The 60,948-nt window shown below is 42.4% G+C and overlaps 2 protein-coding genes and 1 long non-coding RNA gene across 3 annotated transcripts; all 3 read left to right on the top strand.

Annotated features, from left to right (window-relative positions):
* The first annotated feature begins 231 nt into the window (after positions 1 to 231).
* LOC124266083 lies at positions 232 to 3,821 on the top strand. Its single transcript, XR_006895628.1, has 2 exons — positions 232 to 387; positions 3,668 to 3,821. It is a non-coding gene; the product is annotated as an uncharacterized LOC124266083 (long non-coding RNA).
* An 11,900-nt stretch (positions 3,822 to 15,721) lies between these two features.
* On the top strand, positions 15,722 to 22,504 carry LOC124266045 (the record flags this gene model as incomplete). Its single annotated transcript, XM_046700855.1, has 6 exons — positions 15,722 to 16,102; positions 16,966 to 17,225; positions 17,526 to 17,655; positions 18,758 to 18,916; positions 19,635 to 22,124; positions 22,428 to 22,504. Coding segments are annotated over exons 1-6 (3,384 nt in total), but the record flags the coding sequence as incomplete, so codon positions are not given.
* Positions 22,505 to 41,127: 18,623 nt separating this feature from the next.
* Positions 41,128 to 53,482, top strand: LOC124266100. Its single transcript, XM_046700912.1, has 4 exons — positions 41,128 to 42,016; positions 42,484 to 44,805; positions 45,504 to 45,709; positions 53,180 to 53,482. Exons 1-4 carry the CDS (start codon positions 41,128 to 41,130, stop codon positions 53,480 to 53,482), a joined length of 3,720 nt encoding a protein of 1,239 aa, XP_046556868.1.
* Positions 53,483 to 60,948: the final 7,466 nt, after the last annotated feature.

The following is a 60,948-nucleotide window of genomic DNA, read 5'->3' as shown; positions in this document are numbered from 1 at the left end:
GCTAAACATTCTGGCTAAACTTTCTAAGGATGTCAAGAAGGCTAAACGTCTCATTCTCAAGCATGACACAGCCTTGTCAGAGGCTAAGGGCGAACTCTTCGGAGATGCCTTTTATGACGTCATGCTGAAGGAGGTAAAACGTAAAGACCAAAGCCAAATTGATATTTGATGCTGAGAGACGTTCAGCTCGCAGACCTACTTTCAGACACCAAGGGCCCAGTCACCTGATAGACAGCCCTTTCAGAGAATGCCCTCAGGAGGAAGACAATCTACTGGGGGCACATTCCACATCAAGCCCTCCTTCAACAGAGGTTTCAGAGGCAACTCTTCCAGAGGCAGAGGAAGAGCCGGTCAGTCCGGTCGGAATCGCAGACTCTCTTATATCAGGTGGGTCAAATGTCAGCAACGTCTGTTCCCACAATGCTCCTCCTTCCTCAATGCTACATCTACAGGTTATCCCAGCAATTTTAGAGCTAAACCTGGATCTTCTGTTTTACAAGGAATCCCTCATAGGGGGTCGTCTGGTACACTTTTTAAAAAACTGGCAAAAGATCACTTCAGATCCATGGATACTTCAGACAGTTTCGGGTTTCGAGATTCCTCTGTTGTCAAAACCTATTCAGAATCGCGTGTTTCAACCAAAACTAAAGCTCACAAGACAGTTAGCCTTGAGCCAGGAGATCCAATCAATGCTTTGCAAACATGTGATAGAGGTTGTTCCCCAGTCTGCTTCGATGGACTCGGATCAGTTTCTAAGTCCTATGTTCATGGTTCCCAAGAAGGATGGAGGGCAGAGGCCAATCATAAATCTCAAGGCCCTCAATGCTCACATTCCTTACAAACACTTCCAAGTTGGAAGGACTACATCTTCTAAGGACTTGATCCGCCAAAGGGGACTACCTTTGCAAGCTGGATCTGAAGGATGCTTACTTCAGCGTCCCAATGGCACCCACATGAAAAGCTACTCCGCTTCTCTTGGAAGGGTGTTCTGTATCAGTTCCGATGCATGCCATTTGGACTTGCCCCAGCTCCAAGAGCATTCACAAAACTTCTTAGCCCAGTGGTAAGTTTGGCACGGCGAGCAGGCATCCGCTGATTATATACCTGGACGATATCTTGTGTATAGCGGAATCGCCGACCCTGCTGAGTCAACACAGGGACACCCTCATCTTTCTCCTCCAGTCCCTAGGCTTTGTCATAAACTGGAAGAAATCAGTTCTGTCACCAACCCAGTCGATCACTTTCCTGGGGTTTCAGATAAACACGGTGGATCGTGCTCTGATCTTACCAGAGGAGAAGGTAGAGAACATTGTAGCAACCTGTCGTCACATGATGAGAAAGAAACAGGTAAGGATTCGACAACTGGCAAGTTTGATAGGAAAACTGTCAGCTTCAATGAGAGCAATCTTACCCGCTCAACTGCATTGTCGTTACCTGCAGATGCATTCGAGCAGGGAGCTTTTTAGCGCTCTCAGAGCTACGAGTCAATGATTACACTGCCTTCGGTTTGTCTGGAGGAACTGAAGTGGTGGATGACCAACCTCACCAATTTCAACGGGAAGCCAATTATGGCAGCTCATCCAGATGTAATTCTCCAGACAGATGCATCAAAAAAGGGATGGGGAGCAATACACGGCCAGAGATCAACAGGAGGCCGCTGGTCAGAGATAGAGCAGAGTATGCACATAAATGTTCTAGAGCTGAAGGCAATTCATCTGGCACTCTTGACCTTTTGCAAGGGGATCAAAGATCAATCTATTTTGGTCCAAGTGGACAATCAGACAGCCATGGCTTATGTGAACCGATTTGGGGGCACAAAATCAGTCAGTCTGTTGCAGATCACAAAGCAGATATGGGGTTTCTGTCTCCAGAACCGTCTGTTCTTAACAGCAGTCTATCTGCCAGGGTTAGAGAACATTCATGCGGACTGGGAGTCTCTTCGCCACTTCAACGACTCGAAGCGATTGGATGCTCAATCCAATCATCTTTGCTCAATGCAACCAGATACTGGGTCCCTTCTCAATGGACCTTTTTGCATCGAGACTGACTTTCCAAATGAAGCCTTTCTGCAGCTGGAGGCCAGACCCCCTTGCACAATCAACAGATGCGTTTCTAGTGAATTGGAACCAGGGGATTCCTTATGCCTTTCCCCCGTTCTCACTGATAGGCAGGTGTCTGTGGAAGATCCGAAAGGACAAAGCGGAGCTGGTCTTAATAACTCCAGTGTGGCAAGGTCAGTCCTGGTATCCACTCCTCTTGGAGATGGCGGTCACAAAGCCAATCCTCCTCCCACAGATGAGGGATCTGTTAAACTCCCCGCAAAACCTGCCTCCTCCATCCACTGATAGAAAACAACACTCTGGTGTTAGCGGCATGGAAGGTTTCAGGCGTAGCATCAAGACTTCAGAGGAATTTCAGAGGCTTACTACACAGCTGCTCTCCTGCCAATGGCGACCCGCACACAAAACTTACAATGCTTCCTGGAATAGGTGGACTGGCTGGTGCAATCAACGGGTTTTGATCCTTTTCAGCCTCTGTGGAGTCTATCTTAGACTTTCTCTCACTCACTTGTACCACGAGAATAGTCAGTACAGGACCATAAATACAGCTAGATCAGCTTTGTCTGCTTTTCACCCCACTATCGAGGGGCTATAATGTGGGTCAAGCACCCACTGGTCAGGAAATTAATGTCAGGGATTTTAATCAGAATCCTCCTCAGCCCAGATACTCAGTGGCCTGGGATGTAGATTTGTGCTGCAATATTTGAAAAATTGAAAGATAATATCTATTTGTCGGATAAAACTTGTCTGGGAAGTTGACAATGCTTCTGATGCTAACCTCTGCTAGCAGGTCTTCAGAGTTATCTTCCTGGATATCAGACACATGGTAGACAGGGGCACTGAAGTAGAATTTACCCTGATTAAACCAACCAAGGTGACTAAGACAGGAACAAAACCTCATCCCTTGAGTTTCAGTGCCTATGAGAAGGACCCTGCACTCTGTGTAGTTCGATGCCTTAGAGTGTACTTAGAACGCACAGAACCTTGGAGAGATGAATGTAGGTCTGGCCTTCTTCTTGAGCTATGTGAAACCGCATAAACCGTTTCATCCCCAAGTATTGCAAGATGGGTGACAAATCTTATGAGCGAGGCGGGTATTGACACTTCACACTACAAAGCTCATTCTGTCAGAGGAGCTAGTGCTTCAAAGGCATTTGCCAAAGGTGCTTCTGTCACAGACATTTTGAAGTTGGGAAACTGGACCAAGGCCTCTACTTTTAGAACCTTTTATCTGAGAAATACTATCAGCAGTGGCAACTGCTTGTCAAAGATACTTGACACTACCGGGCTTTGAACTACCAATATCACATCTACTATGTTTATGACATGAAATTGGAAATTTCACAAGCACACGTAGTGTGTAAAGTGAAATTATAATTTCATTAGTAAACATAGTAGATGTGATATTCCCTACCCTGTCTCCCACCCTGAATTGCCTAGATTGTTTGGCATTTCTCAGAGTTATTGCATTGCTAAGACTTAACTTCATTCCAGGAAACATTTTGAATTTATGTCAATCTTAATGGATTTATATATTTTACAGTTTTGGATTGATCTGAGTGATTCAACCAAGTCATAGCTGATAATGCTATGCTCTTTACTTGCAGTTGAGTGCTGTGGGTCTGGACTACAGCGGAGCTGGCCAGGAAGAGGAGGGCGCTCCACTGGTTGACTTGTGGCCACTGACCCCATCTAGGGTTTTTTCCGTTTGAAGTTCTAATTCAATAGATCTGTATGATCTGATTAAATGTTTTTCCTTTACTCTGTGTTCTTTTCTAATTTCGTCCCTTATGAAGAAGGGTTTATGGGTAATTTGCCTCGCGAGATCTCGCACAGCGAGACTTCGCTAGCTTTAAATATGGCCTACTTCCGGATATCATGATGAAGATACCAATATCACATCTACTATGTTTACTAATGAAATTATAATTTCACTTTACACACTACGTGTGCTTGTGAAATTTCCAATTTTGATAGTAACAAACAAGCCCATTTATATTGAAAAGGAGCCCTAGGGAGACCAGAGATTCAGAACCTGAGGAAATCTAGACTTGCTTTATTTAGGGCTTTAGGACTGCAGAGAGGGCTTGGCAGTAGGGAAATTAATGTGGTTCAGGGACTGTGAGACAGACTACCGGAGTGTTTGCGACCAGGAAGACATCGCTGTGAGCTGGGCCTCGTCTCGCATCGCTTTGTCGCAAGGTGGCGCGCGCATAGGGAGCAAACCCACAGCTATTTTTAGCACAGGTTTTTCCAGCAATATATTGGAGGTTGTATGGACGGTGCGCTTGTCAACGAAGTTCCTAAAGATCAAAGCAATCAGTAAGTGTCGACGGAATTAGACATGTTTGTAATCTTCATTATATCACAATTAAATGTCGGGTTTATCTCGAGAAGGACTAAGACAGTGGGTAATGCAATATACATGCAGTGTAGGTGACTGTGATAACGAAAGTAGCAATAATGTTGCGTAGTAGAGCCAAAAGTAGGTGTGTTACAGAAGAATTAGATTATTGTAGGTTTAAAGTGATAAAAATCGCGGAACGTAGAATATTTTTAAAACCGCATGTATGTGTACATTTGTAATCGTTCTCAGACATGGGGCTGGTGGTGGATCCAAGTGAATCGGACTGGTTAACACCCCATATCTATATCCAGGGATATCACTATGGGCTGGGATATGGGTAGTTTTACCCATTGAAATACAAATACCCATTAAAATTTTAACGTGGGGAGAAATTCCCATTACTTATGCATGCTTGCATTACAATATGTAAATAATATAGAAATATCCGATACTTTCTTCTGAAAATCCCATTGTTCAGAGTAAGGAAGAGATTTCCCCCCATTGACCATTTTCTCCAGAGTGATCCCAGAGTGATCCCTGTATATCATAACCTCATAGCATAGAGTAGGTCTGTCTGTTGGCACTGAACTTGTAAACACGTCATCTTTTAATCTACTTACCTGATATCAAATGACATATCTAATGACAAGGCTGTTGCAGCTCATGACACCCTCTGACATCAGCATGAACAGAATTGCCATGCATAAAAACAAATATTCCCTGAAGAATGATATAGATAGATACATAGAGTAGTACTAGAGTGGGGGTTCTGCATCAGATGCGGCTTAGAGGCTTATTTGTGGAATTAAGCCCCCCAGCCCCCCTTAAAAATGGCGATTGTCTATGGAGAGCCATCCTTCCATGTGCCGACTTTTATTTTATTTTATTTTTATGATTATTTTTTTAGGCTATGTCATAATGACATCTACAAAGCAGTTTAACGTGAAACTTTTACGAGGTTTTTGTTCTTGGTCAGGAAGGCTTGAATGATTTGTTGTCGGCCTTGTTCTATGAGCTTTTTTTTCTCGTCTTCGCTGAAGTCGGCGGTTTTCCGAGTCTTGGTTCGAATCTCTTCCTTCATGCGTTGGTACTTGGCGAGTTTGGCTAAAATCAGTTAGAACTCATCTTTGGAGATTTTACTGTCATTGATTGCCTTCAGCTTGGCTTTGCCCAGCACTCGGATTTCGTCATGTTTTAAGGCCTTCTGTTGCAACCGACGCAGCACGAGCTTAAGAGCTATTCCTTCCAGCCCCGATACCCTGGCAGCTGCTTCTTATCCAAGGACGACGGGTGCGGCCACGATGGTCGACAACAAGCCGATGCCGGCACCCCTGATACCCATACCAGCGACCACGAGGGCCGTGTCCACGCCGTCGATGGTATCGATGTCCCGATGGTACTTTATATGCAATCCGAGTTGTGCGTTGCGTTCTCGTTCCAGTTGGTGTTTGATGTCGCTGATCTGTCGCAAACGAAATCCATCAACGGTTTCGAGTGTTTGAGCCACATCGTCCATGGCCGGATACAATCCCATCTCGAGTATAATGTAGGTTAAGAAATTAGCTTCAATTGGTCCTCCGTCAATCGTTGATGAATATACTTTAGGCTGATGAGGTACACGTGATCGTACGCCTGGTAGAGTAAAATTTCTCCTATAATAATAACCTCGACTCCCTCGAGGCTTGTGGTGGAAGCTGTTCCTAGTTGTACATAAGTACGACTGGGTTGATTTTTATGGCGATCGTGCCAGCGTATGTTTAACCCAGACAGAAGTCCCACCCCTTGTCCGGAGGCATTTCCAAGAACGACGTTGATAATAAGGGTAGAACCTGGTATCACAGTGATCCACGGGTCTGGGACTTCACTATATCGTTTTAAATAGAGCCATTTCGTCGTGTCTTCCGAGTGAGGGACTAGCATATAACCCTTTTGATCTGGTAATAGTCATGCGTACATTCCCTTTTTATGAAACGGAATAAAACTTCCCAGTAGAATCCCATTGTTTTTTAGTTCGAGGATATTACGATCCTGATCCATGACGAGATAGGGGTCAAGATAATATTGATGATCCAGTTCAATTCGACGATGACTTCTCGTCGTTGGTACACATCGTTTTGTAATTGCAATACGTACAAGGCATTTGTCGTACCGGGGTCGTCGAATCCTCGCGTGTGCCCAAGATCGGAGAACTTGATGGTGGCGATTTGATTCAGGTTTGACACGTTGCCCATGGTTATGTTCGTATTATGGAAGAGTCTTCAATTGATTCTGAGACAATTTCTCGTGAGTAAACTTTAAGCTGATGAGATGGATTTGTGAAGGTAGAAAAATCCTTGTGAGTGCGATTGTATGCTCCAAGTTAATCGTGACTCCTTCGAGACTCGTGTAAGCGTTGATGTTTTATCCTAGAAGCGATAATTTAAGTGCTACCGATCCCAAGCACATGAAGAATCGTGGTGGATGCGAAGGAGGGTTCCCACTTTCGAGCTCGATTTATCAGTGTATTTGAAAAGTATCGGCTTTTGGTCATGAACGTCAAGACAACGTTTCACAACCTGATGCAGTTCTGGCAGAATCAATTCGATTTTGCCGTGTGATGCGCGACGACAGGGTGCGGCGTGACCATGAATGACACTCGTCGTGAACCGCTGAGTCAGTCCATGTTTTATTTTCACGTGTATTACCAGATCAGACACATCCTCAAAGAAATCAGCACACCAATGCCACAGGACAAGGCATGGGATGCATCGAACAATCCCTATGATCAGCAAGCTTAAGAGCGGATTTGTGCTGATTTCGAAATCGATCCGAACACGGATTGGCATATACTGGGTAAGAACCATGGGTTGGGCATTCCGACAGTGGAGCGAAATCCGTGAAGAAGTCAGTGATGGTTTACTGAAAAGTGGTAGGCTCCTACAGCACTTTGCTCTGTCATGTAATGAATGGTGAGATGATCGTGTGGATTTTAAAGGCGGTGGTGCTTTCACTGTTCAAAAGGTGGAGCAGCCTCAATACACTGAAGACGATTGGAAAGTATATATGTTGGATACATCGAAGGGGTATACTCGTCCCGGTGTCGTCAGAGTGAACGATTCGATTCGAACATACGTGTGCAGGTGTGGGCGCTGCTACTCTGGCATTGTGGGTAAAGGGACGGCTTACGAAGTGCCCGTCGAACGTCGAGGACGCCATCGCTAGACCAGTGGATTTGCCGAGTGCCATCCGGCATTACCAGGACACGTTGGAATACGCCCGGTCGAAAGTCGACTATGTGTTCGTCTTGGGGTTGTACATGGCTTCGTGTGACATGCGACCGAGCATCCACAAACTGGTGGGCAACAACGAAATTGTCATTGCGACCGCCGATCAAAAGTTGGGCATCAATCCCAATGTCAACGTGAGTAGAGTCCCAGCATCCATGCATACTGGCTAAACGGGGATCATGATGCCACCACCAGCACCAGAGCCCAGCGTTCAACCATCACCACCATGCCTATCACCACGCGAGGAGGTCAGACATCAGCAACACCTCTATCGCAAAGCGACGCTCATGGTCGACGACGGATCGCGGTCAGGGTGTGCCTCATTTGGTTAAGAGACGTACAGCAGGCCGGCCACACCGACGATGACTGCCCAATCGTTCTGGCCGAGCCACCGGACCGTTTTCGACAACTAGCCCAGCAACCAGGACACGATGCTGCCCAAGATGCCGGGCAGGGCTTCCGCAGCTTTGCCAGCCAGTCTCACCAAGGCTTCCCGAGCAATTTCAACTGTTTTTTTTACCCAGTCTCTGACGTCGCCACCTTTTTGGGTGGTGGTACTGGGCTTGGTGGTGTGCTTCCACTGCCACCTGTCAGCGCTAGGACCAGGGTCGATGTGATGGAACCCAAAGCCGTTAGAACGCTGGTAATGGTAACCCCTTGTTCTCTGACTAACTTTTTAAGCCTTTCGGCTAGCGTGGTGTCCTCGAAGAGGACTCGGTCGATGGTTGCGCAAATGCGACTGATCTGGGTTCGAAGCGCTTCTCGGTTGTACCTTGCCACTTCTAATCGGGTCGATCGTTCCCGAAAGGGAAATTTGAACCTGGGCAAGGGTTCGTCCATGTATGTGGCCAATATTTTTTTGATGTCGTTTGAGGCTTCTTGTGCATGTTGCGGTACGTCTTGTAAATCGTTTTGATTGATAGCGTTCGTCGTGGCACTCAGCTCGGTCCACACCGTGTGTAAAGCCTGGGTGGTCTTCGGGGGAAGTTGTTTTTGTGTCGTGCACCGCCGTACCCTCGGATGTTTAATCAATCTTGGAACAAAGGGGGCACCGTGATGACCGGCCAGCGTGGACAAGGCGAGAGGTTTTCTCGTGTGTTTGTTCATGACATCGAACCTCTTTTAGCCGTAGTATCCCTTGATCATAATAATCGCGATAAAGAGGGGTGAGATTTTCCTGTCACCTTATGGTGTCGTAATAATCGTCCACGGCCGTTTTTAACATGGTATTGCCTATGCTTTCACTCTGGAACGAGGTGTCTGCGTAATCATCGAGCAACGGGGTTCTATCATCTTCAGTTAAACGCTCCTCTGGAAAACTGCGAGCGAACGTGAAAACGTGAAGAACCAAGGAATTTGTCCGGCCTATTATCCATCGACTCGGTTGCACGTGGGGTACGGTTTCGAACACCGTAAAATAAACACAAGGCCGTTGACGTGATGTTCGGGAACCGATTTTGCATCCCGCTAGACTTCAAGTTGCTGGAGGGGCAGACGCCATTTTACCAAGCCGTTCTGGGCGATAGGCTGGAATATGAACTGATGTTCAATGCTTATAGCCAGGTTATTTTTATGGAGAGCGATGAGGGAGGCAGCTACACCATCAACAATATTTTGTTGGAGTTCGACATGGTCACAAATCCAGACTTGGCTCGACAAATTAGCAACTAGTATTCAGGAACGCTAGCCATCCTGTACTATGACATCGGAAGATTGTCGCAAACAAGAGCGACTCGTTTAGGAATATCAATCTGAACGTGCCCACGCGATGGATGAAGGGCATTTTGGAGCTGCCGGTGGAAGAATTTCCGCCGTTTGAGATCTTAAAAGTACCGGCGATCAAGCGCTCACCGGAAATCAAAGCGATTGCAAAGGAACTCGGTCTCACTTACGTGTGACACTAGGGCAATACCTAACGACCGAGTGCGTGCTGTGGTAGGACATGCGATCCACGGATGGCGATCGGTTGCACGGGTACGGACGTCGCATCGACAATGGCAGTGAGGGGATCACCATCCAAATCACCCAAAAAGCTCAAACCCAGGTTAAATTAAACCTATATTTGTATGTCATTATGGATGCACAGCTTAATATAGACAATGGAAGATTTGAGCAAGCCCTGTTTTGATCTGCCTCTAGAGCCACACTGCGCCATCATATGCGGTCAGATGGGATGTGGGAAGACCGTTTTTGTATTGGACCTGCTGGAAGGGTACTATCGGGAGGTGTTCTATCATATCGTGATTCTTTGCCCTACAATACTCGTCAATAAAACGTACGCGGAGAGTGTGGGTGATGAACGATGCGCAGGTGTATAAAATTGACCGAAGAGAACGTTTACAGGACTGGTTGCGAGCCTTTCACGACACGTTCGAGGGAGAATCAACGCTATTTATCCTAGATGATTGCAGCGCGAATAAACAGATCACCAAAAAGAGAGACATGCTATCGTATTTAGCGTTTTTGGGACGTCATATGAAACACAGCATTTGGGTACTGACGCAAAAATTCAACTCAGTCCTGAAAGACCTCAGGGAACAGATGCGATGGGTCGCCCTGTTTCACCGGAACGTCGACCTTACTTGTGCGAAGATCTCGACAAAGATCCGTTTATCGGTCACACTTTGAACACGCTCAGTTGTGAGTTGTATTCTTAGCTCCCATCACCACGGCCATCATTACGACAAAGCACTGTCAATTTAAACATAAATGCCCGATTAATGATATACAAGATGACGGACCTGACTTTGACACCTGTGGAGGAAGAAACCCCTCAGCAAGCGATTAATACAGTCACGAAGAAACCCAACAATCCAAAAAGAGTAGCAGCCAGTAAAAAAGGTGCATAAGCTAGGTATCAGAAATCGATTCCTACCCGACCATGGATTCCGTACGCCGTGGCAGCCACTGTCGTGGGTATCACTGCAGGTGTATGGCTGTACCAACAAAACAAAAAGACGACCCCACCACCACCCATAACAAAACAATTAGAGGTAAACCCACACATTATGTTATAATCATGTCTACCGCCGACGAAAAAACATCCGTCAACGATTTGTATCACTCCGGCGTGATCAGCGGTCTAGCCATCGGCTACGCTTGTTTGAGCAAAATGGCACCCAAACTTGATTTCAACCCGCAAGACATGGGCATGATCGTGTTCGAGATGCTCGTTAAGCAAGGCATCATTCCGGAAAACATATTGAAGTAAGAAAAGTATATATAAATACACGATCACGATGATGATCGGCGTGGCATTAGTGAATGCCCTGGCCTTTTTGGGGAGCAATTATCTCTTATCCAAATTATGAACATCCAATGCCGCCAAGATCGAAGCGGAACGGAAACGACACGATTTGGTTGTGGAACAACTGCAAGCTGGGCAAGCCGAGTACACGAAAAGACACATGCAGAGAATCGATTTCATCAACGCCCAACTCCAACGCAAAAACCACGTCCTTCAAACGTTCAAGGACGTCGACGACGCTATGCAACAATACTACCTGATCACCGGGAAACGATTGGAACCACTTGGTGACGAATCCACCCTATCTCAGTATTACACCCCTTCCCCGGATCCAAAAGACCGAGAGCTGATTTTTGTGGCCTTAAGATTAGCCGCCACCTTATGGATCGCCAAACAATTAAACTAAAATGTATCGAAGTGCGTATATCGAAGATAAGACACGCTCCGTATCATTGTCAATACATGCTTCTGGGAAAATCCGAGACTTGCGGCAAGAAATGCAGGACCGAAGAGTACTGCAGCATACACATGATGTCCATCCGAAAGGGTTTCGTGAATGCTCGGTATGTGGTATTGGAGTGAAATGCCATTATGGTTTATGTTAAGTCCACGGAGCAGACGTAGTTCGAAAATAACTTATTTACGACAAAACGAAAGATTATCTCAACAAACGTAACCGACTACTCAGAAAAAAACATTAAAAAAAAACATTTTATGAGCGCTTCAGTTCAAAAGAGAAGGCTGATGGAGTTATCTCCCTTTGAAAACAACCAATTAGACATTTTGCTTTTCATGTGGATATAGCAATCATGACTACCGTCAGTGAACTCAGAGCTCTCGCTGAAAGTCGTGGATTGGTGGGTTATTCTCACATGAGGAAACCCCAACTGCTCACCTTGCTCGACATGAAACATGTCAACCCCCCAATTTTACGGGAGCTCAAACTCCGAGCTAAAGAACGTGGATTGAAGGGTTATTCTCGTATGAACTGTACTTGAAAACAGACATGCTGCTGCTTGCCGACGTGTTCGAGACAGTCAGAACGACATGTTTGAAACAGTATCAACTTGACCCTGCCTGGTACTACACCAGACCCAGTCTCTCGTGGGATGCGCTCTTGAATTACCCAGCGTCAAACTGGAATTGCTCACGGATTACGACATGCATCTGTTCATCGAGAAAGGCATGCGTGTTGGGATTTCCATGGCCTCCAAACGGTACGCGAAAGCCATCAACAAATACATGGAAGGCTACGACTTGAGCAGCCCACCAATCACCTGCTCTTTCTCGACGCCAACAACCCTGTACGGCTGGTCCATGAGCCAGTTGCTACCTATGGGAGGGTTCGAGTGTTTGGACGATGAGATCGATATCATGAGCATCGCGCCAGATTCGAAAAAAGGCTACATCCTCGAAGTGGATTTGGAGTATCCCGCAGCATTGCACGCTGCTCACAACAGCTATCCGCTGGCTCCTGAACGGTTGACGGTGAACCGAGACTGGATGTCGACTAACAACACACGTTGCTCAGAAATATAAGCTGGCCAAAGTGGACAAACTCGTTCCGAACTTGATGCACAAGACCATGTACGTGGTGCACTGTCGGAATCTGCAGCTGTACTTGTCACTGGGCATGAAGCTGACTAAAATACATCGGGTGCTCAAATTTGATCAAAGAGTCTGGATGGAACCTCGCTGAGAAATAAGGCCACCAGCGACTTTGAGAAAAACCTCTACAAACTGATGAACAATTCAGTGTTCGGTAAAACCATGGAAAACTTGAGGAAACGCGTCAACGTAAAACTCGTGCAGTCTCACGAGGAACAAAAACTCAGGAAACTCACAGCCAGCCTGGGCTTCAATCTAAGCAAGCTATTCGATAATGACTTGGTAGCGCTACACATGAACAAAAGCCAGATCAAGCTCTTCCGACCCATCTACGTGGGGATGAGCATTCTCGACTTGTCCAAACATCTCATGTACGATTTATATACGAGTTAAAAAATCAATATGGTGATCGACGTTTAGTGATGAACACGGACACGGATTCACTGCTCATCGAAATTCGTACTGAGGACGTAAACGAGGACATGGCGAAACACAGCCACTTGTACAATACCAGCGATTATCCCCCCACAAATGCCCTACACAGCACGACCAATAAAAAGGACCTCGGCAAGATGAAGGACGAATGCACAGGGACACCAATCGTCGAATACGTCGGATTGAGACCCAAGATGTATTCCATCCTGAAAGCCGACAACGGCGAGATCCGAAAGGCGAAAAGGGTGAAGAAATACGTGCTGAACAACTCATCAAACACACCCTCTTCAAACAGGCTCTCTTCGATAAACGCACGTTCAAACTCCCCATGAACGCATTGAGAAGCGACAAACATAATATCTACGGCATCACCCTCAACAAGACCTCGCTGTTGCCCATGGATACAAAACAATGGATTGTGAATGATGGCATCCACACTTATAGCTATGGATACCAACAGTAGACCTCCATGCGTTGGGTGTATCCGGGACCCCCAATAAAGGAAACTCCACTCTATGCGTCGAGACAAGTGAATGAACGATAGCGTGTATACATCATGGAGAAGGTTTACTACAGACCCACTACATAAAGTCGTCACTGAATATTATGGCTACATTTAAATCCAATCCAAACCCCCGTTGTTAAGCTCGGCCGCCATCTTTGTTTGGCTTAGAAACCACAGTCCTGATCCGAGACCTTGAACCCTGACCGCTCATAGCATGAGCGGTCAAACCTCGACACCAACCCAGCGCTGGCGTGACATTTCGTGAACCCTGACCGCTCATAGCATGAGCCGTCACTTTGGTGCAAACCTCTGCACCAGCCCCCGTCGCTCACTTGACTCGCTAAAGTTTATGCCGATACCCCGTCTCAAACCTGCGTCGCTGGCTTACGAGGCCAACACTCTAACCATCACACTGGCGAGCCGGCTGATACCTCAGTGTCCGGAACTTTGGGTCTTGGCTGGCAGCACATCGAAGGATGGCTCTTGATAGACCATCGCCGTTTTTAATTCCCTCAAATAAGCCTCTCAGCCGCATCTGATGCAGAACCCCTACTCTAGTACTACTCATAGCTACATACATACGTAGGTAGGTAGGTAGGTAGGTAGGTTCTTCAAAAAAGGAAACTATACATGCTGTTTTGGTGTTTGCTTACTGAGTGCATATAACTGATTCAAACATGACATCATTGCTCAATTACAGTAAAATAATATACAAATTTCCAAAACATGATTATCCACTTGATTAAAGCCACTTGGTCAGAGTAAAATGTCAGATTAACAGCTTGGCAGTGGTGACCCATAGAAGAAAGGAGATGCCGAATGCTGTCTTGAGGAATGTTTTGATACTTTTGCTGAAGTGCTGTGTGTAGTTCTTGTAGTGTCTGAGGTGGCGGATTACGCTGGCACAAGCATCGATCAAGAGTATCCCATAGATAAGGCCAAGGTGACACCTGCACATTGTTTTGCTGGAGGAAGTCCTGTCAAACATGTGCAACGTGAGGTGGAGCATTGACATGCTCCAAAGATCAACCGTTGACGTTGATGAAGGGAACGACGTGACGTTGAACGGGTCTTCTGGCAATAAGTCTGGCTTTCCATAGCCAATTCTCACTGTCTGGTCGGAGATTCGGCACAGTCTAGGGATTTGGATTGTTGTGGATGATGTGGCTGTGGTGTTTGACTGAAGATGTCTCATCCAGATGTAGCAATCCTGGGCGGCGGTGGTAACTAGGTCGACCTGACCTGGGTCTGTCATTAACACTCCCAGTATCGTTGCATTGGGTCCATAGGTTTGAGATGGTCTGTCTGGACACGCTGAAGTGCCTTGCCACCTCATGCTGCGATGCCCGTCCTTGTAAACAGCAGATGGCATTGTGTCGTTGAGCTTCTGCCAGTCTTTTTGAAGCCTACAGTCATTGGCCTCAGCTCAGGGTGATACACAATTTAATGATGCACGTCCATTTCATGTAGGGTGCGTTTTAACGATTCACTACAGACGTGAGCGTAACGTTACGTTTTGCTTTAACGTTTCTTTTTTCAAATGTTTAATTGTCGGCAACCATTCCCCTATGTGTTGGGATTCATCATGGATTGGTTTGTGTCAAACATTTTCCTAAAATTCAATTTTTTCCTATGTATAGTTTCTTTTGTATAGTGTGTGTGTGTGTGTGTGTGTGTGTGTGTGTGTGTGTGAGTGTGTGTGTGTGTGTGTGGAGTGAGTGGAGAGAGAGAGAGTGAGAGAGAGAGAGAGAGAGAGTTCTGTGTTTAGTAAATAATTGGCAGTGAACAAATGTTCAGAATTTATGTTTGAATGGCACTATGTTTGAATGACAATGTCATTTACTATCTTAATCTTGAACATACCTTTAGAATTATTATTTCAAAAAAGGAAGGAGAGAGAGGGATGACCGAGGGGGGCGGAGGGAGAGAATGAGGGAGACAGAGGGAGTGATAGATCATTATGGAGAGAAAAAAGGCAGAGGAGAGAAAGGGGAGAGGGTAAGATGGGGAATGGTGGAGAGATTGGGAGTGAGAGAAAGTGTGAGGGAGGGACAGATAAGAAGTGAGGTAGGGAGATGCCTACTTCAGACGGAGAGAAAGAAGGAAGAGAGGAAAGGGAACTGTAAGATGGGAAAGGTGGGGATTGAGAGAAAGAGGGAGGGCTAGAGGATAGAAAGTGAGGTAGGTAGATGCTTACTTCAATCATACGTAAACCACAAAATGTACGACGTTGTACACGTGTAGGCGTTTCAGTTGTAGGATGATGGTGGAGAGTTCACAGTGAAGACACTCATGATAAGTGAAAAGGGAAGGATGTGTAAAGTTTTGAATCTGAACATTATACTTCGGAGCTGAATATAGGCAGGATGGAAGAAGGACAGACGGATGATAGTGACACAGAGAGTGGGTGGTATACACCACCTGAGTACAGAACAGACAGTGATGGAGGCACGTCATCAGGCATGGAGGGTGCTGAAAATATGGCTGTTTATGAAGAGAGTGCTGACGAATTTAGTGATGGCACAGACGAGGATGAAGGGGATGGGATACGAGACATGTCACAACTTGGAGCAGGTGTTGTAGCGGTCAAAGTCGAGACTGTTCATCAACAGTCATACCAACTTGTAGATAAAGGTACGTGTGTTTTATAGAAATAATGATAATAAGAGAGGCTTTCTTGATACATCACTAGTCACGCCTAAATGGAAGGTATAGTGATGTATGGCAGATAGTATTTACCAGTCTATTATAATCATCAAGCACTCACAACATCTTATTATGTTGGCGACGAATAGTGTAAAACTAGGAGAAGTGTTGTGCACCAATGCTGTTTTACGCACTTTATTAGCGTACTGACAGCTATTCCTATGGTATTGTATATATCTTGCCATGTCATTGTAGCAGTGTGAGAGGTACTATTTTCAACTGCCATTAGCTGTGAGATTTATCATTTGAGTTTGAGACCAGTTAGGTTTGAATTGTAGATGGCTTCACCAATGTTAACAGTTAGATTGTATTAACAATCCATTATTATGCATGTGATAAAGATAAGTGTACTATGTTAGCAGTTAATTGTGTCAAACCTCAACGGCTGAGTATTGTCAACCAATGTTCCTTTACTCTCTATAAGCCTAATCGCACTTTTTCCTATGGCATTGTAGGTGTCTTGCTATCTTATTGTAACTTTGTGAGAGGTATTATGTTCAACTTATATCAACTGGAACCGTCTGCACTAGCATGTAATAAACACACCATGCATGTATTTAAGTTATATCTTACAATTCATGATAAAGTCAGGGACAGACTCTACTGTGGTGAGTGGTGGTGAAATAGAGATTGTCCGACTGAACGTTACACACTGATTCCTGTGCTGTGTTTATAGACAAACTTAAACTACATTGTGTGTGTGGTGTATCATTTTAACAATGGTAGTATTCATATGACTTTTTGTTTGTGTCCTTTGAGATCCAACTCTGACCTGTTTGTTCCCTTCATAGATACAAAGTCACTAGCACAACACATTGTGGGATGTTGTCCGCAACAGCGGGGAGAAGTATCAGCAGCACCACAGCAACAACAGCAACTCCAACCAGTTTCAGATGGTGATGGTGATGAAAGAACGGATCAGGCACACCTGTCCACAAGTACAACCTGTGTACTTCCTGTAACAACAAGTCCGCAGGTTCCGGGAACAGCAGCCTTGACACCAGAGTCCTCAAGTACATTTTGTGTAGTTCCTGAAACAACAAGTCCGCAGGTAACAGGAACACCAGCTCTAACACCAGCATCCACAATTACAACCTGTGTAGTTCCGAAAACAACAAGTCCGCAGGTCCCAGAAATAACAGCTTTGACACCAGAGTCCTCAAGTACATCTTGTGTAGTTCCTGAAATAACAAGTCCGCAGGTCCCGGAAATAACAGCCTTGACACCAGCATCGTCAAGTACATCTTGTGTAGTTCCTGAAACAACAAGTCCGCAGGTCCTGGAAATAACAGCCTTGACACCTGCATCATCAAGTACATCTTGTGTAGTTCCTGAAACAACAAGTCCGCAGGTTCCGGGAACATCAGCCCTGACACCAGCGCCCACATCGTCTCTTCTGCCTCCAGTACCAGGATCTCTTGTATCACAGATACAGTCATCTGGGCTGCCTCCAGTACCAGTGAGTGGGAATTCTCCTGCAGGTGGGTGGTTTTACTCGATATTGTTGACCTCTTTAAGATCAGCTATCATGTCATTCTTAATTATATTAAGGCGTGTGGCAGCTTTACTACTTTATAAAACCTTAGAAACTTAGCAAACCTTTATGACGGGCAAGGTGTAAATGGACCCAGTTGCCCAAACACCTATTAAACTTTTAATTATCCATCTGTCTCTGAGCTACCATCTTATCTCATCAACCATTAGAACCCTACTTCTCAGCAGAACAACCCTTGAAGATTCGGGTTAGAATTGATCTTCAGTAACCCATGCTTGTTTAAAGAGGCGACTAACAGGATCGGTGGTCAGGCTCGCTGGTTTGGTTGACACATGTTATTGTTTCCCAATGTGAAGGTCGATGCTCATGATGTTGATCAGTAGATTGTCTGGTCCAGACACGATTATTTACAGACAGCCGCGATATAACTGGAATATTGCTGAGTGCGCGTTAAACAACAACCAACCAATGTTGTTCATTTCAGTCTCCAATGTCAAAACCTAAACAACAAACCACCAACTCAGCAGATAAGATCATATCATTTACATTTACCAATACCTCATGTTTTGTCAATTCCCAATATCTCCTACTTTTTCAGTCATAATATACCTTCAGCTGTGAAGCTATGGTATCTATGTCACAGTGTTTGGCAGGGTGCCTTTGACCTCAACACAAGTCTTTATCAAGCTCTGTTCAATTTATGAACTGACTTCATTTGGCAGCCGCATTTTAGAAAAAATGCTGATGACATGTTTTCAGAATCACTAGAAATATTGAACACATCTATGAAACCTTCAGTCATATGGCTTTTATTACAGTAACACTATGAAGCTTTATCAAAGAGAGCAACATTTTGGAGATGTGACCGTGGCAGTGTGTTTGACCTCAGAATAAACTTTTTTATCAGCTCATTTCAGTTTTATCTATGCCATTTATATTTGGCAATCACCTTTCAGAAAACTATCATAACTAATACGAAGTGTTTTTGTCTGCTGGTGTTATCACCTGTTTTCAGAATCACTAGCAGAATCTAAGTTGAAATATGGATCACATCTATGTAAGCTTCAGTCATGTGGTTTCTGTTACAGTCACACAGTACAACCTTATCCAAGTACAGCAGCAGTTTGGTGATGTGACAGTGAAGGGGGGCAAGAATCTGAACATTGGCGGAACTCAGAATGTCGGTACAGCTCAACCCAAACAGGAAGAAGAGGAGATACCACTGACTGCAGCACAGAAGATCAGGAGTGAGTTATTTGATAATGTTTTCCCAATGATTGTCCATGTGGTGGTAATGTACGATTAAACCAGACTGATATAGTCTATGTACTAAACCATCAGGTTGCTCACCTTGCACGGACCACAGACACGGAGGCCACAGATGCTCCTGCTGGGCTCCAAACTGTCGGATGTGCACGGTTCAACTTCATCAGTCTTGACGTGGGGTTGATACTGGGGGCGGCTTCAACAGGGGCAGTCTATAACTTGATTGTTTTGCTGAAAACTTCATTGAATCGACGAGGAACGTCACGCTGCTCTATCTTTATCTCTCTATCTGTCACTTTCCCCGAGGCGTGCCTTTGTTATGCTTCAGTTTAGTGAGATATTCTCATTTTGATGGGTGATCCAACTGATTATTGGTCACGTCTTGTTACTGGCATTACCTTGCACATGACACCAGACTTTTGTTTATTCTTTACGCAATTTTGTCTTCTGCTATTTCAGCAGATGCCCACAATTTGTGGTATCTATTTAAGAACCTTAACAAAATTTGAGTAACTTTTATATGGGCCGGTAGGGTACCCCGGTAGCCTATTGGTAAAGGTGTTTGTTTGTCCAGCCGAAGACCCGGGTTTGATTCCCGATATGGGAACAATATGTGAAGCCCATTTCTAGAGTAAAATGTTCAAATCTTAAGTTTGTTCACTTATATATAAATGTGTTAAATGTGCCTTGTTTCCACAGAAAGGACGACATCCAGGATACAGTCGTGGACTAAAGACATGGTGGAGACAGATGCCCTCAAGAAAGTGAAAGAGAAGCTACACAGAGGTGCAACATGGGTGACAATTACAGGAAGACCGGGAGAGGGGAAGTCCACAACCGCCTACATGGCTCTCAAAGACCTACACAGTCAGGGGAGACAAGTATACCAAGTGGTGTCACCAGAAGAGTTCAATGAGGTCATAATGGCCTGCTCTAACCCTGTCATTCTGTTAGATGACATATTTGGTGATCTAGAATTCGACGCTGCAGAATGGACCAAATGGAGACCAAGTCTCCGACCTATTTTGGATGTGAAACATCCTGACAAATATGCTGAAAAAGATTCTTTGGACATTTCGACCAAAACTGAAAAGGTTTCAGAGAGGACAAAAGTTGATCAAACACAGGTGAAACAAACAAGTCCAAACAAAGACAAAACTATCATTATTCTCGTAGGCCGGGACTATGTGCTGAAATCCTCATTGGCAGACTTGGGAAGGATGGCAGATTACATTTCCAGTCCCCAATACGTGGTGGAAGTTTCCTCACAGAGAGACTCTTATGAGCGGAGGAAGATATGGCGTGTTCATGCTGAAACAAAAAACATAAACTTTAAAGAGTCAGTTGTGTCACAGATATGTAAGGTAGACTGTCCACATGGCTTCCCCCATGTATGTAAAATGTTTGTCGCAGCATATGAAAAGGATTGGACTCAATTTCGCCCAGAGGCTTTTTTTCAAGCGCCTATTGCTTTCCTCAACAAAACTTTGATTAAACTTATGAAAGATGAGGAAAAGCATTCACTGTTCATGGCAATGATTAAAAAAGATGGGGAGATTAGTGGACAAGAAATGGAGGCGGATGATAACCTCGGTTATAAACACAAAGACGTTGCTGACGATTTGGTTGGATCTTACCTCAAGAAGGAGGATGACACCTACATGTTTGATCATCCGTCTATTTATGACAGTGTTTCCTTTATTCTCAGTACAAAACAATTGAAGTTTGTTATTGAAAATTGTAGTTTGTCCTTTATAAATCAGCGACTTCGTCTTGCACCCCCCAGAGGGAGAGAGGAAAACGTTGCTGGTGAGGCAGGTCTTGTTGCAAGCATCCCATGGACATATGCTGGACATTTAGCCAGAAGATTTGCAAGTGAAATACACAGGAGGAATTTGTTGCATGTTTTATCCCACCATGCATGTTGTAATTCAGACTTTGTTCACTTGCTAATGGACTGCCTGAAGACACAGTTTCACATGTGTGCATCTGACATTGTGAAACTAACTGATAAGTCATCCAACCAGTCATTTTGTGAATTACTTCCCAGCAACAAATCACATCATCTCATGAAATATATTATGGAGAAAGAAAATATATCATTCAGCCAGGATGAAGGGAGGGACATTTTGCTGGGTGTGTGCACGAATGCTGCGTGCAGTGTACTGAAATACATCAGTGGAGATATGGAACTTCATTTAAATGTTAGATACGGTTGGAAGAAAAAGACGCCGATTATGTTAGCAGCAGAAACCAGAGACAGCGTGTTTGTTAATCAGATTTTGTCTCTTGACCCTGACCTATATGCAAGAGACAAGTTCGGTGAAAGCGTGTTTTATTATCTTTGTGAAAATGGCCTTACATTAGCCGTAGAGCATGTGCTTGACAAGGGAGTGGACGTTAATGAGGATCAAGGATCACGCCGGGAACACCCTCTATACATTGCCATAGAAAAAGGTCACGTAGAGGTGGTTAAACTGTTGGTTAACAGAGGATGTGATGTAGATAACCAGAAAGGTCTTAGATGTGCTGTTGTAAGCCTGAACGTGGACATGGTGCTGTTCTTTTTAAACAGAAGAGTAGAGGTTGACAGTACTGTTGTGTGCAGATCTTGTAAAGCTGGGGAGTTGAACATAGTCGAGCTGCTGTTTGAGAAGGGTGCTACTGTTAATATGGTGTCATATGATGGAGATACTCCACTTCACAGCGCATGTGGAGGAAATCCTACTGTTGTTGCATATTTACTGAAGAAAGGAGCAAGTGTCAATCAAGCTTCATATGTTACAGGTGACACACCACTTCATGAAGCAGCAGGGTACCGATCTACAGAGAGTGTAGAGGTGTTACTTAAGGCTGGGGCTGATGTTAATGTACAGAATAGTACAGATGACACACCACTTCATAGAGCAGCAGCAGGGTGGGAATCTGCAGAGTGTGTTGACGTGTTACTGAAGGCTGGAGCTGACGTTAATGTACAGAATAATAAATGTGACACACCACTTCATATAGCAGCAGGACAGGAATCTGCAGAGTGTGTTGATGTATTACTTAAGGCTGGAGCTGATGTTGATGTACAGGATAATACAGGTGACACACCACTTCATAGAGCAGCAGCAAAGAGGGGATCTACAGAGAGTGTTGTTGTGTTACTGACGGCTGGAGCTGATGTTAATGTACAGAATGATACAGGTCACACACCACTTCATATAGCAGCAGCAGCAGGACAGGAATCTACAGAGTGTGTTGATGTATTACTGAAGGCTGGGGCTGATGTCCATGTACAGAATAATACAGGTGACACACCACTTCATATAGTAGCCGGAAGGAGATCTACAAAGTGTGTTGATGTGTTACTGAAGGCTGGAGCTGATGTCCATGTACAGAATAATACAGGTGACACACCACTTCATAGAGCAGCAGGATGGGGATCTACAGAGTGTGTTGATGTGTTACTGAAGGCTGGAGCTGATGTTAATGTACAGAATAATACAGGTGACACACCACTTCATAGAGCAGCAGGAGGGGGATCTACAGAGTGTGTTGATGTGTTACTGAAGGCTGGAGCTGATGTTAATGTACAGAATAATACAGGTGACACACCACTTCATATAGCAGCAAGAGGGGATCTACAGAGTGTGTTGATGTGTTACTGAAGGCTGGAGCTGATGTTAATGTACAGAATAATACAGGTGACACACCACTTCATATAGCAGCAAGGAGGGGATCTACAGAGTGTGTTGATGTGTTACTGAAGGCTGGAGCTGATGTTAATGTACAGAATAATACAGGTGACACACCACTTCATAGAGCAGCAGGACGGGGATCTACAGAGTGTGTTGATGTGTTACTGAAGGCTGGAGCTGATGTTAATGTACAGAATAATACAGGTGACACACCACTTCATATAGCAGCAGGACGGGGATCTACAGAGTGTGTTGATGTGTTACTGAAGGCTGGAGCTGATGTTAATGTACAGAATAATACAGGTGACACACCACTTCATAGAGCAGCAGGACGGGGATCTACAGAGAGTGTTGATGTGTTACTGAAGGCTGGAGCTGATGTTAATGTACAGAATAATACAGGTGACACACCACTTCATATAGCAGCAGGACAGGAATCTACAGAGTGTGTTGATGTGTTACTGAAGGCTGGAGCTGATGTTCATGTACAGAATAATACAGGTGACACACCACTTCATAGCAGCAGCAGGACGGGGATCTACAGAGTGTGTTGATGTGTTACTGAAGGCTGGGGCTGATGTTAATGTACAGAATAATACAGGTGACACACCACTTCATAGAGCAGCAGGACGGGGATCTACAGAGTGTGTTGATGTGTTACTGAAGGCTGGGGCTGATGTCCATGTACAGAATAATACAGGTGACACACCACTTCATATAGCAGCAGGACGGGGATCTACAGAGTGTGTTGATGTGTTACTGAAGGCTGGAGCTGATGTTAATGTACAGAATAATACAGGTGACACACCACTTCATATAGCAGCAAGGTGGGGATCTACAGAGTGTGTTGATGTGTTACTGAAGGCTGGAGCTGATGTTAATGTACAGAATAATACAGGTGACACACCACTTCATAGAGCAGCAGGACGGGGATCTACAAAGTGTGTTGATGTGTTACTGAAGGCTGGAGCTGATGTCCATGTACAGAATAATACAGGTGACACACCACTTCATATAGCAGCAGGACAGGGATCTACAGAGTGTGTTGATGTGTTACTGAAGGCTGGGGCTGATGTTAATGTACAGAATAATACAGGTGACACACCACTTCATATAGCAGCAGCAAGGACGGGGATCTACAGAGTGTGTTGATGTGTTACTGAGGGCTGGGGCTGATGTCCTGGTACAGAATAATACGGGTGACACACCACTTCATAGAGCAGCAGCAGCAGGACGGGGATCTACAGAGTGTGTTGATGTGTTACTGAAGGCTGGAGCTGATGTTAATGTACAGAATAATACAGGTGACACACCACTTCATATAGCAGCAGGACGGGGATCTACAGAGTGTGTTGATGTGTTACTGAAGGCTGGAGCTGATGTCCATGTACAGAATAATACAGGTGACACACCACTTCATATAGCAGCAGGACGGGGATCTACAAAGTGTGTTGATGTGTTACTGAAGGCTGGAGCTGATGTCCAGGTACAGAATAATACAGGTGACACACCACTTCATAGAGCAGCAGCAGCAGTGTGGGGATCTACAAAGTGTGTTGATGTGTTACTGAAGGCTGGAGCTGATGTTAATGTACAGAATAATGCAGGTGACACACCACTTCATATAACAGCAGGACGGGTATCTACAGAATGTGTTGATGTGTTACTAAAGGCTGGAGCTGATGTTAATGTACAGAATAATACAGGACAGAAACCACTGCCCTAGTCTTATCAATGTAGATTCAATAGACATTTGTGGATTTCATTGATCAGTGCAGGAAAAGTGACAAGATATATGTCACTTTGATGCTGTTTATGTGACGACTTGAACAATAGAGCGAAGGCAAGAACATGATAGCTTCTGTGTTCTTTAGGGTCGAAAGTGGAAACTGACAGTACTGTCGGAACTAGTAATTTTTTATGTTTTTTTCACATTTCTATCTACATTTTATGTAGTTGATATGTGAAGGTGTGACATATAAACTAAGTTCGGCCTAACTACAGCCTCAGTTGTAGGGAGATAGAAAACGTATAAAAAGGACTTTACTGAGCAGAGATTAGTGCAAAAATGAGCAAAGTGGTGTTTTTTGTAAGTCCAAAGCGACTTATTTGGAACAGACCATGGCTTTGTGGAAATTAGTGTAATAATTCCAGATATTGTATTACAAAGGACACTTTTTAAATGCCCATTTTGAAATTAGACTTAGCCTCATTATAACGATTGCTGCCGTAAAAAATAATAACTTAAATACTGAAACTATGAAGGATGTAGCTACCTTGGAGCCTCACTATCACTATAAAACCAGATTGGTGGGGTCGTCTCCAAAACAAAACCAGGATGGGTGTCGCGGACAGTGGTTGGGCTCAACCTGGAGGATAGAGATATCAGCTAAGAAAAGATAATCCTTTAGGGGAATTAAACTGGGGAAGTAAACGGCATGTCATAACAATTTACAAATATTATCCTGTCCTGTTGATCTTCGGGTGGTCATGCCACCTATATATTTTGAGACATTGAATACGATGACTGATTTAAGCTTTTCTATGGGTATCATACTCTTTTACATATTTCAGCATAAACATTATGATAGAAAGACACGTAATATGTTAATCAACAGATGAGACATATTCAACACACATGAACAAGCATGAAATAACTTTGAGATGACCCATTGTGCCTGCAAGCACCACATGTATTTCATGTCAGGTGAGTTAACCGTCCGACGTCATACCAGGCTGAGCGACCTAACTGCCATCTATAGTGTGATCTATTGTTTTGCCGTTTTTACAGATAAACATGTTTTTATGGATATCCTTTTGCGCATCCCACTGAACGCTAGTTAGGCTGATGTGTGTTTTTTTTCGACATATGCTATTTGCAATCGTGAAAATTATAGGGATACAGAGTAACAGCATAAACAGGTTTTTTTTCCTATTTCCGACAGTACTTTAATACAGGTTTTGTATGGCCAAAGAACCCACACTGAAATTCTTCAGTGGAAGCGTCCACCATGAAAAATAGCACAAAGCTCTCTGTAGTTTTTTCGTGAGGACAGTCTTTAACTCCACCATTGTGAAACTGCATTACCCATAAATTCATGTACAGAGAATATTATCGGAGCATGTGAGTCATACTGATTTTACAAGACATGTGTCAGTGTTTCCTGAGCAAGCACAATTACAATATTTCCCTTGTTGCTGAGTATTTCCTAGTCCTTTTTTGTGATTCCTTTTGGATAAGTGTTCTGATCATGACCGAACACATCAAATGTCGATGTATATATCAACAATTTGTGCTATGACATTATTCCAATCTTACACTTTCTAAAGAATTCGATCTGCATGAACAATGCCATGGGGATGAGGCAAATAATACCTTAACATGGACTTAGAGCTAAGCTTGTTTTGTACAACATGGTCTTTAATGATCTTTGGTATTTCTGACTCTGTGAGGGGTAAATGCTTGTACGACCTAATTTTGTCTGCAAGATTGCACGTTCAGTGACTAGACTGACATAATCACATACTATTTCCTTTGCTGATTAATTATCAAGTTGAATTCAACAATTGAAAAACTGCAATATTTCCTAATGAATGTGAGGGGTGGTATTGTCACACAAATTGTAATATCTGGAACTCAAATATATTCAATCTGTTATTGGCCAGAGGTCCATTGTTACATGTGATTAGTTGCAGACAATCACAATCCCGTGCTATTTTGACTTAACGTCCGGCATTACAAATGTATGTGTGTGTGTGTGTGTGTGTGTGTGTGTGTGTGTGTGTGTGTGTGTGTGTGTGTGTGTGTGTGTGTGTTTGTGTGTACGTAGTGTGTGCTTGGTGTATATATATATATATATATATATATGTTTGTATTTATACATTCTGGATCAATGTTATATTACAAATATTGACTTTGAACGAGCGACCGTGAATAATTCGTTTTACATGCAGAAGGAATGTTCTGGTATGTGACTGTTTTATTGTGTTTGGTCAATTGAAATTGTGCATACATGCACATAAGGCTGCATCCGTGATATAATACCATGAAATAATTCTATTGAACATTTCACAGGTTTTGTTACTTGATATAAAATCTGAATGCAGCAGTATGAGTTCTATATTTGCGAGGTCTTAGTTCACTGTCGCTTTATCCTACGTTTGAATGACACAGCTATCTTAAGTGTGTTTATTGAAGGAACAGAGAGTGGAGACAGTTCTTGACTGAAAAATTGCTAATGGTATTGAACTATCTTTGTAATTAATATTTGAATGGAATACACAATGAGCAAATGACATATTGCAAGACAATGTCCTAAAAAATATGTTGAATATATGCTTATCAAAGAGAGGCCCAGTTGAGTGTTCTGCGACTTTGCCAAATGACGTGTCTATCTGTCACGATATGTCAGTATAAAATTAAGTAATGTCCTCTGGAAGCAAGCCGTGGAGAAGAATGACCAGTTAACTGGTATTGCAAGACTTGTTTTCTGTGGATTGGCTCACATTAGTTCTAGAGAGTGCTATTGTAAAACGTTTGTCAATGATGTTGAAAATGAACTCTTCCACACCATATGTGATATTCTGAAAATAAATATCTTTTGTTAAGTTCTAGGGAAAGATGATGATGCTATTCTTGTGTTTTTACTTGATGGATGGTTAAAAGAATGTGTGATGGAACTAGAAAGAGATGTTTGGAGCAGAAGTAATAATCAATGTAAGCAACTTATAAGGTTGGTTGGTTGGTTTGTTGTTTAACGCCGCACTTAGCAATATTTCAGCTATAGCTGTTGCTATATTCCAGCAATATTCCAGCTATAGCTGTTGCTATATTCCAGCAATATTCCAGCTATGGCTGTTGATATATTCCAGTAATATTCCAACTATAGCTGTTGCTATATTCCAGCAATATTCCAGCTATAGCTGTTGCTATATTCCAGCAATATTCCTGCTATAGCTGTTGCTGTATTCCAGCAATATTCCAGCTATGGCTGTTGCTATATTCCAGCAATATTCTAACTATAGCTGTTGCTATATTCCAGCAATTTTTCACATATAGCTGTTGCTATATTCCAGCAATATTCCCGCGATAGCTGTTGCTATATTCCAGCAATATTCCAGCTATAGCTGTTACTATAGTCCAGCAATATTCCAACTATAGCTGTTGCTATATTCCAGCAATATTCCTGCTATAGCTGTTACTATAGTCCAGCAATATTCCAGCTATAGCTGTTACTATAGTCCAGCAATATTCCAACTATAGCTGTTGCTATATTCCAGCAATATTCTAACTATAGCTGTTGCTATATTCCAGCAATTTTTCACATATAGCTGTTGCTATATTCCAGCAATATTCCCGCGATAGCTGTTGCTATATTCCAGCAATATTCCAGCTATAGCTGTTACTATAGTCCAGCAATATTCCAACTATAGCTGTTGCTATATTCCAGCAATATTCCAGCTATAGCTGTTGCTATATTCCAACTATTGCTGTTGCTATATTCCAGCAATATTCCAGCTATAGCTGTTGCTATATTCCAGCAATATTCCAGCTATAGCTGTTACTATATTCCAGCAATATTCCAACTATAGCTGTTACTATATTCCAGCAATATTCCAGCTATAGCTGTTACTATATTCCAGCAATATTCCAACTATAGCCGTTACTATATTCCAGCAATATTCCAGCTATAGCTGTTGCTATATTCCAACAATATTCCAGCTATAGCTGTTGCTATATTCAGCAATATTATTCAGCTATAGCCGTTACTATATTCCAGCAATATTCCAGCTATAGCTGTTGCTATATTCCAGCAATATTCCAGCTATAGCTGTTGCTATATTCCAGCAATATTCCAACTATAGCTGTTGCTATATTCCAGCAATATTCCAGCTATAGCTGTTGCTATATTCCAGCAATATTCCAACTATAGCTGTTACTATATTCCAGCAATATTCCAGCTATAGCTGTTGCTATATTCCAACAATATTCCAGCTATAGCTGTTGCTATATTCCAGCAATATTCCAACTATAGCTGTTGCTATATTCCAGCAATGTTCCAACTATAGCTGTTGCTATATTCCAGCTATAGCTGTTGCTATATTCCAGCAATATTCCAGCTATAGCCGTTACTATATTCCAGCAATATTCCAGCTATAGCTGTTGCTATATTCCAGCAATATTCCAGCTATAGCTGTTGCTATATTCCAGCAATGTTCCAGCTATAGCCGTTACTATATTCCAGCAATATTCCAGCTATAGCTGTTGCTATATTCCAGCAATGTTCCAGCTATAGCCGTTACTATATTCCAGCAATATTCCAGCTATAGCTGTTGCTATATTCCAGCAATATTCCAACTATAGCTGTTGCTATATTCCAGCAATGTTCCAACTATAGCTGTTGCTATATCCAAGCAATATTCCAACTATAGCCGTTACTATATTCCAGCAATATTCCAGCTATAGCTGTTGCTATATTCCAGCAATATTCCAGCTATAGCTGTTACTATATTCCAGCAATATTCCAGCTATAGCTGTTGCTATATTCCAGCAATATTCCAGCTATAGCTGTTGCTATATTCCAGCAATATTCCAGCTATAGCTGTTGCTATATCCCAGCAATATTCCAGCTATAGCTGTTGCTATATTCCAGCAATATTCCAGCTATAGCTGTTGCTATATTCCAGCAATATTCCAGCTATAGCTGTTGCTATATTCCAGCAATATTCCAGCTATAGCTGTTGCTATATTCCAGCAATATTCCAACTATAGCTGTTGCTATATTCCAGCAATATTCCAGCTATAGCTGTTGCTATATCCAAGCAATATTCCAACTATAGCCGTTACTATATTCCAGCAATATTCCAGCTATAGCTGTTGCTATATTCCAGCAATATTCCAGCTATAGCTGTTGCTATATTCCAGCAATATTCCAGCTATAGCTGTTGCTATATTCCAGCAATATTCCAGCTATAGCTGTTGCTATATTCCAGCAATATTCCAACTATAGCTGTTGCTATATTCCAGCAATATTCCAGCTATAGCTGTTGCTATATCCAAGCAATATTCCAACTATAGCCGTTACTATATTCCAGCAATATTCCAGCTATAGCTGTTGCTATATTCCAGCAATATTCCAGCTATAGCTGTTGCTATATTCCAGCAATATTCCAGCTATAGCTGTTGCTATATTCCAGCAATATTCCAGCTATAGCTGTTGCTATATTCCAGCAATATTCCAGCTATGGCTGTTGCTATATTCCAGCAATATTCCAACTATAGCTGTTGCTATATTCCAGCAATATTCCAACTATGACTGTTGCTATATTCCAGCAATATTCCATTTACTAGTATAAGGAAATGGCGACACCTACTAAAGACTTATATGTTTATGAACACGCTTAATATATCACTAACCCGTGTTGATTATGTGACCTTGCCTGTTTACACACTCACTCACTTTAAATGTGTCCTCAGACCATTACACAGAGAGGTAAGTAAAACATTGGATTTTAATGAAATTGCTGTCAGACCAACTTTCTGGAATTCTGTGACATATCACAACACACTCTAAAAGATTTTACCACCGCCTCCACCGTCGCGGACTCCAAACGTGTTTCATTTAGCAGATTGTATCCTACTGTTGGGCGTGTTAAAGCTTAGAACAACCCAGACATTACGTTGGATGACGATGTTTATTCGTGTTGACCGAACAAACCACGATCTCCTTTTATCAAAAAAGCGTCTGCAGCGGCGTGCACCATTTGTTTATCGTCGCGTGCCGGTAGCAATCTATTTTTTTATTTATATGGTTTAACCCCGTTGATGCCGAGGTTTTTTTCAGGTGCACATTTTCATACGGTTTGAAAAGTGAACGTTGTGCGAGAATTGCGCTCGCGTGGTCTTGGATCTACGTACGGCTATAAAATTACACAGAAATGTAGAATATTAAATTTCCTATCCGTTGGTATAAATATAAGTGCAACTACCTCGGTGGTTTGAGAAATAGACACTGCTAAATGTTGTCCAAAGTTTGTTATGTGTTAAAAAACAGTAAATGTATCCGCTTTTTATCGCGCACCGATAAAAGCACTGTGCTTCGAATTGTTTAATGAGGCATCTTTACGGAAAGTGTGAGCGAAGAAAATACAGCCTGATATCTGAACGACATAAGTGTATATGAATTGGGTTTATGTGCTTGTGCATAGCGTTATGCGCTCAACATTAAAAATGACTCGCAATAAATGTCAAAAATGGATTTTTTTCTATGACGTCAAACGACGACAGAGAGGTCATACACGTATAATGATAAGGGGGCATAACTCCGTTATGCGTAACACTAGGTCAATGTAACTCGGATCACTTGGAGAGAATTTGTTGTGGATACGGACGCTATATGTCGTTATTTTATGTTCATGGTGAACCAAACTATTCCAATTAAAGTTCCCCAATGTGAACGGATGCAGTTTGGTAGTTTCACAATTTACAAGAAAAATGACAACGTATTACATGTGAAAGCACGTAATAGCGATTTGGATGGCCCTATCCGATATATAAGTTAGTTCTTAGATTCCCATATTCTCCTGTTTGTGTGTTTAATTTGACTAATTTTGCATCGTTATTACCAGAATACTAGCCATATTTTCAAATGTAATGAAATTGCTGAAAATAATACAACATTTTAGTTGACATCATTGCTTGTTTTATGCATTTTGCGACGTCGGAAAAAGACGACATTGGTATGCTGATAAGTATATATCTCACCTAATTTCCATTAATTGTATGAAAGGTCTCGGCTTCTACGTCAGAATGTAACACTCTTTAGACAAAACATAAAATCACTAATTTTTCCATTTAAATAGTGTCCTGAATATATCAACAATTAGACGGTTTGACAGCGTATCTTATTGTGAACAACCCGCGCACCAGTTTGGCATCAGTTAACGTAAATAAAAATAATATTTCACAACACCCGAATATTTTGTTTGGGATAAGAATTTTGTTTGTTTATGATTATGTAGCTGTTTCTCTTCATACGTATGCAATGAAAGATGCAAAAAGATAGCTTTTTATATATGGAACTATATATTAGAATATGAATGTAAGATTTGTCCGAATTAACACATGAGATGGTATATATTTTTCAACAATTGTCCTATAAATGTAGTTAGAGTTTGATATCCTGTCATCACAATATTATTTAATCGAATATGAATTGATTATATTATCGAAAACAATGATAGAGAATCATAAAACGTTTCCAACAAACGCGCACCTGGCCGATCAATATGCATCATTCTTTTGTCTATAAAACGACACAAAATTATGCAATGAACAAGACAATTCCTTTAATATGTGTGCATATACATTTCATACCATATATAAATCATTTTCATTAATATTATCAGTTTTACATATAAAGTTGAATTAAATCACCGTTCATTAACCTGTTCATATGAAATTGCAATATTAGTCCAAACAAATTTAATATTGTACATCATAGGAACTTAATATTGTACATCATAGGAACTAAAGTAGTTGCAGTTATGGCTACGTTTGATCTTCTAACACTTGTGTAAAGGTTTAGAATATGGTGTATTGCACTAAATATGTCAATTTCTTATGTAAGTATGATTCAAACAATCAAAAACGTTCAAAGAATGAAACACCGTAAACCCTATATGCACGTATGATATGATATTGAACAAGGCTAACTGTAGATACTAATATCAGTTTCATGAAAAAGTATCTGAACTATACGCAAAATATACACCATAATACTGACAGTGTAATCGGAAGGATTGGGCGATTGTGTTTACTCTTGGTCAACCGACCTTCACCTCAAAGAAATTGCCTAATATGTAGAACAATGTTGACGTATGACATCACTACCGCTAACCGATTTCTTACAAAATGGCGGCTTTGCTGACAAGGGTACACAGGATTTTGCGAGGACCCTTCCATTGATTCAGGGATCGTTTGTACATAAATATGAGATGTAAGTAATCAGAATGGTTCTGACTATCTGTGTATTGTATATGTTTTTATCGTTTTCACTATAAGTAAGAAAAAGCCAGAATGCAGATAATTACCGTTGTCGTTCTGCGTGATTTTGCGTCAGTCATGGCGTCACGCTGCACGGAAACTTTAAAAATTTCTTATGAATTATCAAATCGTTGCATTGTATCTATTTATAATTTCCTATTTCTTGCTACGATACTCTTTCCATGCAAATTCCAAGGTATTGAACCATTGGAAGCAATGAATAGACGGATGAATGGTGAACAACTTCAGAAAATGCTACACGGTGTAAAATCGGAATTTGTCTTTGTTTACATTTCAGACAAACGCAGTCTTTCAAGCACAGCGTTCGTTTTCACACCCAATATGTTTCGTCTCATTTTATCTAGACAGTTGGTATTGGTGACACAGACAAGTTGCAATTTGATTCTAAAATGTATGGGGAATTCAGTGATGCATTTTTCGAAGCGAATATGAAACATACGTGATGTAATAGGCGTCTCAATTCCGGCCTTCGCGAAACGTGATTTTGTAATCACTATCCAATATGGCGGAAAGCGCTCTACGGCGTTCGTGTAAGTAAGTGCATTTTCGAAAACATCCCAACCGATTTTAGATTCATCGGCAACGTTTCAGAATCATAATTAGCGATTTCATGTAAAACTGATATCAGTGATCATGAATATGTTATTTTTGAAATTCAATACTCCCAGTAATTCCGATTTTCACATTTCAAAACATACAGCAAATAACGCTGTAAATTGCGATTTCGTACTGTGTCAAAAATGGCGACATTTTCGATGAAGCCTATTTTGAAAGGTCATTTTCAGCACTTGAGCTGTGTCTAAAATAATAGTGGATGGTATCAAGAAACAGGAAATTTCCCGCAGAATTCGAAACTGTGAAGTGTATTTGTGTGCGTGGGATATTTTGATTTTTATTGGACTTGATATTGAGGGTTGAAGGGGAAGGACATATATGTCCCTGTGGCATCCAGGGGTTGAAAGTCAATTTAAAGTGCAATTATATGACTAATAAACATTCTCAAAACTATTAATGCATACTAATATAAAGGAAATACATCATCACAGAAATTACCAGTCATGGTCATGGAATTTGCCGATCGTATCGCAAAAAAGTGTACCGCAATTTATTACCCACGTGGTCAACGTATGGGTAGTTGCATACTAATCTCGTACGTCACACGAGTGTCGTATCGCGTTGACTTGTGTCGTAACGACTTGACCTGAAATTCTAACGATTTGATTGGATAACCGATGACCTCTCAATTAGGTCACATTCTGACGTAACTATTTTTTCATTAATAACAAACACGTAAATTTATTCACTCTACAACTTAAATGCATTGTGGGAATGTAAACATTGCGAACGTTGCCGTGTCGCTGTTTAATTGTGAGTCGAACTGAGACATTATATCCGTCGAAAAACATAAACGCAATGTTTCCACCAGTGATGTTAGCGGAATGAAGCAACTGCAAACCAAGAAACGGGGTGCTACGGAGTAGTTTACTGTAGGAGGCTGTACGAGGCGATAACAACTGACATGCATCCTGACGTCAGTTACCAAGGCAGTGACGTCATTACAGTGTGACGTCATGCAAATATTGTTCTACAGTACAAAGCTCTTCCGCAACCTCTTTATGAAACCGGTTTCGGTTTGAAACCAAAATACGCTATTTTGTCAATTTAATGCATGTAAGACGTGGGTAATAAATAAAATACCACACTCAGTCTCATTTCATACGAATTATACGAAACCCGTGATCTACCTATGTTATCTGACCTCACTTTCGCTCGGTCAGATACCATAGGAAGGACACTCGTTTCGTATAATTCGTATGTAATGAGACCTCGTGTAGTATTCTCTATATTATCGGAGTAATATGGTGAGAGCACATTTCCGAGGTGACGTAACGTGACGCAACCTCGAAAATATGCTGTCACAACTGACGTCATTCACGTATGACATCACGACGATAGGTCTCATGACGTCACGACCTACAACGATGGTAGTGACGTCACTGGTTGTGACGTGGTCATTGAACCGTCCCACAAAAATAAGGGGGTAAGCGTTTGACGTCACAAATGGGGGGTGGGCACAGTAGTAATCAGGTACGTGTGTGTGCATGCGTACGTGTATTGTGTGTGTGGTGGACATAATGCCCTCCTGATGACGTCACACAAACAAAAATGGCCACCATAAGAATCCATCCGTCAAACTAAAATAGTATTCTCAATTGCTCTCGCGTTTTTACCTCATAAATACACCATTAGCGTGCCAATAATATCTTGGGATTTTGATGGAGGCTAAGGAATCTCGTGCTGTCTATGTAAAACTCTCTACAATACTAGACCGCAAGACATGCATACCTAGACACTCTTAATCACACGACCACCCCGTCTGTGTAAAGCTCTCTACAAGACAAGAAGGTAAGACGGTGATATTCTACATACAAAAAATCTGTGAGGTAGAAAACGACAAAGCAGCAAGAGTAGTACGGAGTGTTACGTTCTTTACCTCGTATGGTAAACCCAAAGCGGGAACGAATAACAATTTTGAAGGAGGTCTGTAAATGTCGTGCTGTCAATGTAATGCTCTCTACAATACTAGGCAGCAAAACAAATGTACCAAGACACTAAAAAATAAACACGCCCTCCAGTTTATGTAAAGCTCTCTACAATACAACACCGGAAGGCGGTTATATTCTACCAAATACATAGAGCACATCGAGTCGGGCAGTCTATGTAAAGCTCTCTACAATACTAGACCGCACGACCACCGTATTCTTCATATACCCACGAGGTAGACAACGTCAACGCTTTTTTTATAAAACACAACAGAGGCTAGTAAACAACATTTCACAAATTTTATTCGTAAATATGCATAGACACAACTACATTTTTACTCGCAAATCAGCTCAGTTCACAAAGCAGTTCTCATGTCAGTATCAAACCTGACGGGGCACGTAATTTTGAGAAATGCGCACGAAGGGTTGAACCTGTTGTGTTCAAAGTCTATATCGTCTTCTGCACACCATTTCCAAAACCAGTTGTTCAGGCCAGTCCTGGAAAGAAGACCAATGACAGAATTACTATTCCAAAGGGTTCAGTGGTTGGACAGTTTGTATGTTTGTCCCAGAAAGACGACATTATTTCAACAGTAGTAGGGGAAAATGAAACAAATGACTCGCATACAACCAGCCATGGCTCTCAACATCCACAGACTGAACAGTCTCAGATTGACACGAATATTCCCTCTGACCTTACAGAAGAATAAACTGTTCAACTTCAGCGATTGCTCTCAGAATATGAATCCTCTTTTGTTGGAGCAGGCAACAAACTTGGGTATTGTGATCTCTTACAACACTGTATCGAGATATCACCTGATCAACCTCCCATTAGACAACGTGCATACAAACTAAGCGCTAAACAGAAAGAGGTCATGGGACGTAGGGTGGAAGATATCCTTGACCAAGGCACCATAGAGGAGTCTACTGGTCCCTGGGCAGCACCATGTCTGCTTGTAAGTAAACAAGACAATAAATCATTTCGTTTTGTCACAGACTTTCGCCGGCTGAATGATTGCATACTTTTGGATGCCCACCCGATACCAACCACTTCTGATGCTTTGGAAAGTATTGGTACAGATAATCCCAGTTACTTCACCTCATTGGATCTTAAAAGTGGCTTCTACCAAGTTGAGATTCATCGAGACTCTCGACCATTTACAGCGTGGAGGTGTCATCTTGGCTTATGTCAATTTCGGCACTTACCTCTAGGACTTAAGAATAGTCCAGCGACGTTTCAGAGATTAATGGAGGCAGTTTTGAGAGGATTATTCTTGGAAACATTGGTGTAGTTGGACGATGTTATTATATTTAGCCATACCTTTGACGATCATCTACAACACATCAGAGAAGTGCTTGATTGCCTCCAAGCTGCTAACTTAAAACTTCGTCCAGGACAGTGCTATTTTGCTCAGTCTGAGATAAAATATTGTAAGTTCAACAGGTATATCGCCAGATCCACGCAAAGTTGAAGCTGTTTTAACATATCCCACACCAATATGTTTGAAGGATTTGAGAGCTTTTGGGGTTTGTCTGGTTATTACCGCAAATTTATTCCTGGATATGCAGAGACTGCAGCAGCGTTATATGAACTTGCCAGGAAAGGTGTTGATTTCCACTGGACTTCAGATTGTCAAGATGCTATGGATAAACTTAAGCAATCACTCATCACTGCACGGCTTCCTGTTTACCCCATGCCATCAGTTCCATATACTGTGTATACGGACGCAAGTTCATTCTCTATAGGTGGTGTTCTCTGTCATACTCAAAATGGAGAGGAGCGTGTGATTTCATATGTTGGACGTTCTTTGTCACACTCTGAGAAAAATTATGGAATCACAGAGAAAGAATGTTTGGCATTGGTGTATTCTGTGAAGCAGTTTGATAGTTATTTGAAATACTCTCAGTTCACTGCTGTTGTAGACCACTCTGCACTAAAGTGGTTATTTTCCATGAAGGAACCTGTAGGCTAGTTTGCCTGGTGGATTGCCATGTTGCAGTCATACAGTTTTGATACCAAGTATCGCCAGGGACAGTCACATGGTAATGCTGATGGTGTAAGTCGTCGTGAATATGGTGTTGAAGAGAATGGTGATGAGTTAGACTCTAACTGGGAAGTACTACCATACTTCAATGTGACATGCATCACACAGAACAGTGTGTCTCATGAATATCCCAATCCAAAATGTCCAAAAGTACCAACGTAACCTTGACAACCAGAAGGCTGCTTCTGTTGCATCACGGTTATTGTCATGTGACACTCTCAAAACTTCATAGCGACAAGACAGTTACTTCAATGCTATCATTACGTATCTGTCTAGTGGAGTTTTCCGGAAGATGACAAGGTGCGCCAGAAGATATTCTTGGCCAGTTCGGAGTACTTCCTACAAGATGATGTGTTATACCATGTGTTAACACATAAGGGCAAAGGACATCGTGTCGACAGAACAACTGTGCAAATCACAGTTCCAGAGACTCTGAGAAATACAGTTATGAAATCTACCCATGATCACCCTCTTACAGGAGGTCATCAAAGTGACATCAAAGCAAGAACAATTGCTACTCAGTTTGTAAATAATGTATTTTGTCGCTATGGTCTACCTCAATTTCCACACTCTGATAGAGGCACAAATTATTTGAGTAACATTGTGAAAGAAACCTGTAAGTTGTTGGATGTGCAGAAAACACAGACCACGAGCTATCATCCCTCATGCAACGGCCAGAGTGAGAGAATGATTTCGACAATCTTAGCATCATTGTCTAAATATGTGGACGACACCCATGACCAATGGGACAGACTTATACCTTTCATACAGTACTCCTACAATATAACTCCATGTCTGGAGAGTACCGAATACTCTCCATTCTTTCTTGTTGTTCTGAATGACATTATTCCTTCATTAACTTCTATTTCGTTTCCTTGTACTGAATCATTTTCCACTCGTCAGTTGCAGTTTTTAACTGCTTTGATTCCTAATTTTCCATGTAACCAAAACTTACTGCCTGTCCATGCTCACTCCGAGAACGTTACCTGTACCGGGAGAATGTATAAGAACATTCTCGTCAGTAACCCATGCTTGTCAGATGTGAAGTGAATAAAAGAATTTGCCAAGTAACCTTATCTTCATGGTCCGCGAGCCGGATGGCGACTGCATGAGAACATGTGATGAAAGCGGCATTCTTGGAAATTACAGTGAGTAAATCACTCACTGTAATTTCCAAGAATGCCGCTTTCATCACATGTTCTCACATGCAGTCGTTATCACTAGAGTGATGAACATGTGATGAAGCGGCATTCTTGGAAATTACAGTGAGTAAATCACTCACTGTAATTTCCAAGAATGCCGCTTTCATCACATGTTCTCACATGCAGTCGCCATCCGGCTCGCGGGACCATGAAGATAAGGTTACTTGGCAAATTCTTTTATTCACTTCACATCTGACAAGCATGGGTTACTGACGAGAATGTTCTTATACATTCTCCCGGTACAGGTAACGTTCTCGGAGTGAGCATGGACAGGCAGGAAGTTTTGGTTACATGGAAAATTAGGAATCAAACAATGACCAAACAAAAGTGACTATTTCTCTCCGCATTTGAATGTATGTATATGAACTATGACCACAAATGATGATATGATGGAGAGCCTCCATGAAGGGGACCCTCATATTGTTGTAGACAGTGTAGGGTTGGGTGAAAGTGACCTTGAGGTAACAGACGACCCACGTGGTCTTCCACCGGACTTTGAGGGAGCTCGACATGTTCGCCGCTCACGACGTGTGCGACGTGTTCCTACACATTTAATTGACTATATAACAAATTTACCCACAAATACGCACAGCGACCCAAGTATTTGTACCATGTCTGAACCAATTAAACGTGGATCAATTCAAACAGTGGACAAAATAGAAGAGACAAATATCAGTCAGTCTTTGCCAGCAGAGGAATACAGGTTAAAGCGTGACACCATTGTGGATAGTGATAAACAACCAGCATGTTCTGTAACAAGTAAATCATCCAGATATTCGGCAAGGAGTAGAATGTCATTTGCCTCAGTGCTGAGCGAGTCTCAGGCTGCAGAACTGGAATATAAAAAAACCAAGCGGAATACATGGAGATGAAACGGCAGTCCGAAGAGGAGCAGAAAATAGCTGAGGAATTTCTGCGGTTGGATGAGGAAGCCTGTGTTGCACAACAGGAGGCTGAGAGTAAAGTAAAAAGGCACGGGAATTAAGTCGCAGAACTTTAAAGCAGAGAGAACTTTTAAATGCTAAAATATCTAGAGAGAGGAAATTAAGAAAAGCTGAGTTTCATATGAAGGAAGCGGGGTTAGTGGCATCTATGATTCAGATGAACACAGGTGCTAGTGACATTGAAGTCTATCCACCCACTGTGAAAACAGAACCTGTGCCTAAGAGGATAAAGTCTTCACCTACATTTATCTTTGATCATGGTCATTATGAAACTAATGAGCCTCATGTGTCAAGCATTCCTCTTGAACCAGAGATTACTGTTCTCAACCCAGTGTCTTCTAGGCCATCTCCTACTACTCTGATCTTTCCAGACATACATGCATCTGAAATGAGGGCAAGTAAACCTGTCAAAACTACACCATCAGTTCCCCTCATCGCCAACAGTACCTATGTACATGAAATGAAGGATTCTCCTGCTGCTCTGTCTGCTCACCTCGACACCAATCAACAAACACCTGCACAGCCTGCAGCACATATCCACAATAGGAATTTAACCGAGTTGCTCCTTTCCTCATCATATGGCATTCCTAAACCCAATCTTCCGTCGTTTTCAAGCGGTAAGGAAAGTGACTTTGCTCGTTTGGAACTGGCATTCAAAAATCTTATTGACATTCACCCTCACTTGACAGAACAATACAAATTTCAAGTCTTGGTGGAGAAACTTGGAGGAACTGTTAAGAGATTGGCCGAAGCTTACCGGAGCCATGTTAACCCCTACACCATGGCGTTCCGTGCCCTGAAGGAAAGGTATGGCCAGTCACGCCAGTTAGTACAGAGCGAACTTAGACATATCATGAATCTCCCACAAGTAAGATATGGTGACAGTGAAGGATTTGAGAATTTTGCCCTGTCTGTTCATTCTCTTGTAGGAATTCTACGATCTGTAGATGGTGATAACAGTAATGAACTCAGATGTGGGTCTCATGTTGACCGCCTGCTCAGCAAGATGTCTCAATCTCACAGAGATAGCTTCATAGAACATTGTCTCAACAAGGGTATTCTCACAGCAGATGGTGGATGTTACACGCTGGTGGACTTTTCTAATTGGCTACAAGTGAAAGCAAGAGCAAAGCGCATTGCTGCCGCATCCGCACCTCAATATGAAAAACCTGAAAGGAGTAACCAGACCAACAATACTCGTCAAAGACAAGAGAAAGCTACTCATACAAAGTCGTCACCTACAGCAGTATTCAATACAAACATGGTACAGAAATCCTCTGAATCGTCGCCAAAACCGAAACCGTCCAAGTTTGAGAAATTCAGGTATTGTCCATACTGTAATAATAATGATCACTTCTTACACAGATGTCCACACTTCTCCAAAATGACCACCCAGGAGATTGCAGACTGGATCAAGAGAGGCTCCCCGATGTAGCAAATGTGCAAGGTTTCACAAGCCTGAGAACTGTACACTGAAGAAGCCTTGTCATGAGTGTAACAACTTACATCTGACCGCACTCCATGAGGTCATGCAGACTGGAGTGGACAAGGTATATAGCCTCAGAACTGACAATTCTGAATTTGTTTATGCAGACCAACCATCAAAATCACCAAACGTACTGTTAAAAGTTGTGAAAGTTCTTCTACATGGCCCCAATGACAGAAAGATGGAAACCTACGCATTACTTGATGATGGTTCAATGCGAACTATGGTTCTGCAGCCAGCTGTTAATGAACTGAAATTACCTAGTACCCCTGATAAAGTGTTGCTAACTACTATTCGCCAGGATCCTTTCTGGTGTACTGGATTTAATGTTGACCTACAGATTTCCACCACAGATCACCCTGATCTTCGATATGACATTACCGGAGCATTTAGTGCCGACAACCTGTGTCTGTCCGAGTACAATTACCCTGTAAGAGAGTTACAAGCTACATATCCTCACCTGCGGGACTTGCCTTTGCCAACCATTTCCCAGGCTTGTCATATGATCCTAATTGGGTCGGATCATGCTGATCTCACCTTACCACAGAAACCTGTTGTATTCGGAGCAGATGGAAGCCCAGTCGCCATATGCACCCTTCTTGGATGGACATTGCAAGGTCCAACTAAAGAAATATCACCACAGAAAGCTGTTCAATCTTACTACACTGCCTTGGAGAGGAAAGCAACACTTATGAATCATGTTGAAAGATTGTGGCAATTGGATGTGCTACCTTACTCAGAGAAAAAAGTGGAGAGATCCAAACAGGACATTGAAGCACTACACATGCTTGAGGCTCAAACTGAACTTGTTATGGTGGATGGTGTTCAGCGTTATGCCACCCCATTATTGCGTGCCAAGGATGCTCCAAAGTTTGAAGCTACTGAGGCAGCTGTGATGCCAATTCTCAAGCGTACAGAGAAGAGACTCGCCAGAAACCCAGATCTAGCTGATATCCATAATCACCTGATAGAAAAGTTAGTGACAGCTGGTTATGTCAGAATCCTGACTCCAGACGAAATCAAAGGCACAGAGTCTTGGTATTTCCCTCATCATGTTGTTGACCACAATGGGAAGTATCGACTAGTGTTCAACTGTTCGTACAACTCGGCTGGTATATCACTGAACAATTACCTGTTACCTGGCCCTGTGTTGGGTCCATCATTACTCGGAGTACTTGTGCGATTTCGACAGCATCAGGTCGCTGTATCTGGAGATATACAAGCCATGTTTCACCAGGTGTGTGTCCTGCCCAGGGATAAACCACTACTACGCTTTATCTGGCGCAACATGGAGACATCAGTGGCACCAAACACATACGAGTGGCAGGTACTTCCTTTGGGACTACCTGCAGTCCATGCTGTGCTACTTATGCCCTTCAGAGACAAATTATTGACCATACTGAGAACGATGGAGAACTTTCGGAAGCAATCCTGCAATCGTTCTATGTTGATAACTGTCTGCACAGTGCACCTACACCTTTGGAAACCAAAACACTGTTAACTGAACTGAGAAACGTCCTTGCAACTGGTGGTTTTAACATAAGACAGTGGTGTTCCAATGTGCCGTCTGTTGTTGAAGATCTTCCCGCGGATGCTAAGTCCGATGCTTGTGAATTGTGGCTGAACTTTGGAAAGGAAGACTCGCTAGAAGCAACTCTTGGTCTTCAGTGGCAGTGCAAGAATGACATGCTCTGCTACAAGTTCCGCCAGATTACATATCATCAGCTGAACATGAGAGTCATGTACAAGATCTTAGCTAGCCAATATGATCCCTTGGGATACCTTTCACCATACCTCGCCAGGGCAAAGATCATTGTGCAAGATCTGTGGAAAGGCAAAGTGGATTGGGACACTACTATTGAAACAGGAGAATCTTATGACAAATGGAATGCATGGGAACGTGAACTTGCTGATATTAAATTGGTGAAAATTCCTCGATGCTACACTCCTGACATTGAGCTGTGTGATATAGCAACGAGACAGATACATGTATTCTGTGATGCATCAGAACGTATTTACGGAGCTGTGGCCTATCTCCGCACAACAATGAAAGACCAGACTGTTAGCGTCACCTTTATTGCAGCTAGATCCCGAGTTGCACCAAAGAAACAACAAACTATCCCACGCTTAGAATTGTCAGCAGCACTGACTGGTGCACAACTAGCTGATGTTCTATTGAGGGAGTTGACGCTACCTGTCGAGAAAGTAATGTTGTGGAGTGATTCCACAACTGTGCTGGCATGGATTCATTCTGAGTCATGTCGATATAAAGTATTTGTGGGTACGAGAGTCGCTGAAGTTCAAACTCTTACTAAAGTGGAGAATTGGCTGTATGTGAACACAAAGGACAATCCTGCCGATTGCATTACACGAGGACTTACAATACAAGAACTCATTCAAGACTCAAAGTGGTCTTGTGGTCCTGCTTTCTTGTACGAGCCACCTGAGGAATGGACCAGCCCAGTAGTCAAACCTGTGTTGACAGACAACAGTGAAGTTAGGAACTCCTTCTGCGGAGCTATATTCACCAAAGCCTCAAAGCCATTGTTTGACGACAAACAGTATGACAGTTGGAATGATCTGGTCGTCACGTCAATTGCCAAGCTACATGGGGCGGCCGATTCAAACTCAATTTCCGACACTGTGGATCAAACTGAGAATGTGGAGAATAAAGTCTACCGACAAATTCAGGAGGATTCTTTCCCAGAGGAGATATCGAACCTTGTCAGTGGGAAGGAGATTCAGCCAAGTAGCCGATTACTCCCCCTCAGTCCTGTGTATGACAGTGAATGTGGTCTCATTCGAATAGGTGGACGGTTAACAAATGCGGATTGTCTTTCAGATTCTGTTAAACATCCCATCATCTTAGACCCACACCACCACCTCACTAAGTTACTCATCCGGAAGTATGATGAGGATCTTAAGCACCCTGGACCAGAGAGAGTGTTGGCCGAGATGAGACGGACATTCTGGATTTTACGAGGCAGAGAAGCAATAAAAAAGCACCAACATAACTGTACAGAATGCCAACGATGGCGTGGTAAACCTGTTGTTCCCAAAATGAACGACCTTCCTAAAGCCAGGCTTCGACTCTACAAACCTGTGTTTTATTCCACCGGAATAGACTGTTTCGGACCGATGTCTATCAAGATTGGCAGACGTGTTGAGAAGCGGTGGGGAGTTCTTTTCAAATGTATGACCACCCGTGCTATTCATTTAGAGTTGTTGGACAGTCTCAGTACTGATGCTTTTCTTATGGCTTTCTGGAGATTTATCTCAAGGAGAGGCAAACCGTTTGAAGTCCTGTCAGACCAAGGTACAAACTTTAAGGGAGCTGATGCAGAACTTCAAAGAGCCTTTTCTATGATGGAACCAGTTCTGATTGACAGACTTTCTGAACAGAAAATTCGCTGGAAGTACAATCCTCCAAACTCTCCACACTTCGGTGGAGTTTGGGAACGTGAGATCAAGTCGTTGAAGTCTGCATTGAGAGTTATACTCAGAGACCAGTGTGTGAGCGAAGCGGTACTCCATACTGTTTTGGTTGAGATAGAAGGTATTTTAAACTCTAAACCTTTAGGGTATACTTCTTCTGATGTGAGAGACATTGATCCAATCACACCAAACCTGTTGCTTATGGGAAGACGTGATCCTTCGTTGCCGCAGGTGGTGTATCCAGTGAGTGAACTTATGGGGCGGCGGCGCTGGCGTCACAGTCAAGTGATAGCGGACCAGTTTTGGGTTCACTTCATCAAGTACTACTTACCTGACCTACAACTACGTCGAAAATGGACGAAGGAGACCGGTGAACTTACCTGTGGGGACATTGTACTGATGGTGGATCCGCAGCTCAGCAGAGCTCAGTGGCCAGTTGGGAAAATTGTACAGACATTTCCGAGCAGTGATGGTCGAGTTAGATCGGCTCGAGTGTGTGTGGGAGACAAACATTACGAGAGACCTGTTGTCCGCCTTGTGCGATTGCCTGAACTTACCACTAATGCCATTTGTGGATCAGATTCAAATTAAGTCCCTTAATTTGGGGCGGCTGTTCTGAATGACATTATTCCTTCATTAACTCCTATTCCGTTTCCTTGTACTGAATCATTTTCCACTCGTCAGTTGCAGTTTTTAACTGCTTTGATTCCTAATTTTCCATGTAACCAAAACTTCCTGCCTGTCCATGCTCACTCCGAGAACGTTACCTGTACCGGGAGAATGTATAAGAACATTCTCGTCAGTAACCCATGCTTGTCAGATGTGAAGTGAATAAAAGAATTTGCCAAGTAACCTTATCTTCACTTGTGTATGGACGTTATCCGAGGAGTTTCCTTGAACTTGCAATCAGTCCAAATCTTGACATTCCCAAAGCAGCTCACTCTTATATCACTGAACTTGTATAGAGGGTGTGGAAATTGCACGGAAAGTAGCGATTCAGAATATTAGTGATCGCAAGGAAGCCATGGCGGTGAGATCAGCGAACAGAGAACATTCCCCCAAATTCAGAGTGGGTGATACAGTCTTCATCTATCGCCCTGTTGTTAGTAACCGGTCAAACACGGAAATTGCTCCGTCCCTGAGCAGGGCCCTATTATATTGTAGAGAAGTTGTCCGACATACATGTCAAAGTGAGAAAGAAATCTGATGGACTGCTGATCCGCAACCGAATCCATGTTAATCGTCTTAAACATGGACTTTTACGAGTTGATCGCCCAGATGATCCGACACCTCCAGTCAACATAGACAGTGTGGAACCTGCCATCCTAGGTGTGGAAGAGTTACCGGAGTCTTGCAGCCAGAGGGATTCGGTAGAATCCAGTAATGACAATGACACCAACAGTGACACTCAATATGAAATTGAGAGAATACCCAGGACAAGATTTCTGAACTCTACATGGCAGTACCATGTGAAATGGTTGGGTTACAGTAACAAAGACAATTCTTGGGTGCCATTCCATGACCTGACACCTGCTTGTCAGCAGCTTGTTATATCTTTGCATGACAAATTACCAACCGACAGAAAAAGTCGAAGAAAATGACTTTAATGCTTATGTACTTATCTTCAAAATGTCCACTACTCTGACATGTTTAGAGAGTTTTGTTGAGTGACTTCTGGTTCCAGGGTTGAATAGGTGCATTTCTCACTTATAGGTTTGAATTGGAATGATTGTTTGTTCAATGGTATACATTATTGTTGGAATGGTTGTTTATTCATTGGTATACATTATTGATGGAATAATTGTTTGTTGCAATGGTATACATTATTGTTGGAATGGTTGTTTGTTGCAATGGTATACATTATTGTTGGTATACATTATTGTTGGTATACATTATTGTCGGTATACATTATTGTTGGAATGAATGTTTGTTGCAATGGTATACATTATTATTGCAATGATTATTTGTTCAATGGTATACGTTATTGTTGGAATGATTGTTTGTTGCAATGGTATACATTATTGTTGGAATGATTGTTTGTTCATTGGTATACATTATTGTTGGAATGATTGTTTGTTGCAATGGTATACATTATTGTTGGAATGATTGTTTGTTCAGTGGTATACATTGTTGTTGGAATGATTGTTTGTTGCAATGGTATACATTATTGTTGGAATGATTGTTTGTTCAATGGTATACATTATTGTTGGAATGATTGTTCACTGGTATACATTATTGTTGGAATGATTGTTTGTTCAATGTTATACATTATTGTTGGAATGATTGTTTGTTCAATGGTATACATTATTGTTGGAATGATTGTTTGTTGCAATGGTATACATTATTGTTGGAATGGTTGTTTGTTCAATGGTATACATTATTGTTGGAATGATTATTTGTTGCATGGGTATACATTATCGTTGGAATGATTGTTTGTTGCAATGGTATACATTATTGTTGGAATGGTTGTTTGTTGCAATGGTATACATTATTGTTCGAATGGTTGTTTGTTGCATGGGTATACATTATCGTTGGAATGATTGTTTGTTGCAATGGTATACATTATTGTTGGAATGGTTGTTTGTTGCAATGGTATACATTATTGTTGGAATGGTTGTTTGTTGCAATGGTATACATTATTGTTGGAATGATTGTTTGTTCAATGGTATACATTATTGTTGGAATGATTGTTTGTTCAATGGTATACATTATTGTTGGAATAATTGTTTGTTCAGTGGTATACATTATTGTTGGAATGATTGTTTGTTGCAATGGTATACATTATTGTTGGAATGGTTGTTTGTTGCAATGGTATACATTATTGTTGGTATACATTATTGTTGGAATGATTGTTTGTTGCAATGGTATACATTATTGTTGCAATGATTATTTGTTCAATGGTATACGTTATTGTTGGAATGATTGTTTGTTGCAATGGTACACATTATTGTTGGAATGATTGTTTGTTCAATGGTATACATTATTGTTGGAATGATTGTTTGTTCACTGGTATACATTATTGTTGGAATGATTGTTTGTTCAATGTTATACATTATTGTTGGAATGATTGTTTGTTCAATGTTATACATTATTGTTGGAATGATTGTTTGTTCAGTGGTATACATTATTGTTGGTATGCATTATTGTTGGAATGATTGTTTGTTGAAATAGTTTACATTATTGTTGGAATGTTTGTATTTGCAATGGTATACATTATTGTTGGTATACAGTATTGTTGGGTATGATTGTTTGTTGCAATGGTATACATTAATATTGGAATGATTGTTTGTTCAGTGGTATACATTATTGTTGGAATGATTGTTTGTTGCAATGGTATACATTATTGTTGGAATGGTTGTTTGTTCAATGGTATACATTATTGTTGGTATACATTATTGTTGGAATGATTATTTGTTGCATGGGTATACATTATTGTTGGAGCGATTGTTTGTTGCAATGGTATACGTTATTGTTCGAATGGTTGTTTGTTGCAATGGTATACATTATTGTTGGAATGGTTGTTTGTTGCATGGGTATACATTATTGTTGGAATGATTGTTTGTTGAATGGTATACGTTATTGTTGGAATGATTGTTTGTTCAATGGTATACATTATTGTTGGAATGATTGTTTGTTGCATGGTATACATTATTGTTGGAATGGTTGTTTGTTCAATGGTATACGTTATTGTTGGAATGATTGTTTGTTCAATGTTATACATTATTGTTGGAATGGTTGTTTGTTCAATGGTTTACATTATTGTTGGAATGATTGTTTGTTGAATGGTATACGTTATTGTTGGAATGATTGTTTGTTGCAATGGTATACATTATTGTTGGAATGGTTGTTTGTTGCATGGGTATACATTATTGTTGGAATGGTTGTTTGTTGCATGGTTATACATTATTGTTGGAATGATTGTTTGTTCAATGGTATACATTATTGTTGGAATGTGCATTTTGTTTTTACCAGCAATTAACATTGAACAAAAACACGTAATCATAAAAATCATAAATGCTGTCATAATTCAATTGTTTCATGGTTTAAATATTCTGTGGCATTAATATTCTTTGGCATTGTTAATGCTACAGGAGTGAAGAATGTACTGTGATGTACTGTGTATTGTACACTTCATTTATGTCCAATTTCTATTGTCACTATACACTGTAGTGCAGTATGTTATTGTTCATCTCTGTGCAGTACACTTTGATAGAGTTTATGTTTCAATATTGAAGTTGCAACATTTATAAGCAGAAAGTTGCCTGTAACTTTGGTACCATGTTGGAAAGATGACGTTCAGTGTTTCCTATGATTACTTGAAGACCTATTGAAGCATATGGATATTACGCGCCTAAGGCTATAATTACATTGTTTAGATTACACGGCTTTGTTATTTTTGTTTCAATACAGTTTCAATGGAAGTGAGTTAAACTATGTATATTTTGAATGTCAAAGTATAATTCAGCTTTTCAAAGTCTTTATCTAGAAGCACTAACTAGCTTGGATATTGTTTGATACACATTGTACTCTCATAGAGTGTGTTTAGTACTGGCAATCCTAATAGTCATGCTTCATCCACGGATAATGATATTTTGAATCAATGCTATTTCTAATTATTTTTCATCTAAAGTTCACAGAGTTTGCTATATGTATTGAGATTTGTATTTAATGTTTAGATAGTTTCATGTTGAACATTTTCCAGTTGAACAATGTTTTCTGGCTTTTTAAGTCAAAACACAATTGCTTGGTATTACTGTAACTGCATGTTCACTTATTATCCCATATTTCACTATTACTCCCTAGCTTATAACTTGTATGGTGAGAATAGTGTATTTAATACCATCTAATCTATCATGTAAAAGTTGTTTTGATACCTACTCTGTTGTGATATTGATCACATCACCACAGGGTTGTATTGAACATTTATGCTATCAAAATGTATATGTTCTTTGGGATAAAATGTGGCCGCCTATCCTCAGGTATTTATACATTATCTACTTGTTTTGAATTCATTCGGGTGGTACTCATCTTGGTGAGGGGGGAGTGATGTCAAGTATGGTACTAAGGTACAAAATCTGTTAATTAAACATGGTGTAAGGGAGATAACTCCGTTTTCTTTAGCGGTATGCAAGGTGAGCATGCCGCCGGAAAAGGGGAATAACTCTCGGGGTTTTGTGAAGGACGTTTGAAGGTGGTAATGGGTTCTGAAATAAAAGGCTCAACTGCGCACAACTGCACACGTGGTGGAGATGCCAAACTGCACAACACGCTATTCTAAAAGTGTCACACCTCGTTCCCAATGTACGACTAACTGTTTCAAAAGTATGACACATTGTTCTAATAATTACACACACACTGTTCCAAAAGTATGACAGACCCTCCCAAAACCATGTCATTAGTTGCGGACCCGTTCCATAGATTCTACTACTAAAAAGTAGGGGAGAACGTATAATCACACCAAAGGTATGACACACTGTTCCAAAATTACGACACGCTATTCTAAAATTATCAATCGTCGTTCCCAATGTACGACTAACTGTTCTAAAAGTATGACGGGGTAGTTCTAAACCTGCGACTACTATTAACACGGTAAAACTGGACAAAGTTTTACCAATATTTATGACAGTATATATTATTGAAAACTGGACATGTACAGATTAACTGATCACGGTTCACAATCTTCAAGCTGCCAGAGCCCACATTGATAACGATGTCTTCAATACGTTTATGGAAATTATCATATAATCCGGTCAAGACAGAGTAGCTTAAGTGCGCAGTTGGCACTATCGTCAGTCGAGTTAGGCAACAGGATTTAGATATAGCAGCTGAAGTTCACAACAACAACTTTATCGTCAGTGTATCAGTAAATGGGATTATCTATGATAACTGGAATAGGTATAAAACAGGGACGACACACAGTCACAAATCGTTCAGTGACTGCTCTGTAAACTCCTTGTGTATTACACAGCAGTCACTGAACGATTTGTGACTGTGTGTCGTCCTTAAAACGCGAGTGTTGGGGAATCAGCTCGCTTTGGCAAGAGGTCTGCCCATACCAACCCACACACAACACAACACCTGAGTAAATAAACAAAGGAGTTTATTACACAGCAGTCACTGAACAATTTGTGACTGTGTGTCGTCCCTGTCTTTATACCTGGAGGATTGTATGCTGAGACGCAGAGCCACCATGACGTGTGACAGGGTATTATTCAGAGAACAGCTGATTTGAAACATGTCGTGGTTGTTCGACTGTTGAGACATGTCCGTACTACGCCGTAAGTAATGGTGAATGGAGAGAGGGGGGAAAGGTGCTTACAACTGGAGGCGAACTGGGGAGTTGTTCGTGGCTTTTAAATTAGAGAGAGACTGTCTAGCGAGCTATTACTGGTCGGACACGACAAGACGGATCTACGAATCACGTGGTACTGCTTTCGTAACCGTAAGGTACGGTGTAGGTCAATCTAGAGGTTACGGGGTCGCGAATAATGCGACGTTGGTCGTACTACCGCCGCTGGAGAAAACAAGTTATGCTATCGTCGTTTGCAATTTACAAAGCATTCTCTAGGGAGAGATGGGTGGTCCTGAAAAGGACCGTTAGGTGGTCTGAGGTGGACTCTCAGATGTAGTGTGCACTGACACTGGTGAATTGTCATCCTTCGCCTGATGTGACACTTGCTACGTCAAACGTCGCATGTATGTGTGTGAGTGAGAGAGAGAGAGAGAGAGAGAGAGAGAGAGAGAGAGAGGGGAGTGGGTCATTCACGTTGCACATGCTTCTCCATAAAGCATAAACATCAGCATCACACCCCATCAGTTATGAACTATCCCGTAGATAAAAGTGTTGAAAACAAAATATTGTAATATCATTCAGGCTGAAAGGCAAGGGGGGGGGGGGGGTATGTGTCGGATATATAACTTCCATCACAGAGAGTTTACCTCTCTCCATCTAAAATACTGTACGGGCGAGATTTGCAATGGTTCGGTTTTGGTTTTCTTAAAACCATCTATGGCGACATTAGTAGCAGGGATACTATATAGCAGATGTGTGGAAATAAAATAACTAGTATGTCAGTTAGCGGTACATGACACCTTTTCAATCGGTACCGGCCGTGAGGCAGGTTGCTCCCTTCCATAGAACCACTGAGTTGTGTAAAATACCTAAATTAAACTTCACTCTCCGCTATCTCGTGACACGATAGCTCTTTTCAATCATCCTCGGGATATTCTAGAAGAGACGTGTCCGTATTTCTCACTTACTCGTATACAGGGTCTTCCTCGTCAACCGTGATGAGAATGTCGTCGTTGTGCGCCATTTTGTGATAAGCAAGAGACAGAGAGAGAGAGAGGTCGGTTCGCTTTACGACCGCAGTTGAAAGGATTATAGATATAGCGTCAACGCACACAATGGAGGACATCGACAGAGACAAATGGTGTATAAGATAGTACATGTTATTTTCGCGACATTACGCGAGTTATTGCGGAAAACTGGCGAGACGACGGCGTCGACAGTCACGGCTGTGTATTAGGGGACGATTAGAGCAATTAGACCTACCTATTGACGATGTACGTGGGGGTTATTTTCGAGACAATAGGCAAGTCTATGTGAAGGAAAAGGTGTAGAGGCGACGGCGTCGACACAAACGGTGGTCGAAACGATTGTGTAATAAGGGATGGTCAGACCTATTAGCAACAATATACGATAAGCCGCGGACATATGACGTGTAAGATAATAGAGGCGCTTTTCGTCTTCCAACTGCGCGTACCGAGCGTACATTGTTGACGGCTATGGCTACAATGAGGACACGTCCAATTACCCTTCAGGACCATGGGGTGTATATGAGTACCAGCTTGACCATTCTCAAACCATACTGTCTACAGCTCGCCGTACAGTTTGGACGTAATGAACATTTTCTTAAAAACAACTATGTATAAGTAGCAGATGGATACTTTGGAAGAGGTGTATGGTAATGAAATAGACTGTAGTGGGGTGAAGAGGCTGAAATATCCTATGCTGTTTATTTGCAACACGGTTAGAAAAGGCGAACCGGGAAGTCACTGGGATGCTTTTAGCGTAGAGGCACCGGGTAGAATACACGTGCACGACTCATACGGTATAGATTATACACGAATATGGCCGAATTTAACGATTTTGTGACAAAATACGGTCGTTTGCATTATTCCTGCAATAGAGTTCGTGTACAAAGCTTGTCGTCGGTAGCTTGCGGTCAGCATTGTTTATATTTCGGCAGTTGGCGATCTCGAGGTATTTCTAACGATGATATAGTTGGGCATTTCAGTAAAAGTAATATGCATTAAAACGATTCCATGGTTTTCAGATGCTATGATAATGTCGTGAAGAGTATACTCAAGAACTTTCAAAACAAGAGCAATGGTTTTAGACGAGGGAAAAATAAGGTTAGGGATAAAGCTGTAGGTATGTTTACGCAGTTTCCCACGCCACCGTCTAGACGCAAACCGGTTGTACCAGCCAACCATACAAAGCGGTGTTAAGCGCGGCTTTTTTGCGCTTACGCAGCGAGGTACCCACAACGATAACGCCTATATTGGATGTAATAGGTATAATTATGTCTAGGGCCGGGATTTGAACCCTTACCGTCCAATGACAGGACGAGGCGCTCTTTTCTTTTCGTACGTAACCGCTGATGGTGTCGAGAGTATGATCACGGGCACCGACGCTCAGTAGCTAGTTAGAAGCCGACTGTCCGAGAGTGAGGTTGTATATTTTGAGTGCTCTGTACCACGATGTCCTGCTACTATGTTCCCGAATCGTATAATGAGCAGAGGGATGGAAAAGATGTAAACTTTTCTGCAATAAGAAGGGAGAAGTATCGCCATCATTGGACTCTGGAAACGAAGACAGCTTGTCGGTGGACGGGAAATATGGTCTCCCACGTTTCAATGACGATAACGTGGTAACGGATTCTAAATCACCGTTTGACGACAGGGAGAGTAGAGGAGAAACGGTGAAAGACAGTAGCGGGTACTCTCGGAGACACATGGGGGAACCTAGGAAACTGTTGACGGATTTATGCCAGAACTACTACCACGAAGCAATGATAAGCGGCTACGCCAGGATGGCTTCTTTCCAGGACTGGCCTGAACAACTGGAAGTCAGCTAGCCCGGAGAGGGTTCTTTTATACGGGCGTTGCGGACAAGGTCGTGTGTGCATGGTGTGGTTTAAGAATGTGGAAATGATGTGCAGAAGACGATATAGACTTTGAACACAACAGGTTCAACCCTTCGTGCGCATTTCTCAAAATTACGTGCCCCGTCAGGTTTGATACTGACATGAGAACTGCTTTGTGAACTGAGCTGATTTGTGATTAGAAATGCAGTTGTGTCCATGCATATTTGCGAATAAAATTTGTGAAATGTTGTTTACTAGCCTCTGTTGTGTTTGTTAAAAAAGTGTTGACGTTGTCTACCTCGTGGGTATATTTGGGGTGGTTTAAACAATGAAGAATACGGTGGTCGTGTGGTCTATTATTGTAGATAGCTTTACATAGACTGCCTAGACTAACAACTAGTCTCTGAAATGAACATATTTTACTGAAAAAAGTTCATAGTAAAAAAAATATATAATATGATGGAAAGGAGCCCCTGAGACTTTCTTAATTTTCAGAGGCTGAAAATCTAGACTTGCCACATTTTCTAGACTTTGTGGGCTTTCTTGATATATTTGCTTCAGGGTCTGTAATGACAGACTACAGACTGCCCGACTCGATGTCTTTGGTAGAATATAAACGCCTTCCGTGTTGTATTTTAGAGAGCTTTACATAAACTGGAGGGCGTGTTATTTTTTAGTGTTTTGGTACATTTGTTTTGCTGCCTAGTATTATATTGACAGCACAATATTTACAGGCCCCCTATCAAAATTGTTATTCGTTCCCGCATTGGGTTTACCATACGAGGTAGAGAATGTAACACTCCGTACTACTCTTGCTGCTTTGCTGTTTTCTACCTCACAGATTTTTTTGTATGTAGAATATCACCGTCTTGTATTGTAGAGAGCTTTACACAGACGGGGTGGCCGTGTGATTAAGAGTGTCTAGGTATGCATGTCTTGCGGTCTAGTATTGTAGAGAGTTTTACATAGACAGCACCAGATTCCTTTAGCCTCTTCCAAAAATCCCAAGATATTATTGGCACGCTTATGGTGTATTTATGAGGTAAAACGAGAGTAATTGAGAATACTATTTTAGCTTGACGGACGGATTCTTATGGCCACCATTTTGTTTGTGTGACGTCATCAGGAGGGCATTATGTCACACACACACAATACACGTACGCATCCACGCACACGCACACCTGATGACCACAGACCATTGCCACTTTTTGTGACGTCACACGCTTACCCCCTTACTTTTGTGCGACTGTTCAATGACCGAGTCATTGAACCAGTGACGTCACTACCATCGTTGTAGGCCGTGACGTCATGAGACCTATCGTCGTCAGTTGTGACAGCATATATTCGAGGTTGCGTCACGTTACGTCACCTCGGAAATGTGCTGTCACCATACTACTATTGGTTAACCGGTATTATCGCCCACCCCTAAGTCTATAGCACCAACGAAACACCACATGAGTGTGATGCGACTGTACCAAATGGCGTGTCTGTCAGGCAAGTATGTCAGTATAAGATCAAGTAATTTTTCAGTATCTCTGGAAGCTAGCCGTGGAGAAGAATGACCAGTTAATTGGTATTGCAAGAAATGTTTTTCTTTCCTATAAAATGCTTATCTCACTGAATGGCTGGTTGAAGAAAGAACTGCTTAGGACACCCCAGACATTGAGTTTGATGACGATGTTTATTCGTGTTGACCTTACAAACCACGATCTCCTTTTATCAAGAGATTACTCACAATGTCTCCCACTTGATAAACTATACCAGTCGATAGCACCAACGAAACACCACAGTATCCCCGGAAGCTAGCCGTGGAGAAGAATGACCAGTTAACGAGCATATTGCAAGAAGTGTTTAATCATCGGAATTTGTGCTTTCCCAGAACATGCTTATCTCACTGAATTGCTGGTTGAAGAAAGAACCGGCAGTCAGCCAACAATCGGGATACTGTGTCTCAATGTCATGCCCATGTTAACCTGGGTCACTGGGCTACCTCAATGAGACAGCGCTGCAACACCAGCATACATACAGGGAAGTACAACCAGCTACACACGCCATATCTTAGTGCAACAATCTTCAACCCTGTAAAGCAAAACCAATTTCATCTCGCACAGAAAAGTAGGAGGAAATCCTTTGACGATAACCACATGGAATGTGCAGACAAATCCTGAGATTCCAACTCCCCGATCGTTTCCGAGGTGAGTAGCTTTGTACGGCAAATGGCGCTGAAAGGGTCGTTGTCGGCAATGGTACTACAGATGTATTACCGCAGGTACGTTTCTGTATATAGAAATGTACCCTGGCCATAATCAAGAATACAGAAATGTACCCTAGGACGAATCCATTCTGCATTGTGGAGGTTTCTTGATCGGTACTGTCATACTGTTGTATTAGATGCATTTGATATGGTTATATAAGAGCATACACAGTAACGAATATTTCACGGTGCACAACGTACACCACTCGCAATCAGCTGAACGGGAATAACTACATACGGTGTCGGTATTGGGTCGCGGAATATGGACTCGTCCGTCGTTAAGAAGGGTACCGGGTACGTTTCTGTAGTTTGCCTTTGTTTAGGGTACATGTCTGTGTGTACAGAAACATACCTGGGGTACATATCTGTAGTACCTGTGCCGACAACGACCCCACATGTAACCTGACCATGGATCGACTGGGTTGTGTGGCAATGGGAAAGGTCGGGTCCTAGAGACATGGGAAGAGGTTGTCAAATCAAAATAAGGTGAACAAACCCGTTCCATGAAATCTCCACTGTCAGATTCCGTCATGGACATGTAATTATGAATATATAATAGTGATGATACCAGGTTGGCTCATAAAGGTTGACATATTTTTGCCCTCAATACACACCTCCCATATTCACAATACATCAATGTTATATCGTGGATGACTTCAATATCTCATGTCGTGGTAAGAAAATGCATGCACAGAAAGGCAGCTACAACTCTGCCTTAACAAAATCCAAAATGGGCCAATGAAAATGGTTTTAAGTTTTCAAAATCCAAAACAAATTGCATTCACTTTTGTCGTAAATACAAACCACACAAGGATCCAGACCTAACTTTAGATGGTACTCCCATCAAGGTAGTAGAAGAGGCCAAATTCCTTGTACTCATATTCGACCGCCACCTGACATTCTTACCACACATAAAATATTTGAAACCAAGTTGGCTTGAAGGCTCTAGACTTGCTAAAGTAGTTTCAAATACAGAGTGGGGAGGATCAGACCACCCTCCTTCACTCTGTACAGATCATTAGTTCGCAGTAAACTAGATTATGGCTCCATTGTCTACGGTGGAGCCTGCAAAAGCAATTTAGAAAAAATAGACTCTATCCACCACCAAGGACTGAGGCTCTGCCTGGGAGCTTTTAGGACCTCTCCGGTAGACAGTCTATATGCAGAGGCCAATGAACCTTCCCTTGAACAACGCCGCATTAAACTCTCACTGCAGTATATCACTAAATTACGTTCAAATGAGTCCAATCCAGCATACAATTGTGTTTTCAACCCGCTCTATGAAAAACTTATTTCCTAAACTGCTGCCTGGTTCCACCACTTGGAATCAGGATCAAACCACACATAACTGCAGCTAAAATTGATCTCGACATCATTGCACCATACCGACTTCTATCCTCACCACCATGGCAAATGGTGAAACCACAGGTCGATCTCACCCCTCACCAAACTCAAAAAGTCTGAAACAAATCCCTTGGTATTCCAACAGGAATACAACCAGTTACATTCTAAGTATAACACTCACAGATCCATTTTCACAGACGGATCCAAGGACGATGGCCAAGTTGCCAGCGCTACAGTCATTGGAGCCAAGACTGTCTCCTCTAGGATCCCCGACAACAGTTCCATCTTCACCGCTGAAGCCAAAGCTATCTTCTCAGCGTTGGGACTACATTCAACAGCAAAATCAGTCCAAAAACTTCATCATATTTACAGATTCATTATCCTGCCTTCAAGCACTTCTAAATGTGACTTCAAGTCACCCAATCATCCTGGACATATTAGAACTGTACAAAGACCTTTCTACTGGCCAATGTGACATCATCCTCTGCTGGTTGTAGGTCACGTCGGCATAGCAGGTAACATCTAAAGGCCGATGCTGCAGCAAAAGCAGCTCTCGAAAAGCCCCTATCTCCACTGCTAATCCCATACAGTGACTTCAAACCCACTCATCAAAAGCTATACTCGGGACCTGATGCAAAAAAGGTGGGACACTCAAGTAGGAAGAAACAAACTCCATGAATTGAAGCCAACAATCGGTTATACCTACTTGGGTTGTCAGTCAAGCACGCGATGAGGTAATTTTACGACGATGTCGTATTGGCCACAGTCGATTTGGCACATGACTATCTGTTGAAAACGGATGGGATGGACCCCATGTGTCTCTTTTGCGATGAAGGTGTTCACCGTCAAGCATATTCTGCTTTCGAATGCGTGGACTTATCGCCTGCAAGGGACTCACATTATGATGCAACAAACCTAAAGATCTGTTCTCACGTGAGCGCGCCATCTGATACTGAACTACCTGAGGGAAGTTGATCTGTATCATAAATTGTAACTGTGAAATGTGTAACAACCATAAACTGTAACTATGAAATGTAACAAACCGCCTGCCTTTAAATTTGAAGCTATGACTTTTTCTGCTTTTGAATGACAAATGTAATCAATAAATGTCTTTGAAATAAAACTCATTCCGAGTATGTACTTACAATATTTACTAATGCAAACTTGTTCTCGTCACTATATGGCTGGAAAATGCCGATGTGGACGTAAAGCTCAACTCAACTCAACTCAATGTTATATCGCACAATGTATTTGTATTTGGCTCTTTCCTACTCGATGATTTATAAGAAATGTCGATAAATATGGTTTAAGATGTTTTTCGAAAGGCTATGCATGTCCCGCCTAACTCAGCCGTGAGCAGCGATGGATTCCTGCCAGCTCTAGACGCTAGCATGTCCCGCCTAATCTAGCCGTGAGCCGTGAGAGATTCCTACAGTCTAGACGCTAGCCTGTCCTGCCTAACTAGCCGTGAGCAGCGATGGGATTCCTACCAGTTCTAGACGCTAGCCTGTCCTGCCGAACTATCCGTGAGCCACGATGGATTCCTACAGTCTAGACGCCAGTATGTCCTGCCTAATCCATCAGTGAGCAGCTTGATGGATTCCTACAGTCTAGACGCTAGCCTGTCCTGTCTCTCAACTCCAACCGTGAGCAGCGATGGATCCCACAGTCTAGCCACAGAAGCCTGCTCTGTCTAACTAACCGTGAGCCGCGATGGATTCCTTACAGTCTAGACACTAGCCTGTCCTGTTTAACTAACCGTGAGCCGCGATGGATTCCCATACACAGTCTTAGACGAGCCTGTTTTTGCCTAACTAGCTGTGAGGCAGCAATGGATTCCTACAATCTAGACACAAAGACTTCTCTGTGTCTAACTAACCGTGAGCCGCGATGGATTCCTTGCAGTCCTAGACTCTTGCCTGTCCTGCCCAGGTTAACCGTGAGCCACGATGGATTCCACAGTTCAGACACAAGCCTGCTCGGTTCAACTCAACCGTGAGCAGATGGACTTCCATACAGTCAGATCGCTTGCTCTGTCCTTCCCTAACCAGCCCTAGTCGCGATGGATTCCCGCAGTTCAGACGGTGAGGCTCTGTCCTGTCTAACTAACCTAGCAGCGTGATGGATTCCTAAGCAGTCTAGACGCTAGCATGTCCTGTCTTAATCCAACCGTGAAGTCGCTGATGGGATTCCTACAAGCCTAGGACGCTAGCCTGTCCTGTCCAACTAACCGCATGGATATGGGCTTTACCACAGTCTAGACACAAGCCTGCTCTGTCTAACGGCAACCGTATCGGTGATGGATTCCTACCAGCTCTAGACGCTTGCCTGTCCTTCCTAACCAGCCCTAGTCGCAATGGATTCCTACAGCCTAGACGATAGCTTGTCCTGTCTAAATAACCATTAGCTGTGATGGATTTCCACAGTCTAGACGCGGTTTAAGCCTCTCTGTCAAACTAACCGTTAGCCACAATAATGGATTCCTTACTAGCAGTCTAGACGCTTGCTAGCATGTCCTGCCTAACTCAACCGTGAGCATAATGGATTCCTACAGTTCTAAGACGCTAGCCTGTCTACTCCAATCCAACTGTTAGCCCGCGATGGATTCTGCACAGTCTAGACGATAGCATGTCCTGTCTAACTGGCACTGCTAGCCGTGATGGATTCCTACAGTCTAGATGCTTGCCTGTCATGTCCAACTTCAACCGTGAGCCGCGATGGATTCCTACAGCTCATAGACAATACGCCTGCTCTGTCTAACTAGCTAACCGACGCGCCTAATGGATTCCTACAGCTCAGACGATAGCTGTCCTGTTTAACCTAACCGCGGAGTCAGCGATGGATTCCTACAGTCTAGACGCTAGCCTGTCGTGGTCTAACTAACCGTGAGCCACAATGGATTCCTACAGTCGGAGCCCGCGAGCATGTCCTGCTCACAAAACTAAGCCGTGAGCCGCGATGATTCCTACAGTCTAGACGCTAGCCTGTTCTGTCCAATCAACCGTGAGCCGCGATAGATTCTTGCCAGTTCAGACACAAGCCTGCTCTGTTCAACTAACCGTGAGCAGGATGGATTCTACAGTCTAGACGATAGCCTGTCGTCCTGTCTAACTAACCGCTAGCCACAATGGGATTCCTACAGTTCTAGATGGTTTTAGCATGTCCTGTTTCTAACTAACCGTGAGTCACAGCTGGATTCCTACAGTTCAGACGCTAGTTTCGTCCTGACTAACTAACCGTTAGCGCATGGATTCCCACAGTCCTAGACGATAGCATGTCCTGTCTAACTAACTGCTAGTCAGCGATGGATTCCTACAGTCTAGATGCTTGCCTGTCATGTCCAACTAACCGTGAGCCGCGATGGATTCCTACAGTCGTAGACCTAAACCTGCTCTGTCCTAACCAACTTGCGTGAGCTGCAATGGATTCCTAGCAGTCTAGACGCATAGCCTGTCCTGTTTAACTAACCGTGAGCCGCCGATGGTGATTCCTACAGTCCCTACGCCAGCCTCGTCCTGTCTAACTAACCGCGTGAGCGATGATTTCTACAGTCTAGATGCTTTGCCTGTCCTTCCTAAATCCAGCCCTAGTCGCGATGGATTCTCATACAGTCTCCACACAAGCCTGCTCTGTCTAACTAACCGTGGAGCTGCAATGGATTCTCAACAGTCTAGATCGATAGCATTGTATGCCTAAATAACCATTAGCCACAATGGATTCCTGCAGTCTAGGCGAGCATGTCCTGTCTAACTAACCGTGAGCGGTGATTGATTCCTACAGTCTAGACGCTTAGCCCGTCCTGTCCAACTAACCTTGAGCGCGATGAGAGATTCTGCTACAGTCTAGACACAAGCTCGTT

This window comes from Haliotis rubra, unplaced genomic scaffold, assembly GCF_003918875.1.
Source record: "Haliotis rubra isolate DU_JTF1 unplaced genomic scaffold, ASM391887v1 Scf123, whole genome shotgun sequence".
NCBI classification, from domain to species: domain Eukaryota; kingdom Metazoa; phylum Mollusca; class Gastropoda; order Lepetellida; family Haliotidae; genus Haliotis; species Haliotis rubra.
The sequence above is the reverse complement of the archived record's forward strand: the minus strand, read 5'-3'. Positions and strand labels throughout refer to the sequence as shown.

What these genes read in the sequence shown, in the direction of transcription:
- LOC124266100 (XM_046700912.1), top strand. Translation starts at nt 41,128, where the DNA reads ATGGTTCTGCAGCCAGCTGTTAATGAACTGAAATTACCTAGTACCCCT. An exon ending in CTGTTCGTACAACTCGGCTG is followed by an intron (nt 42,017 to 42,483) that starts GTATATCACTGA and finishes CTGTTGTTGAAG; the next exon opens with ATCTTCCCGCGGATGCTAAG. An exon ending in CTTGCAGCCAGAGGGATTCG is followed by an intron (nt 45,710 to 53,179) that starts GTAGAATCCAGT and finishes TTCTGCAATAAG; the next exon opens with AAGGGAGAAGTATCGCCATC.